Source organism: Pseudonaja textilis, chromosome Z, assembly GCF_049901715.1.
Source record: "Pseudonaja textilis isolate UNSWEBS1 chromosome Z, rPseTex1.2, whole genome shotgun sequence".
Taxonomy (NCBI): domain Eukaryota; kingdom Metazoa; phylum Chordata; class Lepidosauria; order Squamata; family Elapidae; genus Pseudonaja; species Pseudonaja textilis.
The window spans coordinates 35,786,187-35,839,910 of NC_142008.1; the positions used below are offsets into that span (position 1 = coordinate 35,786,187).

At 37.4% G+C, this 53,724-nt stretch overlaps 1 protein-coding gene across 2 annotated transcripts; it reads left to right on the forward strand.

Moving 5' to 3' along the window:
• The first annotated feature begins 5,240 nt into the window (after positions 1-5,240).
• Positions 5,241-46,260, forward strand: ITGB8 (integrin subunit beta 8). Of its 2 annotated transcripts, none has more exons than XM_026706381.2 (14): positions 5,241-6,111; positions 19,160-19,245; positions 20,072-20,243; positions 29,698-29,944; positions 32,989-33,154; positions 33,725-33,883; positions 35,535-35,630; positions 35,713-35,802; positions 37,303-37,437; positions 38,287-38,689; positions 39,531-39,756; positions 42,054-42,151; positions 44,621-44,787; positions 44,869-46,260. In XM_026706381.2, the coding sequence occupies exons 1-14, from the start codon at positions 5,811-5,813 to the stop codon at positions 44,983-44,985; spliced, it is 2,463 nt and encodes an 820-aa protein (XP_026562166.1). In that variant the 5' UTR covers positions 5,241-5,810; the 3' UTR covers positions 44,986-46,260. The 2 variants fall into 2 exon arrangements, with proteins under 2 accessions (XP_026562166.1, XP_026562167.1); XM_026706382.2 differs by having other exon boundaries at positions 5,666-6,111; positions 19,163-19,245.
• Positions 46,261-53,724: the final 7,464 nt, after the last annotated feature.

A 53,724-nucleotide genomic window follows, 5' to 3' on the forward strand; every position in this document is an offset into this window, starting at 1 on the left:
CTGGCCCTGGCCCTTAACCTCCCCTCCCTCACCTGGCCTGAGAAGGTAAGGCATGGCAGGGGATGGAGAGGCAGCCAAGGCTGATTCTCTGGTGCCTCACTCTTGCTGGAGATTCTTTTGGCCCTTGTTGGTGCTGGGTATACCTTGGTCACTTGGGAAGATGTGCAACCTGCTTTCTGCCCGAGACACTGGCTCACCCCAGCCACAATGCCAGCCTCGCTAACATAAGGGCTGACGGGGTGGGAATGGGATCCGGGAGGATGGGACATTGGAAAGGAGGATGGGCCCACAGCACCCAGCCACAGCTTTAAGAAGCTCAGGGCAGCAGGAAAAGGGAGCTGGGGGCCCCTCACACACCCATCCCGGGGGACAGGCTCTGAGAAAGCCAGAGTGCCCTCACCAAATACGCTTGCCCCCTTTCTCTATGTCTCCTGTGTGTGTGTCTGTCTATCTGTCTCTCTTTCTCTCTTGCTTGAGGAGGGTCTTCCTTCACGTGTGCACCCTTCTGCCCTGCCACAACCAGCCAGGTGGTTGCAAGATGAGAAGGAGGGGACAGGAGGATCACCCAAAGTGAAGCCTCCACCATGGCTGGTGCTCGTTCCTCAGCCAGCCTGGATTTCCCAAAAAGAAGGAAATAAATAAATAAAAGGAGGAACAAAGAGCAAAGAATATTCAAGTATATATGATTTAGATCAGGGGTCCCCAACCACCGGGCCGTGGACCGGTACTGGTCCATGGAACATTTCCTACCGGGCCGCTGGTTTGCTGGGCGCTGCCATCTTGTTTGACAAGAAAGTGCTTCCGGGTGAGCTTTTCCAGTTGGAAAGCGGTGTTTGGGTCCTGAAGGAATCCTCGCGCCTTAGTTTCATCAAAGGGGGGGGGCTTCGAACGAAACTAAGGCGCGAGGATTCTTTCAGTACGCAAGGCAAGGCGAGCCGAGCGACTGTCCCTGTAAGCCGTCCCGAAGCCCATCAACAAAGGTACAAAGGAGGAGTTGAAGGTGGCGGGGAGAAGTGGGGGGTGACTGGTTGGCCGGTCGCTCAGCTCACCTTGCCTTGTCATGCATGCTGATGCTGGTACTGGGCCGTGGCACAAAAAAGCTTGGGGGCCACTGATTTAGATACCATGATTGGATACTATGTGTGACTATAGAGAAAATATTCAAAAATGCCAAAAATATCTGTCCTAGACCCAAAATGTGGAATAGTATGTATGTAGATCAGTGGCTAAGTCACAAGCTATAATTGGTTTGTTTTTAGTTTAGCATCATAAGTGAACCAGGCTATTATGACCTATTCAGTAATCCAGTTTTACAAAATCTGCTTTATTGTTACATGTATGCTAATTCAGCCAGCATTTTATTGGAGTAAATACCTGGGGGAAAGGGAGGGAGTTTCCTTGGTTTGAAAGAAGGTACTTTCCATTTATTCATCTATTAAAAGAAACCTTTGTTCATTGCCGTTTGCTCATCAAGCACTGCGAGAATAGTAAATTTGTAATGTGGGAAACCATCCATGTGTTTTTCTTCATTTGTATCCTTAATCCAAAGTAGCCCATTAAGACTTACTGAAATATAATTTAAAATTATTTATAGGAAAAAGCATGATGCTCAACTTCACATAGTTAATAATTGTTAGAAGAATTAGTATGGGAAAAGACAGAAAGAATCCTATTTATTACTTATCCCTAACACTGGGAAGAAAAATACATGGCCCTTTGTTTTCCATTCTCTTTTCTTTCACTTTGGAAGTATCTAGCAATAATGACTATATCTATTCACAAATACTCTGCTAGTATTTGTGTATTTCTCTGAGTGAGTGAGTGAGTGAGTGTGTGTGTGTGTGTGTGTGAGTGAGAGAGAGAGAGAGAGAGAGAGAGGAAGAGAGAGAGAGAGAACTCTTCCAATGTTTATGAAGTCTTTCAGTCCAAGTTAATTATTCTGTGGTGTTAATGTTACAACCAAGAAAACTTTGCAAGAGCTCTCAATTGCAGCCCAATTTGGAACAGAGTTAGTAACGCTTGGAATTATGGGAAGAACCATTATAGCTCAATGCTAAACCCATGTGGATAATCCCAGTTAAGCTGTAGGCATTAATCAGCTAGATATAAGAGGTTGGGGGAAAATAACTGCAATCAAAGTAAACAGTAATAGGCTAGGCAAGCAATATGATCTAGATTATAGTGGCTTCCGGATATAAATCAGGACCTGCTAATTATGGGCCTTAATAAAACTGAATAACAGTACTAATTGTTTTCAATATCCTGTTACATATTAAGCTGTGTGATACATTTAAATGGGATAGAGTCTTGAAAACATTCCACAATTATAAATCTCATTCAAGCGGAGATTTCTCGTGGTCTGGAGAGAATCGGTTAGCTGAAACTTAATTTTGACCTAAACAAGAGGCAATTTTTTGGGGGGTGGCTGAGGATTTGCATTCAAATGCTATTTGCCCCTGCAGGATGAAAGCAAGAGTAAGGGGGCAAACTTTATGTGATGATGCATACAGGTAGTCCTCGACTTACAAAAATTCATTTTAATGACCATTCAGAGTTAAAGCAGCACTGAAAAAAGTGATTTAAGACCATCTTTCACACTTACAACTGTTGTAGCATCCTCATAGTCATGTGATCAAAATTGTTTGGTGACTGACTCATATTTATGACTGTTGCAGAGTCTCGGGGTCATTGATCACCTTTTGTGACCTTCTGACAAGCAAAGTCAATGGGGAAGCCAGATTCATTTAACAAACCATGTTACTAAATTAACAATTGTATTGATTCACTTAACTGTGGCAAGAAAGGTCATAAAATGAGGAAAATTCATTTAACAACTCTTAGCCTCACTTAACAACAGAAATTTTGGGCTTAATTGTGCCGTAAATCGAGGACTGAATGGATGGGATTAAGATTTTTGGATACTTTTCTTCCAAAAAAAAGGGGGGCAGGGAAAGTTTTAGAAGATATTAGCTTTAGAATCCTTATTTTGAGGCTTACTATGTGATTCAAAGAGACTCTGATTGTGGATATATGTACATATTTAGATACCAAAAACATATTCAGAGGCCAGTTTAGTCTAGTGTTAAGGCACCAGGCTAGATAGCCATAGCAATAACACTTAGACTTATATACTGCTTTACAGTGCTTTACAGCCCTCTCTAAGCAGTTTACAGAGTCAGCAATTTGGATCCTCATTTACCCACCTCAGAAGGATGGAAGGCTGAGTCAACCTTGAGCCTGATGGGATTTGAACTGCTAAATTGTAGGCAGCTGGCTGCAGTAGAAGTAGCTTGCAGTACTGCACTGTAGTCTTAGCTCTAGTCTTACCTTGGGCGTGAAAGCCAGCTTAAACGTTACATTCATCACCTTGGGTTATTTATAAAAATAATAAAGGTGAGATATAATTATCTTATCTATCTATCTATCTATCTATCTATCTATCTATCTATCTATCTAAACAAATGTGACACTTGACCTATTCCTGGGGTAGCGTTATTAGGAATGAATCAGCTACTGAGCCAGAGTAAATACTGGGATGTAGATGTTCTGGAAGAGGGCTGTCAAACTCCTGGCCCATGGGCTGGATGCGTCATGTGCTGGCCATGCCCACATCCAGTTTAGTGATGGGGAAATATGTCCTGATAAGTCACGTGACCCAGCCATAACAACATGAGTTTGACACCCCTCTTCTAGAACAACTTAAAAGAAAATATTCTGGCTGCATTCATACATTGCACTAAGATGTAAAATGGCTTGTTTCATTTAACACAGTGTAAACCATGCCACTGTAGTTTGCTAGTCATTATTTATAGTCCAAATATATACCTGAATCAGGTGCTGACTTGAAATCATGGTTAAAAACTGGCTTGTGAAATTGGAACATAGGAATGGGTTGCAGCTACATTTAGTTACACTTTTAAAGCTGGCTAACTTATACAATATAATTAATCCAAAATATACTGACTTAAATCTAGGTTAAGATAGTGGAAGTGAATCCCACTATACTTAGTGGAAATTTTTGCACAGCATTGTTTATAAATGCAGCAAAACCTAATTTCTGACTGATGTAAGAATATGCAGGCCTGGTTTACCCTAAGGCAAATGAAGCAATCACTTCAAATAAATTACTAACAGTGTGCAATTTGCATGCCTCCCACTCATAAAATCATGGGGGAGAATGGTTCTCCTTCCATGTTGGCTTGCCTACCACTAACTGTATTTAATAAACTTTAGCATCAGAGATCAGAACTGACAAGCAGAGGAAACAAACATGGTCCTTCATACTACCTAATTTCAAGCTTTGCAACCTCGGTCAAGATTCTGCTTGAAATTACACAATCAAAAAATAACTATATGCTGTTCAACTATATCTCTGTTATAGAGAAAGCTTTTCATGCTAGGTTAAGCTTGGTTTCTTTTTCCTTGTTGGTTGGAATCCCACTTTCGGTGGCAGAATTGTCTTGGGGAATCCACCAAACAGGGAGGTGTGGTTTCATCAACTGGGCTTTCCACATTTCTGCCTAATGTTGCATTACTATTCAGAATGCGGGAGGGAAGGTTTCACGGTTCAAACACTACAACTTTTCCTTTCATTCTCTTTGTGTGGTGATTCTTCTGGATGAAATCAACATGCTGGACACAGGTGGTCTTAATTTGCCTGGATTAGACTTCTCTGTATGTGTCTGTCATTTGGAGATGGTTGCGTAGTTATTGCGTAGCTATTGCAATTATATGTCTGTGAATTTTAACACTGTTCGGGGATGCTCAAACTGCATAACACAGCAGGAAGTCGGGCGAACCAATCTACATAGGATGCCTACTTCTGCCCAACACAGTTGGGATTTTGAAGGCCTTTGCATCGGCCCACCTGCAGCCATCTGCCAACTACACTTAGCCATCAAGCCCTTCGCAGCAGAGGTACGAAGCGATGTATACATGCAGTTGCATCACATTGCTGCATACCTACACTGCAAAGGAGTTGTCCATTGCAAATGGTTGCAGATGGACAACACAAACACCTCCGCAATTCCAATTGTCCCTTGTACTGAGGTGCACTTCTTGAGTGCTGATTGGTTGATCCAACTTCTGGTCTGTTTGAGCGCCCCCTAGCCGAAACGTTTAACATTTGCAGGCGTAATATACGAAACAGCTATGCAACCAGTCTCGGAACGACAGACGCACACATTCGCTGACGGGCAATGACGGAAAGGTCTAATCTGGGCTTTAGGCGGCTCTCAAAGAGCGGAGCGTGGGTTGATTGTCAAGCGGCAACGGAGAGGAGGGCGGAGAGAGTGGCTCGCGCCTTTGCAGCCCAGAATGGAACAATAGAGGCAGGGGCGAGAGCCTGAGCGCTGCTACGAAACAAAGAGCGGCTGAAGACACTTCCACGCCCCGCTCTCCACCCACTCTCCGTCTTCCCTTTCTCACGTCTCTCCGGTTTTGCTCTAACCTGCTGGAAGGGAAGAGGGCAGCCGGGAGCCCCACCGACATCAAACGAGCCTTTCGATGCCCATCCACCCGCGCCATTCTTCTACAATTTCCCCAACAGACAAGAGAGACCTTGGGAAAGATATGCATTCGTTCTTCCCCTTCCTTTCTTCTTTCTAATTCCTCTGCTGCGAACTTGCTTTTGGTTGCCAGAACAGCGGACTTCGGAGAACGGGCGGACAAAAGGCTTTTGTCAACAGCTGCTTTGCAGGCAGCATCTAAGAAAGTTAAGCAGATGGGGAGTTTCTCTGGAGAAGCAGGGCGCCGCTTCTGCCGCCCCCGTTCTGCGATTTCGGCCGAGGGATGGCCCAGCTCGCCCTAACATGCGGCCGCGCTGCCCTTCCGGCTCCGCTGCTTCCTACCTGCGTCTCGGTGGGGTTGGGGGTACTTCATCCCCCTGCCGCCTCCCCCGTGGTCTCTACAGGGTTAGAGACTCAGCGACGAGCTTCTGCGCCGAGTCTGTGCTCGATCTCCGAGGAAAACAAAACTGCATTATGTGGATCTCACTCCTGGCTTTCCTAACGGTCGGGCTCCTCTCGCTGCAGAAATGCCAGCGGCATCCCGGCCCGGTCCTGGGAATGAGTCGCCTGCTGGCGGTGATTGTACCAGGCTCCGGGCAGCGCTGTAAGTTTCTTTTTCCCATCCCGAATCGCATCATGTTTTCCTTCCCTTTCTCCCGTCTTCTCTGCCACCCCGTCCTCACTTAATCCTTGAGATGCACTTGACTGGCTGCTTGCAGTTGTATCCGCGTCAGCCTAGTTATAGCATACTGGGATTTGTTCCAACCGCATAAGATCGAGCTTTAGTTAAATTGAACCCGAGAATCCCAAATCTAAGTTTTCTTAGAGTGTAGCTGTAATATAAAGTTACAGTTATATGAATTTATACCAGCATTGTCTCTTTTATACACTTCTAAAGGAGTTTAATATAAACAAGGAAGAAGTGCCTGATCTAAAGTAAATCGAATTTGAGACAGGAACTTTATACCCTTCTAATACATTCTTTGGAAAGTAATCCTGAATAATGTTGGGCGTTTTGATTTTGGGGTCCTAGCAGCTGCTTATCCTGACTTTGGAGAGAGACATTGGCAGTGATTTTATTTTTTATTTTTTGCCTGAAGAGTTGAATAGGATCTCCTGCTTGAAGGGGTTGGACTTGAAAACACCAAGGTCCCTTCCAACTTCTGATGTTATTTGTTCTGTGTTCAAGAAACCTTTCAAATGTATATAAATTCTGTTACCAGGATTTAAGACACAACCCTTACACATGGTCAGAAACATTGATTCAGCTGGTTCAGTACTGGATGTTCATGTACTGATAGCAGTTTGGCAGATTTCAGAAGGCCTTTCTCAGTCTTGCTTGTAGATACAACATCTGAAATTTAGACTTTTGGAAAATAAACAACATGATGTATCCCTGAGTTTAACTATTTACTTTTCCACATAGGTTATGAGTTTATGCATGAGTTTTACTATTTACAGTTCAGGTTTCCATATGCATGAATGAAAAACTGTAGGGTGTTATCACTACTTTTTCAAAGTATGTCTGTATTAACTTTGGATAATAACTGTCCTAGATGATTAAATTATTTTTGCGTACTATTGCTGTTCAGTTCCATTGGTTATAATATCTCTTCCCCCTGAATCCATTGAATAAGGGCAATCAAATTGCAGGAGATTATGCTTGACAGGTCTTCCCTGGTCCATGGAGTCCAGGATTTTGGGATAGTTGAATAAAAAATATGGTTTGTTCAACTTCTCTATTTTAAAAACTATGCTAGACTGTGGGATGCTATTGGTTCATGAAGAATATATGGGTAATTGAATGTTGCACTGAGTAAAACTTCAAATGAATTATAAACAGGACAAGAATGTTAGATTTTCTCCATAGATGTATTAATTACCTAAATAAAATCTGACTAATTGTTTCACTCTCCCCAAACTTTCCATGAAATAATAGTAATGAAAGAGTTTCAATAGAAGAATGGGTAGAAATCTTTAGAAACAATTGAAACTTCAAGAAAATAACCTATGTAGAAAAAATATTTCTCCTATTCCTCCTCCTTATAAAATTGTTTCACTAGCCTTCAGTCCTCATGTACCACTAACTACATTATGTGATATATCTCATTTGGTGATCAGCACAAGGACATACATGAACCTTGGTTACTTCGTCAGCACTATTAATTCCAAATTAATTCTACTAATTCTACTAACTACTAATTCCAAATTCTTTTCTGAAATATTCTATGGTATATTTTTAAAGAAACTATTGGACTTGGGGTTTTTTGAAAAAGAGAAACCATATTTAAAATCTTACCCTGTTGGGAACTCCTTAAGATAGTTCTAGTTTGATACCTTTTCTTAATTATAATTTCTATTCTGTGAACTGGCACTACAGTGGAAGTTTAAATCCCACTCTTCAGATAAAAAATAAATATTTGGATTTGGCAGGAAGACACTTACATGGAAGAAACCAAAACATTCCTGCATATTTAGAGTTGTCCAATTAGATCTGTAAGATGTTGGTCTATTTGCTAATTCCCTTACTGTGTAATAAACTTTTTCTAACCTGATGTTGTCCAGAAGTGTTGGATTACCACTCAGAATTTCTAGTCAGAATTGGAATCCTAACACATCTGGAATACTTACATTAAAAAATCATGTTTTCAAATGAGACTGGATATTAGGAATGTATCTTATTTTATTTATCTTATTTGTGTTCTGAGCCATCTAATATAGCACTTAAGTTAAAAATACATAAAATTAAATGTCATTAAAATTGTGCTTTTATTTGCATCAGCTTCCTATTTGATCAAGAAGGACTCAGCGGAAACTGAAATTCAAAGACTAATTACCATTAAGCTTAGTTTGATATTTGAATTCAATGCTATAATATCTATTTCCCTGAAATAAAGACTCAATTTCCTAAATAATTTATCTATGAAATAAAATTTTCTGGGAACATGATGTTTTCTTATCTAAACTTTTTTTAGCGAGAGAGCGGAATTGTTTTAAATGTAGAAGCATCATCCTTTCTGATAAACATCTATATTATTCCATACCTAAATACCATGGAGAGTATGCTTTAACTATGACATACATCATGCTATCTAAAAATGGGATCTGTATACAGATTACACCATTATGACATGTGGATTCCAGATTAATTTATTCATTACATGTGCAAATATTCTTGAAACACCAAATTAATCTAATTTGGAAATTGAAGTTAAAGTTTTTATTATGGATGTAGTAAATATCATGTTCCATTTCTTGATTTAAAACATAACAATATTTGTTGGAGGATATTTCTTTTCATCTAGCTTATACACCAAGTTTCTGCCTGGAGTCAATTAAAATATTCATGCTGGAACAAGTATGTTGTTACATATTTGACAAGTTAATAGCTCATATTGGACATAACAATAAACAAAGGTTTATGGAAGCAGTCTTTGGCTTCTATTCTGTCCCTCCCTTTTCTCCTTCCAGTGTAACTCTGGGAGGGAATTTGGGAATGTTTGCTTCTGATTTCAATTAATCAGAATTACATAGTGTGCCTCAACTGTAAACTGTGATCTACTTTATGGCCTGATCTATCCTCAAAAACTAAAGCCAGCCTCCTTTTGCTAATCCAAATTAAGACAAATTGCAGTTTGACTAGGTTCATTCAGATATAATATTTAATTATGTTTAATCAAATATGGAAGTAACCATTGAACTTGCTTTCCTACTGTTATTCCACAGAAGAGGAATGTGAAAGGCCCAAATTCACTGTTTTTTGAGCTGTTACAAATAGTAACTTTTATTATTAAGAATTAAAGATAATAGATCATTTGCCCAAAATGTAATTCTGTGCCTCTCTGTTTTTATATAATGCCTACTTTTTTAAATTTAAATTCAGTCTGAAGGAAATGTAAAAACAAACTCATTTTAAACCAGATTTAATTATAAAAACTAGATCTGATTTTGGTATCTTTATCTATTCCACTCAAAAGGAATGGAAAACTGTTCTGAATCAGAGGTGGTATTCAACTGGTTCACACAGGTTCGGGAGAACTGGTAGTGGTGATTTGGTGTGGGTCGCCTGTAAGGATGACCCCTGGCTGGCCATGCCCCCCACCCGGTTGCTCACTTTACCCGGTTGCTCTTCTAGCTTTCTCTACCATGTGGTGGTCATGGCGCAACTTGGGCGGATGTCCCAGGGCTGCTGCACATGCGCACTGCCTATGCAACTGCTACACATACAGTGTGCATGTGCAGGAGTCCTAGGACATCCGCCCACCTGCCCACCCTCCCAGAGCACGTTTTCTTCCTTCTCCTGGTGGACACGTCTCCTCCAGTCCAGCCTGACCAGCCCGCAGGTGGCTGAGCGGATATCCCGGTGCATCTTGCCCCCCCTTGTTGCAAGATGCCTGCAACTGCTGTGTGCTTTTTTTGGTGCGGCTGCAGTGCAGCAGCCGCACCGGAAAAAGCACGCCCTGTTCTATGTGCCGGGCCTGGCAAGTCCAAGCAGCCGGCACATAGAACAGGGTGGTGCCAGACCGTTGGAGAAGCGGAGCAGAGCCGGATGTCAGTAGCCACCTCTTTCGCAGCACAAAAAGCCTCCCCGAATCAGACGGCTGATTTCCTCTTTCTCTGCCTATTTGTTCAGTATGGCTGAAGAGGAGGAGACCAGCTGGCCAATTCGGGGACGAATTATGTGCTGAAAGAGGTAGCTAGAGACTGAAAAAGAGTCACCTCCAGTAGTGGTCCCTTTGGCTGGCTGTTCTCCTTCCTGGCCATACAAAACAAGCAGGTGGAGAAAGATGAGACCAGCCATCCGATTCGGGGAGGATGCGTGCGCTGAAAGAGGCAGCTGGAGACCGAAAAAGAGTTGCCTCCAGCAGCGGCTCCTTTGGCTGGCTGGTATTCTCCTTGGCCATACAAAACAAACAAGTGGAAAAAGAGAAGACCAGCTGGTTGATTCGGGGAAGCTTTCTGTGCTGTGAAAGAGGCAGCTACTGATCTCCGGCTCTGCTCTGCTCTGCTTCTCCAACAGTCTGGCGCAGCCCAATTCTGTGTGTGGGTTGCTCAGACTTGCCAGGCCCAGCACATAAAACAGGGTGTGCTTTTTTCAGTGTGGCTGCTGGACTGCAGCCGCATCGAAAAAAGCGTGCAGCAGCTGCAGGCATCTTGCAACAAGGGGGCAAGAAGCCCCAGGACATGTCATCATCTCCTGGCTGGCCAGGCGAAGAGGAAGCAACTGGCAGGAGAAGGAAGAGGTGCAACTGGCAGGAGAAGGAAGAAAGCGTGCTCCTGGAGGGCAGGTGGCGGGCAGGTGGGTGGATGTCCTGGGACCACTTAAAGGTTGACTTTAAGAGCGCCCCCATGGAAGAAATCAAGAACAGAGCAAATGTAGTGGCAGCGGGGGTGATGGGCGTGTGCATCCCTTTACAAGGAATGTGAAGGGAGGCAGACACCCCGCCTGTAAGGAAAAGAGAAGGTGCTGAAGCCCTGGCTATCACCCGGCAGGGGACCTCAGAGGGACCTGTTGCTCCCACTGCTGCTACTTTTGCTCTCGTTCTTGGCTTCTTCCATGGGGGCGCTCTTAAAGTTGATCTTTAAGAGCTGGAAGACATTTTGTTAGATCGCCCCCAACTCATTATTGGGAGAGGTGTAGCCCCTGAATTCACAAGAAGTCTTGGGCAAAGTCTTCTGACTTTTAAAACACATCCACACAATGTCTGCCTCCCTTCACGCTCCTTGTGTATGCCGGGAGCCCCTAACCGTAGCAAGAGAGAGCGAAGTTGACTGCTATGAGACAAGCGCCTTGGCTTCCCCTATTGCTCCTCACAGTTGCCCTGAGCCAGTGCAGTACTTTACTTGGGCAGCCAGATGGCCGCAGCATTGCCCACAGCAGCAACAAGCAGCACCACCACAACGAGATACAAATTTATCTCCGAGGGGCTTCTGGCAAAAAACAAAACAAAATTCAGCAGCATCAGTTATGTGGCTGAGCGGGCGTGGCCAACTCAACGTCACTTGCAGCAAGGTGTCGCACCACCTTACTGAGTTGGCCACACCCACGCAATCACATGACTACCAAGCCACGCCCACCAAACAAGCTACACCCACAGAACTGGTAGTAAAAAATTTTGAATCCCACCACTGTTCTGAATGGCTAATTAATGACATGTAATACCGACTTTCTTGTAAAGGAGGAAGTAAGACAGAGGATACTTGTGATGCTTAAATGCAGCTTTTGTAGTAGATTCTCCATTTCAATGGCATGTCATCCATTTTAAATCAGCTGGAACCATATCTGTATTTTTAAAGCCCAATTTTTTTTAAATTTTGAAATATATTTGTTAATCTTGAAGGCTTTTATTATGGAAACATGTTTATAAAAATAGCTCATTATGTTTCCTCTGTTCAAAATTTAATTTACATAGAATGTAATTAGGGCCTACTGCAAGCAGACAAGAAGCTTTGATCACACTTATCATTCAGTCTTTCTCTATTAAGTCCTTAACTACTAAAGGTATAAAGTTATTGTGCATTACTATTTTTAGCACAGATTGGATTCATGCTATGCAAGTATACTAGCAATACTCTAGTGGAGAGTCCATTTCCATCAAAGTGCTCCTTATGTAAAAGTAAAATATCTAAAAGTAAGTTTTATCATGTTTTAAGTTGGCATCGTGATCTTGCTACATTGCTTCTATATGACAACAAAAACCATTCTTAGACATGAACAAGTATTTGTTAACAATGAAAGTCTTGCCTCTCCTTCTTCAAAGTAGCAGCTTGCTTGGCTTTCTAAATTCACTTATTCATAAGGACTAGTTTTGAAGTGTACCAATGTCAGTGAGAAGTTAGCAAATTTATGGTTATCATTTCAGCCAGTTCTTTTAGTTACTCTTGCTAACATAAACAAAACAGGGTACTTAATTTATGAAAAGAAACACGATGTGAAAGTGGACCTCAAATCTGGCAATTCTTAGGAAAAAGTTTAGAATGTTGATAAGCTACAACAGTTTTATAGCGCAGTGACAAAGAATCTCTTGTTCTGTGACTTTCACCAAATGGTAACTTAGCTCAGCCAAACGAAACAAATATCCAGTATTGGGATGAAAACATAGGTGAATGCCCAAAATCATTTTTCACAGCAACTTGAAGGTTATCAAATGAATATATTTTAAAAGCAAGAACAAAAATAATTGTCTGATGTTAACTACATTAACTTAGAATTTGGGAATGATCTTCTTTGGCAATTGTAATGATTCAAAGCTTACTAGAATCTTTTTAGAAATGTTTAATGTAAGAAAAAATGTGTACAGTAAGCAAAAATATGCCCAGTTATAAGAAAAATAGGAAAATTTAGAAGATTCAAAATCTATGTAGATTACACAGAAGAACTACGAAAAAAAGGAGATAATACGTTAGAAGGGAATGGGCTTACCCTGTCTAGGGAAATATCTTCCAATTAGTCATCCTGCCCTTTTATCTGCTATTATTTCCATTTTCTGATTTAGTTGAATTAGAAGAAGAAAAAATAAATGTTACAATAATGAAAACTTTCACAAGATTACAATAATAAGTGCTGTAAAAGGAAATGTAGAATTTAGGGCAATAGAGGATGCTTGCCTGCAGGAGTGGGATTCAGCCGATGTTACTACCGGTTTAGTAATTACATTTTGCGCATGTGTAATACAACGAAAGCTGTGCCTCCCAGACAGCTGATAAGCGCTGCATGCGGGTGTGCAGCATTTGAAAAAAGCCTTTTTTACTGATTTTTCAGCCTCAGCTGTGCCACACAAAGCAGCTGAGGTTGAAAAAGCAGAAAATAAAGGTTAGGTAAGAGCCTGGGAGGGCGAGTGGGCCAAACAGCAGCAGACACATAACCAATTCTGTGTCTGCTGCTCTTTAGAGCTACTGGTTCTATAGAGCCAGGCAGAACCAGTAGCATCCCACCCCTGCTTGCATGTAAATCTGTTTTCAGGTTTGATCACTGATAATGGGGAGTTTATTGGCATTTCATCCATTCTTGGGAGAAAGACAGAACCTTGTCTGCCGCACAGCCCTTTTCAATGTATCTTTTAAATCTTTCCAAGGTCGGTGGATTATAGCATTTTCATGATCTTTGAAAAGTTTCACCTAGTGATCATTTGAGGTTTTCTGGTTTGTTTGTTTTTTGCATAGAAGAGTCAATGCCAATATATTTTTTAAATCTGGATTATGAATAGCAATAGCACTTAGACTTATATACCTTTTCACAATGCTTTGCAGCTCTCTCTAAGAATTTTACAGAGTCAGCATATTGCCCAACAATTTGGGTCCTCATTTTACTGACCTTGCAAGGATGGAAGGCTGAATCAACCTTGAGCCTGTGAGATTCAAACTGCCACATTGCAGGCAGCTGGCAGAAGTAGCCTACAGTACTACAGTACTGCATTCCGACCACTGTGCCGCTACAGCTCATAAAAATGCATTAGGGTGTTATTCCTGAGAGATAGTCTAGACAAGAAACACAATGAGGAGTACTACTTTATCATTGTCGTAAGGTTAAATTAACAGAATCTTGCAAAACTGAAAATATTTCTCTTCTGCTTCCCTTTTACTCTCTGGAAAATGAAGGAAGTCCCTTCTAAAACATTTCCTATGCCATTCCTACTTTTGTGGGCTGAGATAGCTTTTACAAGCTGGTTATTTCATCTGTGACTTTTTCTTTTGTCTGCCAAGGTCATCCCCACATGCTGTGACATAGAAGAGCATGACAAATAATGAACTGTTTGTCTTTATTAATAGTTCAATTATTTGAATACACACCTTTTGGTTATGCTTGGATATAATTTGAGGCACAGTTTGGTGGTTAGAGAGTTAGCTATCTAATCACCATTTTTTCCCAGGATTTGTCCAAAAGAGAAATAAGAGTCATTTGTCTATTATTTTCAGGTAAATGTAGTTGTCAAAATTTGAACATGACGGTACAGTTTTGACAATGATTTAAGCCAATGACCCAGGACCATGAACCACATTTTTTAAGCTGGTTTATTCAGACATAAGATGCAAGTACTTTCAGTTCTGAAATGAAGAATTCATTTACTCAAGTTAATTTAATTTAATTAATTAATTTTCACCACCTTATTTTCACCTCCCACACCTTCCTCCTCTTATTTTCACCAGCACAATCATCCTGGGGGGGTTGAATTGGCATGAGAAAGTTTGATTGGCTAAGGCAGGACTTGAACTCAAGTTCCCACTTTCTAATCTGGTGCCTTTAACCGTTAGACCAAACTGGAACTCTTTTTATATCAAGCATTTTTACCTCAAATACTTTTTATCTTTAAAATAAATAGATCATATGTGCATTGCAGTCAAGTTATTACAGATAAATATGAAAATGGGCTAGTTTGGGCACAGTCAGCAGACCTTTTCAATAAAACAAATTGCAGAGAGTTTAAGAAAGTTTCTGGAAGTAATAGGATAGGTAGGGGTTTGGAGGTCATTACACGTGTTTACCATAGTGTAAAAGAGCACCAACAGTTAAGTGGAATGCGGTTTCTCCCTAGTTCTCAGCAGCACTTACAGAAAACTTTGCCAATGATTCCCTCAAAGGTTTCTCAACGGGCATAGTCAAGAAGGAAATCATTGTGATAGTCCTGTTGATTCTTTAAAGGGTATAATACCGCCTACAATAGTGTTAGATTTATGTAAATGAGGATATCATGTGACATGGAAGTCAACAATTGATGAATTCAAGTGCATATTAGCTCAGAGTCTAATATGAATAAGCAGGACTGGTTTTTTGGGAAGGTTTTTTTTTTTTTTTGCTACACTCAGAAGGCAGAACATATTCTAGACCTGCTAGGAAACTCAAACTTCAAATTCATTGCTACTTTCGAACTCATTGTTGCCATTCAAGCAAGACAGAAAAAAAATAATGTTCAAGAATTGTATAGGTGAATGAAGTGTTACATGAATGATTTCAGTTTATAATTTCTTAAACTTAAAATTTCAAGAGAAAGATTCAGGTACATGACAAAAGCTTATAATAATCCTGAAGGAAAACAAAATGGATTAAACATTTCAAGAATGTTTTAAAGATGAATAATAATTAAATTTTCAAGTTTGAAAAATATATATATCAGATTCACTTTAATACTAGGACTTTGCTGAAAGATGAATCTTGAATGGCAACATTCATTTTATCAGGAGGAAACATGAGATGTGCATTTGGGTGAAAATAGTATCTTTTGAATTATGTTTGTTGGTGAAGCATAGTTTTTAATGAGACACTAATTCCACATGTATACAGATGATTGAAAAGAATCAGGAATCAGGAAATTTTTCAGAAGTAAAATTAATGTGAATGAATCTCTCCATCGTATTTGATCAAAATAAACTAAGCACACATTAGCACAAATGAAAACATTTAAATATAATGCAAATTACACGAGACTCAAACAAAAAGCATTTTAAGTTTGTTTAAAAATAAATGGAAAGCATTTTTTGCAGGGTATTTCTTAGTGTGGCTTGATAGACAAAACTGCTATTCATTTTTATGCATAATTCTAATTTTGCTGAGAAATTATACTCATTGTCATACTTAATACATTTGATATGAGTTGCAGATTGTCCAGTACAGTTGTTTTAGTATCTTTAAGGCTTCCTGGGATAAGAGTAATCTGTAAGATATTGAGGTAGGCAAACATTTAATTCCAGAACTGTCTGCTTTTTAGACAGCTCTACCTCCTTGTTTCTTCACCACTGCTCCTTATATAGGATTTGATTTTGATCAAATGCCTTACTGCTGATTGAATAACCATGCCCTGGTCTTAGATAACGGACTGATTTTAAGAGATCTAATTATAATGTCAGAGTGTCTGTAATTAATTTTCAGAATAAAGAATTTGATTTGAATATTCTGCGGCTTGCACAGTATATATGTCATAATCTAAAGCAGGTCTACATTGAATTTTATCTTGGCCAAGTAATACATTCCCTATCCTTATCCCCTACAGTATTCATTCTTGCAGTGCCTAGCCTATTAAGTCTTATTTAGGGGAATGAAATGTAAGTCTCCTAGAATGCATAAGATGATATACAGTTTGACATTGCACAACTAGCTATGCCTGAGGGTTAAATACATACTGTACATATGACTGTTTAATGTATGGGAGCCAAAATGTGGCTTCTCTTGCTTTAAAAGACCTATTGATACATATTCATAATTAAACTAGAGCCAGTAGAAGCTTGCCCCTTGATTTATTTTTTTTATATAACATAGATATTCAATTCTTCCAGTGTTGCTTGGTAGATTTTATTATGTTAATAAAATAGTAAAAAAAATCAATACTGAACATTTCCAGCTTTATTATGAGGTTTAGAAAAAAAAGAAAGAATTCTAATTCTTTAGAAGCAGACTGGCAGAAATATATTTTCTGAATGAATATATCTACAAATAATATTTCTATAAGAAATTATTGGAACATATTGTTAGACAAACAGATTTTAATGGTATTTTTTAAAATTATGTAACCCTAATTCATATTTGTCTCCTTGCAACACTTATTTATGATCTTAAAACAAATATGGTTCATGAAGGCCACCTGTCTTCTGTAGGTATGCAGTAGTTGACTTGTTATTAGACTCTGAGATATTAATAACAAAATTTAGTTGGACAAAAGCTTTATTAGTAATTTTTTTCTACTATTAAAACTTGCACAGTTTCAGAAGGCCAAAAAATTCAGCAGAGGGCAATAACAAAACCATATGCCATTGTCACCTGTATGAAGCATATAAAAAAAAAACAATATCAAAGTAAGACTATAGCTACAGTATACTTTAATGATATAGACTGTAATAATAGAATCTTGAAAATCTTCTTATGTTTTATCTTCCATTCCCTTATATACCTATGGAGTCAGAGAGCAGGAAACCTGAGTCTAAAATATAATCTACAATTCTTAAATAGGGCTGGGATAAACTCCTTTTGGGGATTTTGGACAGTGAATGCCCTTTACTGGGAAGATCTGCCTTCCCAACTGTGGGCTTGGTGGAAAAAAACATTAGAAAGTATTGGCCAACGTTTTGGGAGGGCAACAATATGGGGAACATGAATAGCAATCATACTAAGTTAAATGGACTAATTGTTTGAGAATGATTTATGTTACTGATATACTTTGCCCTATAATATGTCTCCAGATACATTTAATTAATAATGATCTAATTTTTGGTGAACTGCATAAAGTTGGTGACAGATAATGCTAAGTGACTTTTTTAAAGTTTTTAATTGTATGCTAGAAACAATGCAGCATGTAAACTGAAGTAAAAAGTAAACATTATGTAACATGATTATCTTTCAAATATGAATTTGAATAAACAGACTGAAATGAAGATTTAGAAACATTTAAACCATCAGATTCTTCAGTTCTTGTAATCGAGTTATCAGCATATGGCTTAAGGCCAGCTCTTTGCCATGTGGTTTTAAGTAGGTATAACCAAAATAAATTTTGGAAGGGTGTCCTGGCTCTGTTTTGGCCTGCCCTAATTTCAAAATTGTTTTTAATACTGACATTCATTTTTTAATGAAAAGAGCCATTGAAATTTTGGTTTATTCCTTTCATTTACTGTTTGGTCACGTTGCTGAAAAAGAGACTATCATTTATAACAAAATGTTACAATTTCTGTTGTAAAAGTTGAAATAAATGCCTTTTAATTTTAATTTTCTATGGATGTATGCTCGCTATATTGAAACTCTGCAAAGTGACTGAACACAAAACAGATTATATTTCAATGGCTGTCTTCCAGTATCCTCTGACAAAGGGATGAAAATAGTTGATGGCATGCTGTCCTTTAGTAGAGTACAAACCTCTAACAACATATCAAATATACAAGGGATATGGTTTGGAAATAAGCGGTAGTAGTCACAGTTATGTGGCCAAATTAGAGCAGCTTTTTAATCTGAAACATAAATGCTTCATTTATAGCAAATGATAGTTAAGATTTAATGTAAGAAAAGTTGACAGGTAATAGATGTGATAGTAATGTTAGATAGTGGTTGATTTTTTATGAAATATGTATCCCATGCCTTCTTCAGCTTGTCAGTTTGACAAGTATATTGAAAAAGGTATAATTGTAGCAGAATTGCCATAAATGAGGGAACCAAACTGCACGTAGCTACTGGATGAATCAGAATAAGTGACATATGGCATTCTAGCTGTTGATCAAAAATGCTCATCATCCTTAGGAAGCCTGAATGCTGGAGATTTTAATTTAATAGCTTTTCTAGTGCTAAACATTGCTTATCCCTGGCGTGAGGATAAAGAAGAAAGTCCAATCTCCAAAAAAAATCACAAAGATATTACTACCCAGTCACCAAAATTGTTCTGATGTCTTTACTTGCTTGGTTTCTTTTCAAAAAGAGTGAAAACTTTACTTCAAATTTAAAATTTCTAAGACTTTCTACTAACAACTCATCATGAATGTCCTTCATTGTTTATTATGATTGCATCACTTTCTATTTTAGTTAAGACCAGAATGCTGATAATATTGTCTTCATGCTTTCCAGAAGAGCTGCCTATTTCTAAAATAAAAGACATCATAAGTACAAGGATTAACGTTTTATAAATTATGCCTTGGTCTTCCAAAGGTTTGCGATTAGTTTAATAGTTTATTTCTTTTTGTAGCAGACAGCAGATGTGTCATATCAAATGCAGCAACATGTACTGCCTGTCTTGCAGTGGGTCCTGAATGTGGTTGGTGTGTTGAAGAGGTAAACAGTTTCTTTTTATTAGTCAACTGTTACTTATTTATTTACCTTTCCTTTTCTACCTATGCAGAAGTAGGATTTTGCAACACTTCAATTTTGACAGAACAGTACTTGGGAAATTCCTGGGATTTCTCACACTTAGCAAATTCCAGTTACCGGGAGTCAACACTGACTTGAAGGCATACACACATACACAAAAATACATAAAACTGACTCATGGAGTCAGCAAGATAATTTAATGTGAGATGGACAGCAAGATAATTTAAAAAGTGAAATAAATAAAAATATCTTCTCTGCTGCTTCATCTAATAAAGCTCTTCATTAAAGTAAGGAGCTATCTTGAGTCAATGGACAGATAGCGGCCAGTAGGTTTTAGTTGCCTCTATATTCCTACAAGTACCTAAACCTTTGGCAGAGCAACATGTAGGAATAAGCTTCCTTGTATCTCTTAATTAAAAAAATAGTTTGAAATAATAATGTTTAGTGCTTTCCCCAACAGATAAGAGGGAAATAATTTTTATCTCTTTAATGAGATACTTGTACTTGGTATTGTTATGTATTTTACCGTTACTACTGATGCTGATTTCTTATAAAATAACCTGAATACTGTATGTGCTTTATTCTCACCTGCATCCAGTTTGATTGCAATATGCAGCACTATTTCACCTGTCTTCAAAAACAGTGTATTATAAATGGTTTAATTATGTTGGCGTTATTGTTAGTTTGGGATAATAACTTTTTGTTTATATGATATTATATTTTCTGGAAATGGAAGTTCTCCCCTTCTTATACTTTTATTATGTATTTTGCTTTCCCTTCATTCAAACAGGATTTTATGGCCGGAACAAAGTTGAAACAAAGATGTGACATAGTTTTACATTTAATCCAAAGAGGCTGCAAGCCAGATTTCATAGAAAGTCCTAAAGTTGATGTAATAGTGCCCAACAATGAGGCTAATATTCAAGTTATACCAGGAGAAGCTTCAGTGCACCTGCGTCCAGGTTTGTATATAAGAAATATTTTTTTAATATTAAAAACTACATTTTGCCTTTGGCACAATCTAGGAGACTGAAGATAAAGGAACTTGGATAAAGATTCTAACATGGTTTTCTATAATCAACAATAGGTTCTGAAGATTCACTTAGTTTTGAGAAAACACATGAAAAGATTCTAACTTATTCAAAAGCTACAACTGCATAATCTTTTGGATACACTAATTCAGTTAGTTGTGGGACATGGTTTAAAATTACTTACAACAATTGGTTCCAATAATTTTTAATGTCCTTGCCATCTTCTTAAATATCTTATGAGCCTGGCTGCCGCAATTATCCACTGTCTTAATTTCTACTAACTGTTCATCAAAATTGGATAATTAAAGTGAATCACTCTATATTTAGTTACTCCTCTCTACATCCAAATTCTGTAAATGACACTTTATTTACATTTCCTATATTTCTTAGGTAGATTTTGTTTTCTTAAATTGAAGATAGGAATATTCTTCCAGGTGTGAAACCTGACTCTGACTCTAGTATGCATCTTCCCTTCTCATGCATGAATGCCTGTGCATGAATGCATGTATGTACACACACACACACACACACACACACACAATACGTACAAAGTGGACATCAACCAGTAAACATTATACTTCACTTCTACTGCACAATGCCTGTCATTCATTCAGTGCTGGCTGAAAACTAGCCTTGATGTATTGCCAGGAGCAAAATATTCCAGCTGCTCTGCAAACTTGGAAACTACCCTGCCCCCCTGGTCTTTCATCCCCCCTCATTGGTTGGAACCTGCATTTCTCCTATGCCTTGCTTTTTTCCTGGGATCACTGACAAGCTTACTCTGCTCCCCATTTCCAATTTTGTTTCACACTCACTTGATAGCAAACTCTTAAAAAAGGATCTGCATTCTGCAGGTGATGGGGACAAATTGAAAGCAAAATAGGCTAAATTTACAATGCATTGGGAACAGCTCGCAAATTCAATATGGCATAGCAAAGTTTCCTGTTATACATACATACATATTTAGATATGATTTAAGTGTTTTAATAGATTCTTCTTTTCTCTTAAGCATCTAGGTCCGTGATGGCAAACCTATGGCACGCGTGCCGGAAGTGGCACGCAGGGCCATTTCTGCCGGTACATGAGAGGTCGCCTGGAAGAGTCCTACTGCGCATGCGCGCGCGCCCCCCACCAGCCAGCTGATTGTCGGGTATCTGCTGCGCATGCATGGGGGGAGATGCATGTGTGGGAGACGCGCATGCATGCGCAGGAAGCAGAGCATGCAGGGAGGTCGTGTGCGCATGTGCAGAGGCACATGGCGGGGGGTCACAAGTGCACGCGCAGGGGCAGAGGGAGCGCGTGCATTTCATCATGGGTGCAGGCACGCAAGCGCGTGCACGCAAGCGCACACACTTTCGGCACGTGACGTGGAAAAGGTTAGCCATCACTGATCTAGGTCAATGGTCCCCAACCTTTGCAGCTTGGCAGCCTGGTTGGGAGGGGAACCACGCCGCTTAAGTGGCGGGCCTGTGCATGCATGTGCACAACTTGATGTGTATAAATGCACATGTAGCTCAACTTGCATACATTGAACTGTTCAAGCATGTGCATACATGTCGGCCTGCTGCTTACACAAGTCAAGCTGCACACTTGACTGCCGGCTTGCCACTTACATGGTTCCAGATAGGCCTTGGCCTGGGAGTTGGGGACCCTTTAAGTAGGATTAGATGATTTATTTATGCCTTCTGAACAATCACTTGATGGGATGTTCATTAATATGAGACTGAGTAATATCTGCACTGTATTTGAACTAGGAAGGATAGTCAGAAAAAGCAATCAATGATCAATCACTTGGATGAGGCAGTGGGCAGAAGAAATTTGAATGAGCATCCCAGTAAGGTTACATGTTGTAATGCATTTTGTAACTATAGGATGCATATGAGAATATTTGAAGCACATTGGAGGCAATATATTTTCAGAATTGAATACAGATTTGTTTGTTGCAATAACTTACTCTTGTTCACGTTAAGTGTAAGTAGATATAAGCTTGTTTTAATGCAAAATGGGTGCTAAGGTATGTTAATACAGACAAGAATAGAAATCATAGTTTGTTTGAAATGCTCTTAGTTTGGAAATTTAGACATTTGATTTGATGATTTAAAATTAAGGAAAACAAAAGCTCCATTCTAACAAGCTAATTCAGTTTGTGGGTATTATCTAGAAGTTTGAGAGCTAGTGAACTTTGTTTGTAAAAAAATATAAAGTTAACATGAACATTAACATATTGAATTCTGGTTTGTTCAGAAATCTAGCTCTAAAAATCTAGATGTATGAACCATATAAAGAATTTGCTTTGTGCTATTTTGTAACTAGCAGAATTAACTTGCCAAACTTATACCTCGTCCCTAATCCTTCATAAGTGAAGGGGAATTTCAGACTGTTATTCATCTGCCTAAAGTTTCTCTACCCAAATATTATTGTTTTCAACATCAACACAATTCATCATTCACCTAATGCATTGTACCAAAACTCCTCATTCTTCTTGGTAAATTAACTTGCTTACAATAATGTTTTTAAAGTTGATGATTCCAGCTGCACTGAAAGGCTAAGTTTTAGTTTTACCTATGATCAATGAAAGTATAATATAATACATTTATATTTACAAGCCTAACTTGAAAAACTTTGTGTTTCATAACTATAGTATTTCAGTGGGTACCACCTTGCAAGATTAGTATTGACTCATATGGAATTGACTACAGTATAAATCTAATAAATACATAAAATGGCATTGTGCGTTGCATTGGATGTATGCTGAGCCCCTTTTCCATATCTGACACTTATTATCGGTACCTCTATTAATGGTCCATTCTTTTAGAATCCTTTACTTCAGGGGTCTCCAACCCTGGTCCGTGGACCGGCACTAATCCATGGCATGCGAGAAACTGGGCCTCACAAACAAGTGAAGCCTTATCCACAGGATGTAGGCAGCATACAAAATCATAGCTCCTCTCTCTACAGAACTGGTACCTGGTGCCCAAAAGGTTGGGGGGCCACTGGGCAGACAACCAATTGGCTGTGAATATTGCCCATGGCATGGAAATTTTAAAATGTATCAGGGTGCTCAGTTAGCATTGTGAAATTTCCACCAACTTAATACGTCTACAGTACTGTCAGCAAAGGAGAATTACGTAATTGTTCCTTATTAAGAAAAGATTATAGGTACTTGTCACAAACATTCATTTAATAACCGTTCAAAGTTACAACAGCATTGAAAAAAGTGTCTTATGACCTGGTTTCCCACTTGTAACTGTTACATAGTCACATGATCAAAATTCAGTCACTTGGCAACTGACACATATTTATGACAGTTGTACTGTCCTGTGGTCATGTGATCACCATTTGTAATCTTCATAGCTGGCTTCCAACAAGCAAAGTCAATGGGGAAGCCAGATTTGCTTAACAACTGCATGGTGCACTTAACAACTGCAGTAATTCGCTTATCAACTGTCATAATGTCATAAAATGAGGCACAACTCACATAACAACTGCCTTGCTTAGCAGCATAAATTTTGAGCCCAGTTGTGGTCATAAGTTGAGGACTATTCACGTTTCTGGTATAAAAAGGATGTTAAATAAAAGCCTAGGTAACTATAGTGCTGTTAAAGAGCTTTGCTAGTGGCCCCATCCGTAGCATCATTGTTTTATTTCTACCTTGGGGAACAATAAATACATATGGAACATGAAAGGAGAACCTAATCTGAATTAACTGTGATGGGATAAACTCAGTTGTACCAGATTTCGGTACATACACATAGGCCTCGATGCACCTAAGCTTCTTTATGGTAGAAATGCACATAGTGGTATGAAAATGGTCTGTTGTTGACTATGGCAAAGCTCTAAAAACTGTTGTTGACTATGTTATAGCTCTAAAATCTACCTGTAGAAGACTTATAAAGAGGTTTAAGTTGATTTCAGCCAATAAGAATGATCTTATAAATTTAGATTATTTTTCAGGGCAACTTGGTCAATCTTTTTCATTATCCTATTCTGTTCTATCCCCTTATAATAAATGACTCTGTGCCTGAAAATAAAAGAATGTGGTATTCTGAGCCAGTTGACATTTCAGGGGGAAAATCTCTAGCCGGTTGAAAATCAGCTTTTTAAAGTTCTAACATATTTCACATTTTATCCTCTTTCAAGAAAATTGGCATAAAATAGATGAATTTATCCCAATTTCCCTGGCCCTGTAGCAACCCTGTTAGAAATTGTAGGAGTTGCCTAAAGCTACATAGTTTGCCTGTTTATAAAAAACCAACATAATTTTCTTATTATCATTAGCAAAACACAGGAACTTACAGTTATGGCAGAAATAATATTTCATTGAAGTAGAGTTATGAAGTAGAATATTACTAATTCTACTACAAGAAATGAGTTTGCATAAATTCAGAGGGTAAATGTTAAGGAGAAAAAGATCATTTTGAAATTTCATATGCTTTCTATTACTTTCTATCAAAGGAGCAGGAACAGTAATAAGTGAGGATATATATGTCTTAAAGCCTTTTAATTATTGTAGAAGTACAGTGTTGTACTTTCCCCCCCAAGTATGAAAAATAATGCCAACCCTGATGTAAAATTGATTTATCTTAATGATATCTTTAGAATACAAAACATCAATTTTTAAAATATATATAATGAGAAGAGCAAATGGGCATATACTACATTTCATTGAGAATCATCCTTATTAATGCTAGATTATAGTTTAGTGACTTTTCTCCCCTATGTGGGAAATTATGTAAGAGGCGTCCTTGGTGCTCTCTGAGCTTGCTTGATTTCTTACAGATATTTCATTACCCAAACTAGGTAACATCATCAGTGCTGGTGTAAGAGACAGGAATTAGTTTATTTATTATTTATTTATACTCTGTCATCTCTCTGTCGAGTGACTCTTGAAAACAACAGTTCCCCTATCTGTTATGGACTATCCAAGTGGCAACTGCCATTGAAATAATAGTTTTTATTCCAACCATAAGAATGTAACATGCAGGTAAGGTCAGGCAATTAAAAAAATAAGAGTGAATCTAAATAGACATAAAGCCAGCAGAAAAAGGGAAACAAGTGATTCACAGTAACAGAATCATCATTACAGTTTTGTGATACAAAGTCCAACCCTTTTCTAAGTCCACGGAGATGTTACATGCATGCCTGAATGGGGCAGAGCTAGCAACATGTTGCTGCTTTTGTTTAGTGTACACCACTTGTATACACCAACTTCCTGATCAGCGCTAAAAGAAACAAGCAGATTCATTCACAATTCCCAACTGTTAACTGCAATTTATATGCAGATCTTTCACAATTTGAGACATAAATATTTCACATAATGCTAGAGTAATTTATATATTTTAAACCTGCATAGATTTTAACATAACATTTGTTTCATCCAGTAAATCTTGTTTATTTTTTAAATAATCAAGCTGAAACCTATCATAAAATATTTTCTTTCTTAGTATAACCTTGTGATCCAAATTTGCTTCATTTTGTACTTTGATTTCCTCAGGAATGTTCTATGTGTTTATGTATTTGTAGAGCTTGCTCACTAGTATTGGCCAAGTTATTTCTTCTGACTATTTCCTGCTTTATTTCTAGAAGAAAGATATGCAAACATTTTCATTTCGACCATGGTCCTAATGAAACCCCAAGTTTTGTCTTTCTAAATACAGTTTAACGTATATCAATTTAATCACTTTCATTGGGAAAAGAACTGCCTTTAAAGTAATTTTTTGGGGGTGTGGGAAGACATTTCTTTTAGCATTTTAGAAGAATGATATCACTAGATGATATTCCATTAGCAAATAATTGAACAAAGGAAATAGGATTTGAGACATTTTCTCCTTTTGGAACTTCAGTGAAATGCTCTTTTTAAAAGAGTAATAGCTAGAGGACAGTTATTTCAGCTACATTGTGCTATTTTCACCTGCACACACAGTTTGCTTTCATTACCAGAAGGAGGAGCACTTGATTCCAGTTTATAAAAGAAAAAAAACTGACGCTATGGAAGGGATCACTTTGTCATTGGTAGCTGCTTTGCTTAGAACATCAAGTTTTTGCATATGAGAATTTTGAGTCTGTAGAGTTGAACCATGGGATGATGCCATCATAGGAGGAACTACTGAGATTAGTTATCCTGCTGCCCAGACAAGAGGAAACTGCAGGATGTTGTTTCCCAATAGAAAGTGTAAAACTTCTAGGTCTGTATTAACATGTGGTTTATATTTGTATAAGAAAATTTTTACTCTGATTTTGTGTCTCGTTATTGCTTACTTTGCTTATTTCTTTTCTTATTTATGGTCCAAAACCAAGTTACAACATTTAAAATACAGCATACCATTAATATATACATATGTAATAATATATATGAGGGACAGTGCAATGGCTCAGTGGTTAAGATGATAGGCTTGTCAGATGAAAGCCAGCAACCTGGTTTGAGACCTGAGAGCCACATGATAGGGTGAGCTCCCATCCTCACCCCTGCTCCTTCCAAGCTAGCTATTTGAAAGCATGCAATGCAAGTAGATAAATAAGTACCACTTTGGTGCGAAGATAACAGCGCTCTATGATGTCATGCTCGCCACATGACTATGAAAATGTCTTCAGACAGCACTAGCTCAATGACCTTGAAATAGAGAGGAGCATCTGTAGTGAGCAATGGAATAAAATCTATATAGTGAGCAATGGAATAAAATCCACAGGTACTCCATACCTTTTTATAAGATAAAGAAATCTTATAAACAAATTATTTTTTCCTGTTTTATTTATTTTATTTATGCAACATGTAAAAAAAACAATTTCAGTCAAACAGTGTTGTCCGGGTACAATTATTTTTAAGAAATAATAATCAAATGTTTACAATGATATTCATCATAATAATACTATAATAACAATAATGTTTAACTTATCTACTTTAACAAGTCTCCTTTATAACATTTGTCCTGCATTTATATCCCCATATTTCTAACTTCTGTTTTTATTATCTAACCATTGGTAAAATGTCCCATTTCTGCACATTCTAATATTTTTTTTTATTATACTCTCATCTGTCAGGATCCCATTGCTTTTCCATTGTGCAAATAAAATTCTAGCTGCAGTTAATACATGTAGGATGCCCAATAAGAATATTTCTGGTTTCAAATCTATATGCTGCTTTATCATTTTTTCCAAACAAGTATGTATTTTTGTCCAATATTTTTTAGCTTTGGGGCATGTATACCACATATGGTAATGCAAACCAGGTATCTGATTACACTTCCAACATTTAGTGGACCTAACACTAAACATTTTTGCCAATCTTGTTGGTGAAAAGTGCCATATGTAAAACATTTTATACAAATTTTCTTTATGTGCAGTTGACATAGTTAATTTATTAGAAATCAACAATTTATTGAAGGCACTAACAGATTTCTATAAGCTGAGGTTATAATAAAATAAACACAAAGAAATTGATACTGCCTTCAAAACATCTGAGTATAGTCAATAGTTTAGTAGAGTCTTTCAGACTTAAGACCTGGTTTTTGGTTCTAATCACCAATCAGAGTGCAGTAGGCACATTAGGAGGATATTTGAAATAGACTCAACCTCTATATTTGAGCAAATGCATTCTCAATCTCCATATAGAAGTTTGGCATATCAGCCATCTGTCACTCTAGTAGAGAAAGTATCTATACAGGCTAGGGAGAAGTCCTTTTGTGCAGGACTTAGAGAATCTTGTAGAAGTAATTGAGTATCCAAGGGAAGAGACAATTCACCTATAAGAGAAATGGGGAAAGTTTTGTTCTCTCTATCTGAATGTCTAAATCTCATTCTCTCTGCTAAAAATTCTGCCAAGGTTTTTTCCACGCCTAAAACAAATAGGACTGGTACTGATATAGGCACTGCATTCACTCAGGATTGAAAAGTTTTTGTAAATATAGGCAGGAGTGGGATTCTACTGGTTCGGGCCGATTCAGATGAACCGGATGTTAATTTTACATCCAGTTCAGCAAACTTGTAGTTCTGAAGAACAGCTGGTCCTGCCCTGCCCACCCTGCCCTGCCCCTCGCAGGAGTCCCCTTGAGGCCCATCTTGCTCCCAGGTAAGTGTAGCGTAGCCTCCTGGGAGCAAAAATGGGGCATGGGGGGGTTCCAATGCCACCCCCACCCCGTTTTGGCTCCCAAGAGGCTCCAGGGAGGCTTTTTAGGCCAAAAATAAGGTGCAGGGAAGCAGATGGAGTGAGGGAGAGAAAAAGGAAAGGAGGGAAGGACCACAAACCCTAGCACTAGACGCAGCTTGAGAAGATGCTTTGAAACAGCATAGCAATCCAGAGCTGGAAGGGACCTCAGAGGTCATTTAGCCCAACCCCTTGCTCCAAGAACATTGTTAAAGTGAGTTTCTATCTTTTGACCCACCTAGTCACAGCCATGCCCACCCAGTCACGTGACCACCTAGCCACGCCCACAGAACCGGTGGTTAAAAAATTTGAATCCCATTCCTGAATACAGTTAATCCCTGATTTATGGCCACAGCTGAGCCCAAATTTTCAGTTTCAAGTGAGAGATTCATTGAGTGAAATTTGCCCCATTTTACAACATTTGGTTAAGTGAATCCCTGCAATTGTTAAGTTAGTGACACTGTTAAGTGAATCTGGCTTCCCCATTGACTTTATTTATTTTATTTTATTTATATTGCAGCCTATTCGGCCATGGCGACTCGAAGCGGCTTACACAATGTAAAACCATATTTAAAACAAAAAATAAAAATAAGAAACAATAAAAACTAACAAAAAGAATCAAATAAGTTAATAAAGTACAATAGAAGAAAATATGGGGGGGAACCACCCCCCCCAACTCCCACCTCCCACCCTGATGACAGCAGATCACACTAGCCATTTGATGGGCTCCATCCTGCTCTGGGTTCTCCAGGCCCTCTGGCAAAACCAGGTCTTAAGTGCCTTTCGAAAGAATGCCATTCTAATCTCTTGGCTTGTCAGAAGGTCACAAAAGATGATCACAAGACCCCGGGATGCTGCAATGGTCATAAGTGTGAAAAATGCTCATAAATCACTTTTTTCAGTGGCCTTGTAACTTTGAACAAACTCTGAATGAACTGTTGTCACTCAAGGATTACCTGTACATATCTGAGATCCAAAGTATTGCTATACTTAGTAATACATACTTTGTAATTATATAATTTTTCAACCAAACTGTCCCTTTGATAATAAGATGAGAAAAGCATGGAAAATGGAATGGCTTGAAAAGGTTTTGTGTGTGTGTGTGTGTAAGATACTTAATGCTTACGGCTTTAAAAACTAAATTAAACTAGTAAAACTGGAAAAATATTCTGTATAGGATTTGATTTTAAAATAATGTGAATGTTCTGAAGTATTTATTGTAGTTCTGCTTTTTTGCATTATTAGGCTCTGAAGCAAGTTTTATGCTGAAAGTCCGCCCACTGGAAAAATATCCTGTTGATCTTTATTATTTGGTTGATGTATCTGCTTCTATGCACAGACATATAGAACGATTAAACTCTGTTGGATTTGAATTATCTCAGAAGATGGAAAATATCTCCATTGATTTGCAACTTGGATTTGGATCCTATGTAGATAAAACAGTGTCACCCTATATTAGTATTCATCCAAAAAGAATCCATAATCAGTGCAGGTTAGTATTGTTAAAAATAGATATACATAATTCATGGATACATATTTATACATTCATTGTCTAATTCTCTTTTGGAAAAGTAGAGGAACAAATGAGTGCATTTGCATTCGCTTTATCTACTACAAGGTTTAGGTAAATATGTATTGTCATACTATAAAATGAAGCTTCAGATAGCTGATACGACTGGTAACATATTTTGTTTGATCCCAAAATTATAAGTTTCAGCTTTCCAGTACTATCTGTAGGTAGTCAAGAGAGCAATTGCAATGATGCAAACAATGCTTGTTTTTTATGTATATATGCTTTAAAAAAAATGACGCACCCTGGTCAGTGGCATCATTAGTTGCATTATCAACTAATTTTACTGTTCTCTTTGGATGCACCCATTTCATATTATTAATAAATAATATTAGTTGATAAAAATCATTAACTGTAATACTAATTTTGGAAACAAACTTAATTTGCACTTTAATTTTAAAAGTATTTTAGATTTCATTTGCTGATATATGTTTGGTAGTAGGTTATTGGCAAGAGAATGGAAATGATGTTTGTTTTTACTTAAGCTAAGAAGGGTAGTTGCACTTAAAATATTAATCATTGTTTTAAAGAAAAAATAAATATTTGTATTATTTTTTTCTTTACAAGTAGCATATTTCTAGTTTATATAATTCACTTCTGAGGCTGAAAATTAGAGGTGGATTTGTGAGGCCAGCTTACTTTCTCATAAAAGCCACAATTTTATATGGCTATACCGGGTGTCGGTAACCAGCGGCTCCAAAGCCACATGTGACCTTTTGAGCTCTCTGTTGTGACTCCCTGTCCCATCACTGGCTGGCCTCGCTTCTTGCCTTCCCCTCCCTCTCCTGGCCTGAGAAGGTAAAGGCAGTAGCGGGGGATGGCAAGATGACCGGGACCGATTCTCTGGCGCCTCACTCTTGCTGGAGCTTCTTCCAGTCCTTATTGGTGCTGGGCATGCCTTAGTTGCTTGGGGAGATGCAAAACCTGCTCTCCGCCCTGAGACACTGGCCTGACTTGGCTGCGACTGACACCAGCCTTACTAACATGAGTGCTGGCAGGGAGAGAATGGAATGTGGGAGGACGGGATGACAAAAAGGAGGATGGGCCCACAGTGCCTAGCCATGGCTTTAAGAAGCTCAAGGAAGTGGAAAAAGGGGGCCGGCCCTGCTGAACCTCACATGCCCACCAATGACGTCAGGCTCTCTCCTCCCCTCCCTCCCCCTCTCTCTCCTTGGAGCTCTTCTGTATTCCTTTTCTTTTTTTCTATTTTGCAATCTGGGCTGGCTGAGAAATTAGTGGAGGCTTCCCTCTTCCTCCTCCCCCTCCTTCTGTGGCAGGGCCAGGAGGGTGCACACAAGTGGTGAGACCTCAAGCGAGTGCCCCCCCTGCGAGCGCCTTTGCTGCGCTTTGGCCAAGCCCAGCCACTCTCTTGAGGAGTGTCTCCCTGCTCGTACACACCCTCCCGGACCTGCCACACCAGGGGGTCATGAGAGGAGAAGGAGGAGATGGAGGAGAAGAGTCACCCAAAGAAGAGGTGGTACTCAGCAGGTTCTGACCAGTTCTGAAGAACCAGTAGCGGGAATTTTGAGTAGTTCGGAGAACCAGCAAATACCACCTCTGACTTGAGATTTTACAGTATCCTTCCCCTGCCATGCCCACCAAGCCACTTCCACAGAACTGGTAGTAAAAAAAATTGAATCCCACCACTGGCCCAAAGGGAAGCCTGCGCTGCAGCTCATACTCGTTCCTTAGCCAGCCCTGATTTCCAAAAAGTTGCCAAGAAGAAAGAAAAGAAATTGCGAAGAGCCCCACAGACAGCTCGCTTGGCCCAGCCTCTCTTTCCAAGAGAGAGGGAAGAGATGCAGAGACAGCAAAAGTACAAAAGAGAGAGATACAGAGAGAATGGGAGAGAGAGGAAAGTGGGAGAGAGAGACCGATAAAGACAAAGAGAGGGGGAGAGAGATACAGAGAGGGTGCGAGAAGGAGACGGGGAGATATAGAAACAGAGAGAAGCAGAGGTGGGATTCAAATTTTTTTACTACTGGTTCGGTGGGCGTGGCTTGGTGGGCATGGCAGGGGAAGGATACTGTCAAATCTCCATTCCCTCCCCACTCCTGGGGGAAGGTTATTGCAAAATCCCATTCCTACCCCACCCCACTAACCTGCTTTCTTTCCATTCTGCTGTGCAGGGCAACCAAAGAAGACCCAGCCGATCAGCTGGGACTTGGGAGGCAGAGAATAGATGGGGGCAGGGGCAGTCAGAGGTGGTATTTGCCAGTTCTCCAAACTACTCAAAATTTCTGCTATCAGTTCTCTAAATCTGGTTAGAACCTGCTGAACACCACCTCTGGAGAGAAGGGGGGAGATAGGGAGAGGAGAGAGAGGGGGGGGGAGATAAAGAGGGAGAGGGAGAGAGAGAGAAGGGTTTTGTGGTTTTTTAACAACCGGTTCTCTACCCTAATGACCGGCTGGGTAGGCGTGGCTAGGAGGGGTCATGTGACTGGGTGGGAGTGAGTGACATCCAGTTGGCCATGACCACTCAGGTTTGTGGCTCCCAGTGGTTTTTTTTTTCTGTGGGAAACAGATCCAAATGGTTTTTTTGAATGTTTAAGGTTGCAGACCCCTGGGCTATATTGTACACATTCAGAGAGATATTTTTAAAATTGGCTACTTCTTTTATCTTTGTAGAGACTTTGCTACCAAGTTAAAATAATTGACATTTACTCTCATACATATCCTTAGGATATGCACATCCCCAAAAATAAATAAAATAAAAATGTTTTCCCCTCTGAACTATGCTGATATAACCAAGTCATAGGGAGAAAGTTGAATTAATGGAAGACTTCTTAAATAAAAGAATTAATAATAATCTTGCCAGTGAAGAGCAAAGATAATTCCTATCTCTGTTTATGAGCCTAGAAGTTATGAGTATAATGTTATAAATCTCTGTTTGCTGTGCTACTACATACAACTATTTAAAATTTCTCTGTTGGCATTACAAGTTACTATTCTTTGATTCCAAATAGTGATTATGAACTTGATTGTATGCCACCGCATGGTTTTATTCATGTTTTATCGCTGACTGACAAAATATCAGAATTCAGAAGTGTAATTAATAAGCAGAAAATCTCTGGAAATATTGATACACCTGAAGGAGGCTTTGATGCTGTGCTTCAGGCAGTGGTTTGTCAGGTAAGTAATAACAGACAATTCGATGTTTTGTTTTACTCTTTGGGGGATGATTTAATCTTGCAATGTTGAAATGTTATATGTGATTATAATTATTTATGCAATTATGCTCCTTTCTACTGCAGTTTACATGCTTTAATGTATTTATAACCCCCTTTTTGCCTTCTATAACCATCAAAATGTTTTTGAGGATATATTTACATTGAAGCTTTGGATTCAAAGAAATTGTCCTTCAAATGAAGGATTTGATACAACCAGCAGTGTTTCAGATTCTTCATTTAAACACTTTTCAGTTAAATTGGATCACCATAGTGGAGTTTCTGGTCTACCATGTGACCTTTTCCCTTGGTACCTGATGTGGGTAGTATAGTATTTTTGTTTAATTAGGGGCCATTTCATTTTCTCAGTCATTTTTGTGAATTGGACATATTAATTCCCCAAGGCCATAGTGTCCTCAGAATTCCAGATGTGCCTTTGATAATGGGATATATGAATGATTTTTACAAGCAGTACAATATTTCCTAATAATTGTATTTTTCCTTACATAGCTTAACATTTGTTTATTTATTGCAGAGCCATATTGGTTGGCGTAAAGAAGCAAAGCGTCTACTTCTCATGATGACTGATCAGACATCTCATTTGGCTCTTGACAGTAAATTAGCAGGGATAGTAATTCCAAATGATGGAAAATGCCATTTGAAAGAGAATATGTATATCAAAGCAAACAGTATGGTAAGGTATATGTCATATAATGCAGTGTTATTTTTGGACTAATTCCTAAAGCATTAGAAATATCTTTGTGGGAATCATGTTCTGAGAGATAGGAACTTCTGCTCAAACTATCTCATTCAAATTATTTCCTGGTTTTGATTGATCAGAGAGAATACCTAATACATTTGTTTTTTGTCAGAGTTGCAAGAAAAATATAGAGCAAAGTCTTTCTCTTAGATCCTAGGGCAGGTGTGGGATTCAACCAGTGTTACTACTGGTTCGGTGATTTATGTTTGGTGTTCATTCAGAAAAACACTGTTCAGAATTTTTAATTACTATAGCATCGTATTTCTTTAATATAAAAGTATTTCATTGCTTGCTTCTAAGAGTTTCAAAACTTAAATATGCTAAAAAATGGAAATTGAAAATCTAGTGAAAAGGCCTATTTATTGAACAAATAGCATAAATTGTAGTTTGTAGCTACATTGTGTGTTCATTTTCTCCATTCTGTATGAAGTTTGAAAACAAAGCTGGTAGATGGCCTTTTAAATCCCCAGATTTAAATATTATTTAAAATTTGTAGAAAGATATGAAACATGCACAGTCTGAAAGGAGAGCTAAAATATTTCTGAGATAGAAGAATTCTACAAATAATTGTAGTTAAAAAATACTCCAGAGTCTAGACAAACCCTTTGCTGGTTTCAGCGAACATTTAGAATCTGTAATTAGTCCAGATAACTCACTGAAAGGATGTTCAAAATTTTGTACTTGCATTGAATGTTTTCTTATCTGTAAAAAAAGTGCCAACTTTATGCTGTTTAAAAATGTACCAGCATTTATTCAAGTAAGAATTCATTAAAACGTTGACCAGGGCTACCTTTTCTTTTAATGCAACTATATGTTCAGCAACTTTTCAATCATAAAAAGCTTGGTGACCAGCTCCGTGTTTTGATTTGGCATTAAATCTTGCCTGTCCATATACTTTACCTCCTGCTAAGAATTTGGCATACACAATAGAAGACTTACACAAGATTCAGCTAAATTAGGCTCTTTATTGCAAAAAAGAACAAAGCCATGTATGCACAGCTGAATCACTGCAGTGCAAAAAAGTCAAACTTTTTATGTAGTCTGTCTCCCAGAGCTTAAGCCATTTTCTTCTGTCTTTTCAAGTAAATGGCTGCTTAGCCGGACTCTTGACAGTCATAAGAAGCAGCTGGTAAATGTTTACCTAACAGTTCTCTGGTTTCTGCCTTGCCAGCTTTGGCCCTTATACTTGGGATGATAAATAATACTTTTATAACTCAACTATGCTACTAAGCAAGTTAAAAAAATACTATCTTGTTAAAGATTAGATTGTGGGCTATTATATGAAATGGATGATTTATACAAAATTATCTCACTAGGAAATTTTGTAGCCTCTCCATTACTGGGCAATGGTTGTGGCGATGGTTGAATTTTATTACGTGTTCATAGATGGTTAGTAAATGGTATGGAGGGCCCTGGTCATAAATTAAATGTGTGTATATAGTTTGTTATTTTTTAAAAAGAATAGGAATTATTAAAAAATTGTTTACATTCATGTATATATGAACATACATTAGTTTATTTAAGTAAAATGTTAGAATTGGTAATTACAATAATCCACATTATGAATCTACTTTCTGATTTATAGGAGTACCCATCACTTGGCCAACTTTCTGAAAAGCTCGTAGACAACAATATTAACGTAATATTTGCAGTCCAAGGAAGCCAATATCACTGGTATAAGGTATATTTAAAAATAAAACAATTATGTTAGTCGGGGACAAGATATACACTGGCATTATAAACATAAACTAATATTTTCACAGGATCTTTTGCCTCTGCTACCAGGAACTGTTGCAAAACAGATAGAATCAGAGACAGCAAATCTTGGGGATTTGGTAGTAGAAGCTTACAAGGTATGTTCCAGTGACAGTAATATATCATTATAATATAGTGTTTATATATTGTTTATTTTTCAGAATGTTTATTGAAGTTAATATTCTGTAGATTCTACATGTACGATACAGGAAGATGTTCAATAGGTACATGTATCTCTGTAAAATATAAAATACAATTCCCTTTATAAATTAATGTCGTTGCAGTTTTTGCTTTAAGCAATTGCTTTTTGCGATAACAATTAGAACTGATACATGTACAATAAACTGAATAAATATTATTAAAGGTTCTACAACTTTCATTATCAGTGAGGATCTTTTTAACATTGTGAAAGAGCCATTGGACTGTTTTCAGAATTAAACTAAAAATCCTGCAGATGTTTTGGAATTCAACTCAACTTCCTTTAACCTCAGATAGCTTGGTTTATGGCAGGATTTGGGAAGGTATGTTCCAAAAAATCTGGAAGGCAGACTGCCTACCTCAGTACTGTTAAAGAAAAATCTTAGTATTTCCTAGTATTCCTTTTTACACATTTATTTTTCTGTTTCCTCATGCCAATTTTCAGTTAGGTTGTGCTATTCGTATTGCTAGTAGTATTTTATTATGCATGTATATAACATTTTTATCATAGACAATTCTTACCATATCTATGATTTTTCTGTGATTCATATAATTTAGCATTTTGTTCTTCAGCATTAATATGTGCATTTGACCATGATATTTTTGTTATTATATAATACACAAACACATTTTGCTTAATAAATTTGTGTTGTTATATTTATATTATGAAAATTCCAGCAATGTTTTTATTTCTTCTTCTCCAAAGGGGAAAAATACCTACTTAAAGCCACTGAATATGCAGCACATATATGATATATGCAATTATTGTATGGCATTGTATGCAAATTGAAAAATATGTCATTAGGTTAGTAACTGTTTTAGAAAAACTTACAAATGCACTTCATGCTTTATGATTCAATCCAGCATGTTTAAAAGAGTAATTTGTAACAATCTATATGTTTAAAACTGTATATTTTATTTAATGGAAGTTGATCAGTGAGGAAGACTACCATATGATCCATCCCCCATCCCCTTTTTACATTCTTGCTTTTTGAATGACACACACACTTCTGCAGCTGTTCTCGTTTCTATGTGCTTTAGGTGGTATTGGTGGAAAGGGTTGGACATCAGTCAGGTGACAAACTCTCATAATCTTGAACTAATAGCAGACAAGTCAGATAAGTTGCTCTTTAATACGTAAGTACTTATTTACACGTAATGTCCAGTTAAGAAGGTAATATGAGAAATTGCCCTGTGGCATCAGTATGTAAAGGAAGGTCATGCTAAGTATTGAATCGCACAACTGTGAAAACAAAAATCTGTGCAGAAAACAATTGTCTCCTTTATTCCTAGTCTGATGGATTATTTCATTCTGATTCAATTGAGTAGAGCTTTCTAATAGGTAGTATATGTTGCTGCTGTAGTATCATTATTTGTATTTTGCTCTTATTTTATTTCAGAAGCTGCTTTCTGAAGTGAAAATTCAGGTTGATAACACCCTCAAAGATATACACGTCAAAGTTACTGCAATCTGTCCCGATGGAAGTAGAAAAATGGGTTCAGAGGGATGCAAGAATGTGAAATCCTCAACTGAAGTATGAACATTTCTTTTTTTTAACAAGGGAGATGAAATATTTTGTTATTGTGGACATTTTTCAATAGAAGAAGGCTTTCTGCGGATTTAAAACTGCATTTCAGAGGATTAAAGTTCTTATGTTCCCCATGTATGTGCCATGGATTAATTTTTTTGGAGCTTTATTTTAAAAATCTTAAATCAAAAGGTTTATTCTTAGACTTTCCAATAAGCTCAAATCAAGTTAATGTTTATTTTCTAGAATTCCTCTATGTTCTTCTCAAATCGTCGTAAATACTCATACATGTTACCAAAAGTCTTACTAACTTGAAGTCATTTATTTATAAGTGGGAATGGCAAATGGGTTAAGCTAGCATTTCTCTTACAGAACAGTGAAATTTAGGAATCAATCAGAACAGAATCAAAACCAAGAGTCCCTCAGTAAAAAAATAGAAGTACAATATCATTTATCCAAAATGCTGGTTTCCCATCTCCGCAATAGTTCAGTTATGAAGTATGAAACACAACATGCTGGTTGACATTGCCTTTTGTGTTATTATAATTATAATGAGTAATATTATTAGACATAAAGCCAGTGGTAGAGTGTGTAAAAGACATGGGAACTGAGACATGTTAGAATTTAGAAACAAATCTGTAGGTGTAGTTTTGGATTACAGTAAGATACCCAATATAGTCCATCATAACTGCTAACTTAATAAACTTATTTAACCTTGGGGGGTGGGAGGAGTTCAATTGTCAGGGCAGAAATCCATAGTTGGTTTCAAATCAGTACAAAAGCCTCACATGCATTTCCCCATAATCTCTATTAAGACATTTTATATGATGTAGTAATTTATATTTTTAATCATAGGTATTCTTTAATATTTCTATTGCCATGAAAGAATGTGGTACAATTGGCAGAAGAAACCACATGATGATAAAACCCCTTGGTTTCAATGAATCCTCTAGAATTAACATCCACAAAAGATGTGCGTGTCAATGTGAGGACAGTGCAAAACACAAAAAAATCTGCATCAATGAAACCCCTCATGAGGATGAAGTATCTCCCTGCAAAGATGGAATCTGTGGTTCTAGTGAAAAATTATCTTCGGAGCAATGTAAGAAGCAACAGGATCATCATCTTTGCAGTGGACAAGGAGAATGTGTACACGGGAAATGCGTTTGCTATAAAAACAAATACGGTACAATATATGGTAAATACTGTGAAAAAGATGATTTTTCCTGCCCATATTACCTTGGAAACCTATGTGCTGGTAAGGTTGGAATTTTTTAATGCTTTATTCATATTTTAGTCTTTGTCATATGATTTATAATCTTTCTTAATACTAAGTCCCAGGCTAAGAAGTATATTCTCTCTCTCCCTCACATCCACACACCCACAGTTACTTTCTTGTAAAGCGCTATTGAAATACAGAATTGTATAAGCAAAAATAGATGTGGTAACAATGTTCTAGATCCCCCCCCCAAAAAAAACATTCTAATCTAGACATTGCAGAATTGATTTGCCGTTTTTTGAAAGTAATTCCCCCAGTTCTGGAAGTGGGTCTTGACCATGTCTAAAAAGATTGGCAATGTTTATATGCAAGAAGAGAAAGAATTTGCAATTATTTTAAAGAATGTACACTGCAGCAAAGAAAAAACAGGATCATTTAAAAGAGATGTTTAACTGGCAAACCTTAATTAAGTTGAACAAGATTTGGAGTAATAGTATATACGAACAATAAGGCCTGAGGTGACAGTACATTTTTAAAGATAATAGCTATTTTGTTGTGCTGGATAAAGCAATTGAAAGTCAGTGAATGAATCTAAGAACTTTGATGCTTTGATGTTAAAATGCTACTTACAATTTACATCAAGTGTATTGTGCAGCTACAAAGTCTCAGCTGAATCAAAGACATTTGTCATATTTTAAGTATTTTCATCATGAAAATACTCTTTATAATGAATTTGAATGACATTTGTTCTAAATAGTCTACCTAAAAATATATGGAAGAACCAAATGAGACTTCTAGCAAATAATGTAATCAGGTCTTCCTTCCTTCCTTCCTTCCTTCCTTCCTTCCTTCCTTCCTTCCTTCCTTCCTTCCTTCGTAGGCAATGGAGAATGTGAAGCTGGCAAATGCAAGTGTTTTAGGGGCTGGGAAGGTGACCGTTGTCAGTGCGCCTTATCTTTGCAGAAACACTGCATGAACCCAAATGGCCAAATCTGCAGCAAAAGAGGAACTTGTGTGTGTGGGAAGTGCAAGTGTGCTGATCCGAACAGCTTAGGTCGTTTGTGTGAATTTTGTCCTTCTTGTAGAAAAGTTTGCAGTGACATGCGGTAAGTCTGTCGTTTTGGAAATATTTATCTTTTTTATTTTTTAAGTGTTCTAAATTCAAATATATTAAATACTCCATGAACTTTTTGTTCACAAAGTAGTTTAATTCTATTTTTAATCTTTCTGGGTGTTTCAGGGAGAGAAAACATACCAATTGTCTGTGACATAGTTTGTGGGCTTTTGACTTTCAGGAGAGTAGATTAATTGCAATGAGGAGGATGAAAAAGAAAGGAAGGAGGAGGCATCTTAAAATGAAATGCCAAGAGAAAAATAGCATTGTCTGGAGTTGCCATTCTCATTCATTATTTACTTGAAAACTTTTAACAGTTGCTTATCTCATAAAGTGATTCTAGGTGGCTCAAAAGAATCAATAAAAACAAGAATAAAAGTAGAAGAATAAAAATGCTAATCCTTCCCACAAGACAGACCAGCCAAACTATTGACCTCCTCACTAAATTCCCATCCTAGCTCAATGTTTGGGTGAAGAGCTTGGTCTCCAAGACCTTCCAGAAAGCTAAGAGTGAGGGTCCCTCAAATCAGGTGGAAGGCTAGGATGGTTACAGAGAATTGTATGCCTCCAAAGTCCCACCAGATGACAACCTTTGGGGAAGAGATTTGGAGTGTTTTAAAGAATAAATATTTTGTTTTGTAATCAGAACACCTTAAAAAGATCGGTCAGATCAACTTTCTCCAAACTTGTTTTCAAAGAGCTGAATGTTCAAAGCTCTATGTCCTTGCCATGATAGAACTGGGAAGATGTATAAATATATAAATACTACTGATAACCTGGCGTTGCCCGGGTATTTATCCCAATTCTGTATTAAACAGGAAAAGGAATGACTTGTATCTCCCGGAACAAGAATAAATAAATTTATTTATCCCTCTTTCTCTCTATGTCTCTGGGCTTACCAGGTGCCACAGTCCACCACGCAGGCTGAGAAGGGCACACCTGTGGTGTGCTGGGGGGCAGCAGCAGTGGAGGTGGGGTGCTGGGCAAACTGCTTGAGGAACTCATGCAGGCAGACATAGAACATGCCCAGGCAGCAGACGTGAGCAAGGCTCAGGTGCTGGAATGGCAGCATCTCTGGGGATACCTGCAGGGGAAGAGGAGGAGGAGGAAGCCCATGGAGGGAGAGAGGGCCACCCCCTCACCCTGCCACTGTGCCCACCTGCAGGCCTCCATCCAAGAGGCCACTCAGTGCCAGTAGCAGCTTGTGGATCATAGTGCTGCATAGGGACACGGTCTGATCCCTCTTTGCAGGAGCCCCAATGATGCCCCCAGCTTCCTTAGGCCAGATCCAGCTCTGGGCACTAGACCGGGCCCTCTGGGAACCCCATTGTGTGCTGAGGAGTCCAGGTGAAGTCTCACTTGCTGCTGCTGAGGTGCCTGGACTCCCAGTGACAGGACTCTCTGTTTAGTCCTTCAGGCACTTAGCTTGGCAGCCTGTTTAATAGCTTCAGATCCTCCCTCCGAGTGCCTTGTCAGAGCTGCTTTGGGTTTTACATGCACAAATGTCAGTTGCTTGGAGGGGGGGTTGGCAGCTGGGCAGAGGAGCGCTGAAATGCCAAAATGGCCTCAGGAGAGGCTGGGCAATGTGAAGTGGTGGGGAGGGGAGGGGCGAGCTGCGAGGCGGGGCCAGCGGGGTGATTTAGCCGGTTTGCCAAACTGCACACAGACACACATACAAACCCCGTTAGGGGTGTCCACAGTATTTGTTTCCAGAGAGTAAGTCATCTGTGAACCAAGTTTGGTTCAAATTGTCGAGGCATTCCAGAGTTATGCTGAAACACACACACACACACACACACACACATTTATATATATAATATAGATAATAATATAATGCTTGTGTTGTCTGTTTCAAGCTCAACATACTTGATCTATCTCATCAGAGTCCATTTAAATGAGGTGGTATTGAGAAAGTCTGATGTGAAATGATGATTGTTGCATAAAGTGAACTTTGAAACACAGTGTTGCAACATAGATTCCACCTTCCCATCCGAGGATCATTGCCAAGCAGTGAGCTGTGGCATAATGAGCATGGCTTCCAAGAATGACAGGATAAATTATAATATTTCTTGTGAAGCCTCTTCTATTTATAGCTAGCTGAAATCCTGACGATGACATATTTGATTTCAAACAATTTCCTTGATTAAGTAGGAAATAATAATTCTTATTCTAACTGGTATTGATAGCATGAATCAGTGCACAGATTTACTCCATAATATTTTTTATTGCTATGAAGTCCAGAGAAAAAAATAAAATTAAAGGCTTGGTCTGCTTAATTTTGTCTTACAGCAATTGTGAATCCTGCCGACACTTCAACTCTTCACATAACACACTTGGCCAATGCAAAACCACTTGCAATTATAGAATGCATTATCTTGAAATATCAGGTAGGCATAAAAATACCAACTTAATTATTTATATATCAACTTTCTTCAACCTAATTATTAAAATAAATTATTAGACTTTTCATAGCTTTTACTTGGTATAAGTTTTAAGAAAGAGTTTGTTTATGAAATATTTCTTCATCCTCAGATATGAATTTGCCTGATGTGCAATTTCTTTTAATAGAACTCATAGTTAAAAATAGATACTGTCTATAAATTAATGGCTGTAGATTAATTTCCAACTGTAATCAAATTATATATTTTAGTGCAGCTTTTTCTTGTTCTGCTCTTTCTTTCACCAGCATGTTGCTTAGATTTTTTTCTCCTCACATATGAATCACATTCAGTTTTGAGTTTGATTAAGAAAACTCAGAGGAATGTTTATAAATATATATATATTAATGCTTTAAATGTTCTAAGACGAGTATCTTTTTCCCATGGAAAGCAATACCTAATAACTGTAATAGGTACAAGGTACTCTATTTTTCAGAGTATAAGACACACTTTTTCCACCCCTAAAAGTGGGTGGAAATGTCTGTGCGTCTTATACAGCAAATGTTGCTGAAACCCTGTCCACCCTTTGGCCTCTGCTTCCCAACAATTTGCCTCCTTGCAGCAAACAGCCACGTTCAGCTTCAGCACAGCCTGATTAGTTGATTGTCACTTGGATTGGCCTCCTGAGGATCAGCTGTTTCAGCTGTGCAGGGATTACCGTTGCCTCCGTGAACCCCATTTTTGGCTTCCACATTCCATTTTTGGCCTCTGCGCACCTCATTTTCTGCCCATTCTGATCCCCGCTGCCCGGAATAGGCTGAAAATAGGGCGCCTGGAGGCCAAAAATGGGGCGCGCAGAGGCCACAGTAGGCTGTGGCAATCCTTGCAGCCTGATCATCGGGAGGCTGTGCTGAAACTAAAACAGACTGTTTGCTGCAAGGAGGCAAATTGCTTAGGAGGCAGAGGCAGATTTTTTTTCTTGTTTTCCTCCCCAAAAGCTAAGTGCATTTTATACTTCAGAGTGTCTTATAGCCTGAAAAATATGGTAAATATAATATTTTAAAAATGTTGATTATTAAACAGTCTGAGACCTTTGAGAATTAATTTTATTACTGGCAAAACTGGCCAGAATAATTCAAGAAGAAATAGATTTCTCAGATCATCATTATATATTGTCATTTCTGCATGTAAGGCTGTCCTTATTGCACATCACCTATTGAAAGAAAATGTGCAGCTATTTTTTAACTTTACGAAAAACTAATCTTGTTCTTTCTAAGAATTTTTTCAATGTACAAGTGCCACTTGTAGAAGCTTATACTTCCTTAGGCAAAATATCATATTGATGATCATTCCAGTTCTATTAGTGTCTATATGTGGTAGGATCCACTTGGGACTCCTAGGCCTTTTTAGAATAATAATTAAGGTGTTCACTACATTTAGATCTAGTTTAATGTTGTTGTCTTTTATGTTATCTAGGACTAAAAAAGAGTAACTGGCCCAAAGTCACCAAGTATGACACCATACTTTGGGCCAGTTACTCGTTTTGATCCTAGGAAGAAAGCAATAGCAAACTACTCCTAAAAGTCTTGCCAATAAACCTGTGAGTTCTAATCCAAGAAATTAATCACCAGCAGTCACCATTGATTTGAAAGCACAAGTATAATTGTCCAGATAATTGGTGTACTCAGCTGACTTTAGTTAATCACAGAATGTTAAATTAAACCCTATAGTACGTATGTAGATGGGGGATTTTGAAGAAACACACTGAAAGGCCTATTGTCATTTTCTTACTATTTCCCAGAAATTTCATTGATACCATCAAATTGACCATGTCTGTCAAGTTGACTTGAATAAAATTTTATTTTACGTATCAAAAACAACTTAGTTACTTAGTTACTAGAGTAATAGTAGACATGGGTTTTAAAGGAGATTCTAAAAAACTCTTAGAAAATAATTGGCAGAAAAAAAGGCTCATGTAGAATGGAATGCAGTCCTCCAATTAAAGGCAGTTGACTAATTGGCTTATGAAATATTTCTTTATTTTAAGATCTACAGGAGCACTCTTTTAACTATATTTCAAGATTTAGAGGCAATCTTTTATGTGTGTCCTTCTGCAAAGATTTCAAGCTATATGTATGTGCTCCTTAAGATGGGCATTAACAACACTCATTCTTACAAAATAGTAAAAAAAAAAACCCTCTTTGACTAAATCAATAATTTTGTTGTTTCTCATTTTGTATAATTTTTGTGTGACCTTAAGAAGTAACTATATTTCAGCAGAAAGACTGGATGTACTTCAAACAATAAATAGTTCGTTATTGGTTTATTCAAATTTATTTTTAAAGGGTTGCTCTTAACATGAAAAAACTTTGTCAATATAAATTGGTTAGTTAACTAGTTGACTTAGTAAGATTCTGCAGTCTAAATATGAATGTGATGGTCAGTTTTTATTTTTGTTGTTATTTTGTTTCATTGCAGAATGCCTTTCTGATGATCCAAGTTATTTCAGAATATTTTTCATTATATTTATAATAACATTTTTGATTGGTTTGCTTAAAGTGTGCATAATCCGTCAGATAATTGTATATTGTGACCATAGTAGAATCAAGTCTTCAGCAGGTTACAGAGTGCCTGCAGCCAAAAAGGTAACTGATGATCATTTTCTTGAATATAATTATAATGCTATTTGTGCCAGCCTTCTAACCAGCTATATTTTCTCCTTCAAGGATAAGACCTTTTTGCCTACTGTTTGTGCAAAAACAGTAACTTACCGGCGTGACAAGCCTGAAGAAATAAACATTGACAGGAGACAAGTAAACGAAGCATTCAAATGTAGCTCTTGAAGACAAGAACCTATTTCTTGAGGACTTTTGTTTTCTTAAATGTTTTTTAAAAATATATTGTTTAATGCTGTGGAGTTTTACAATTTTGAACACTGTAATTTAAAAAAAACTAACTTGGAGTTCTAGTTGCACACTGCCGGGGTTTCAGAAAGAGCTGCTTGTTCAAAACAAAAACAAATGTGCATTAACTACTGTTTAATGTAATTAAAATACTGGTTGCAACTAAGATGCATTTGGATTAGCAGCCAGTTGAATCCCATTTGATAGTGTTAGAATAACATTGGCTTAATGGAAATGTTCTGGAACTTGGATTTTATATCGATTTCCAAGGCCATTCGGTATTGTAGCACTTTAACATAATATAACTTATTTAGTTGTGTTATAGAATATTAATTAAAACATTTGTGGTAAAAATGCACTGTTCTCACTTTAGAAATAGCTAACATGGATGAGGATTAGAATCACAAATTCCCAAATCTCATTCTAGAAAACTGTAACTGACAGAAATCAATAAATCAGCTACCTATGGGTCTTCCTATTCTGAACATTCAGGACAAAGTGGAAGCAGGAAGAAAACAAATGAATTTTAAAAATTGTTAGAAGGTACAGTTACTCTTTATTCTTCCAACCTCGACGGGTAGCAAGCCCAGGATTTTCTAATTGCACTAGTTTCAAAGAAAGTGAAAAAGTATGCTTTTTCGCTCAAAATATATGAAAGTAATTGTCCCAAACATATTTTATATGGCAGTAATTGTCATGGAACATATTTCCATGGCAATATTGCTTGCCAATGTTCAGAAATGGTTAGAGGAGTCTATTCTTCGTGACAGCTGAGTGTATCTTAGAACAGGGGTCTCCAACCTTGGCAACTTTAAGGCTTGTGGACTTCAACCCCCAGAATTTCTCCGGAATTGTAGTCCACAAGTCTTAAAGTTGCCAAGGTTGGAGACCTCTGTCTTAGAAGGCATCACTTGTCTGGGGAATATGATTTTAAAAAAGTAAGATGGTGGCCTTGACGATAAAAAGAAGGTTTTTGTCTGCATCAAGCACCAGTGTGGTCATCATCTTTATGGTTTTGATTTTTTTACTATAGTCTGCAAACACCCTGTTTCCAAACGAAGCACAAATCTTATGAGTCAGGAAATTGATCACTATATAATGTGTATTTACTTTCTTATTTGTATTTAGTTTGCTTCAAATTGGGATAGATATTTTTTCCTGTAAAAGATAGGATTAAATGTAATGAATTTTTAAAATTAAAATGTTATAGTCAAATACAGCGAATTCTTCATTTGTTATGCAAAAAAATATGGTAAAGTGTGTTCAGTTGGAGTAATTTTTTATTGCTTTTGTTCAGAAAAAGGAGAGGGGACAAATTTGCCAGATCAGAATAAATCTAGATCATGACTCTGATGGTATGATCCAAATTAAAGCTACTCAACTAAAATGAAAATTAATATATTTAAGCCCCAAATTTTACCTGGAAGAAGTCCAACTGAATTTATTAGACAAGCTTAATTTTTGGCTAAGCATAGAGTATATAAAGTAATATTTAAGACTTAATCATACATGAACTTCCCATCCTAATACAATGTTGATGGCATTTCTGTTGGTATCTTATACTGATAGCGATTTCCAGGCCAATTTGAATATCTGAAAATGTGCACATACCCCATGGATTATTTTTATTTTTTAATTTTAACATAACTAGGAAATTGGGCATATGCTCTATTAATGCTTAAACTGCACAACTGCAGAACAAATTCTATTACTGGAAAAATGTATGTGTGGTTTTAGTTGGATTGTCCTCAAGTCCCTATTTTGCACGCTAATGAAAAGGTACTAAGTGTTAAAATATTTTGTCTAGTACAATATCTAGAATTTCTGATCAGGCTTTTCTACAGTTTCCTATATAGATACAACTAAAATAAACCTAACTGAAAATGTATATTTTATAGTGTTTCCTGATGCTTTTGTATACTGTATATTGTTCTGTTTCCTTTGGGACTGTTTCCAAAAAGGTGAATCAGTCATGTTTTTGTGGATTTAGATTTTACTATGTAGATTCTTTCTAGGAAAGAAGTATGCAGAGGACAATATCTTATCAAATTAATAATTTTAAAAAGTTGAATTCCTATTCTGTTTTACTAAATACTTTGTAGTGTCTGTGACTAATTCTTGTTTCCATTTATTTATTGATTTGTCACTTTAGTATATTGTGAGAAAGTCTATTTTTCTATGAGAGGTATAATAGTTTGACATTAAATTAATACTAGATTATGCAGTCTCAATTATTGTCTCTAATCAGTGTTTGAAGTTTGTTATTTTTCTGTAACAATAAAATTTTAATTAAATAAAATATCAGCATCAAGTTTGCAATCCTACATGTCCTAATATCAACCATAGTTTGACAGAAATAAAATCAATAACATTTTGATTTTATGGACAAAAATCCAGAAGTATCACCAAAAATGGGCAACTTTTGAATCACCTCTCCCAACAATGTCTCCTGAAGTATCCATCAGCATTTTTATTCAGGGCTTTTTCCATTCTCCATGCCATTTCTGCCCTAAATATCTGAATTTTGGTCCATTATCAGAACAGAACCTCTTTTTGTTCTCCATATGGTCCAAAATGTGACTACCCCAATCCACCTGCTGAATATATGGAAGTTTTGCAAGATACATTAAACATTTTGCAAGATGTGGGTATGCTTTTTAAGAGAACCATTGATCAAAGAATTACACAATCTCGTGCCTACCCATTCTCCCATTAACTATAACAAAGAATAATGACATGATAGTTTGTTGACATACATTTAACTGTATATAGACTATGCATTGGTGATTAAGTCTCATTGTAGAAACCTTCTTTTCTCATCTTTTTTAACTAGTCATTTCTTCATTGAAAAGTTGTTTATTCTTCTCTTGAAAATCTGAGTCATGAATGCAAGGCTTGTCATGCACAAAAGATCAAGAGTAAACATGAAGTCCCAATTGAAATGACTTATTGCTCATGGCGATGCACAGGAATCTACTCAACTAACAGCACTATTTTGGTGCGAAATAAGGGTTGATGGAATTCCAGGGGGGTTGGATTTAACCCATTTGTGGTTGCATAGAGATTCTAGGCTGATTCCTCTTTCAACTCTATTCCCCAGATTCTGTTACTCCTTCCCTTACTGTCTCAAATTGTCCATTGTCTTAAACATCTGGCAAGTCATGCTTTTGACTATTAAGCCTATTTCCCATCTTTGCTAATATATCAAGTTAAAGCAGCATATACTAATCCTTTGATCATTTTCATTTTTTTAACTTCACAACTTTGTGAAGTAGATGGTGCTGATTGATAGCAATTCATAGCGGTATCCACAGAGCATGATCAAAACAGTTAAGATGGCAGCCATGATAATGTGATACCTAATTGTTTTCTGCATCACACCTTTGCTGGTGAATTGCCATAGTTAAGAGTATATTTGATGCCTTTACCACAACACCATATTGTTTGGAATATGATGTTTGCAATTTATCAGGATGTTAGTGACCTGGAAATGAGAAAGTTTTTAATATTATCTATCATTTCTAAATGTAATAATATGTCTACATGAAAATGCTTAGATCACCATGTAGTTTATAGGAGCCAGTAAACTAAATAGGCATGTCAGGCAGTCAGAGATATTGATTTTCTACTAATTTTAGTAAAAGTTATTTCTATAGGATTCATCAATCGTGTATTATTTTCTTTTTAATTCTATTTACTTACAGCTAAACCTTGAATCTAATGGTGAAGCTTAATTTCTTTCATGTTCAGTCACAGCATATATGCATAATTTTATTCTGAGGGTTAAATTTTAAAGAGAAAACTGAATGAAATCTGAATTCATTATTATCCCTGGGTTTTGCAACGTATTTTTTTTTTTTGCCAAGTATTTTTGCGGTTAGTAAAACTACATGGAATTACTCTCTTTCCACAGACTTATTACAGCAACACTCATCTAATATCGTTTAGTTTTCCTTTTTTACGTTTATGTACATCCAATGGTTTTGATGTTCATAAAAGGGAAACAATACAATAAGCTTAAAATACCATTACTCCTTTTTGAAAACCTTTGAACAGGGATGTCAAACTCATATTGTCACAGTGGCATCATGTGACATATCAGGACTTTCCCCACTTTGCTAAACTGGGTGTGGGCGTGCCCAGCATACGACGTATCTGACCGGTGGGCCAGGAGTTTGACAGCCCTGGTTTAGAAAATAGGCTCCCTTTGGATGGTTTTGTGGACCATAGTACCAAATGGGAACTTTTTAACTTGCTCCTAAGACTTCATATTATAAATAATTTCATGAAATCTACTTTTGTCCCCCATTTTTGGCTCAGTGAAAAGGAAGTCTCTAAATCTGATGCAATCTGTAGGAAGGGGGTTCGTTTTTTTCCTTTCTTTTTATATTAGTCCTTTCTCCTTTCTATATTCCCTGTCTTTCTTCCCCTCTTTCCCCTCTTTCTATTGGAAACTTACTTACCTAATTCATGGGCTTCTTTTGGTTCATTCTGTCCCAGACCTAGTTAATGTTGATATGAACATTAACTGTGTTTCTGGTCAGTTTATTTACATTGTGAATAGAAACAAGGAAAATATCCCATAACATCCATATCGAGTATGTTCTATAGAGATCGTTGGAAGAAGTTCTGCATTACAATATTGTCCTCTTACCCACAGATGTTCTACATGTGGCGTGACTTGATTGCTTGATGCCTAGATCTCACCCAACCGCCAGAATAACACTGAAACTGGTTACTATGTTTCTGCCTGAACATCTCCCATGTCTGGATAGCATCATTTCAGATGACACAAAAAAATCCTCCAGTATGACATGTATTCCTCTGGCCAGCCTTAGATATTGTCCCTATTATCCTTGTTAACAAGGTTCTGTTGAAATTCATAAACATTTCAGAGACTGGTCACAATCTGCTCATGTATTAGAAGAGACCTCTTTTGGGATCAGCTACCTATTCATTAATTTATCTTATTACAGTGTGTTTACTTGTAAAGTAAGGACAAATAGCGCTAATGCATAATACCTTAAGGCCAAATATGATTTTTTATCCAAGAAACAAACTTTATAGGAATTATTCCTTTTCCCCAAAACACAGGAAATCCTTATTCCTAAAGGTGAGAGAATTCACAAAACAGGCTTGTAACCAGAGCTGGGTTTTTACTTCTTTAAGAGGCTCACAATAATGTGCCTAGTAACAATCTTATTTTGGGGAACAAATATTCTAAAGTCCCTTTTTTCTTAGAATTTTCAAAGTTATTCTGACTTTCAGTGCATACAGTTCAGCTGGATTTGGGAGCTTCAGCAAAAAAAAATTATGGATAATTGAATATTATTTGAATGCTATTCTCAATACAATGTATTCAATAACTCAAATTAGCTAACAACTTAAACTGGTGTAGAAGAATTAAGCAAAACTCCTGCAAATACAAAAAAAGAATCATTACCATGCTATACCATGATACCACACCAACCATAATGTTGATTTTCTTAGATTGTCAGACTAACTATAGAACATAATATTGAAGAATCAAATATGCATGCAGAAAATAATGAGATCCACATGGCCGATGGAATTCTTCTGAAGGCTGATGCAGTTATAAAATGAAAGCCCATAAATTTGCATACATCTCCAGAAATCTGAACCAATTTATATTGTTTTTCTATCTTTAACATTAGCTATGAAGCATCTGAAATAGAAGTTCAAATGTGACTCTAAGAAATGTGGTTCAAATGATTATTTAATTTGTGTTAAATTATCTATGCTACATTATCTATGCTAATCTAAGCTTCTAAACTCCTTGGAACAGGAAGATAATAAAATGTGTATCTAACAATTTTCCCTAATTAGATTACTCATATTTCTGCTTATTCCATTAAAAACTATGATTATCCCTGGACAGTTTGTGATGGAGATGAGAAGCCCAAGAAAGGGGTAAGGGTATTGTAACTTGGAATCACAATCTATGTCATCCTTTGGCTGTGTCTTATTGACTCCTGAAATGGATGTAATTGTTGAACAAACTACAATACAGACCAAGGCTGACCTGTTCAGTTATAAATACATACAGGATCTCATATCTGTTTAAATTATGAATGCCATGGGGATGTCATATTTGAAAAATTAAGAGATATTAGAAGTCTTGTTTTCATTCATTTTCAAAGTAGCAAACTAACCTCGAGCTAGTTTAAAGAGCAACAGTGCCATCTAGTGGTGATAGAAATTGCTGCCTATAAATTCAGTGCAGTGGGTATTATATGCTGTTTGTGCTCATAACAGCCCACAGGGATCATTTGGGATGAATATTATTGCATGGAATGTTTTGAGAAGAATTTGCTTTCATGTTGCATATGTGTTGTCAGATAAGTAGACAAAGGAAAATAAACTTATATGTGACCAAAGACTTCTAAGTATCTAGAATAACCTTGCCCAACTCAGTGCCCTCAGGGTGTGTTTGACCAAACATTCAACCTATAGAATTTCTAATCAGCTGGCTAGGAATTAGGTTGCAATGAAAGACATTGGTAGGGCACGCTGTTAGGAAAGACTTATTTGGAAATAGTGTGCTGTTTTAGGTATGCCTTATGTTCTGTCCTTTAGAGAAGATTTGATTTAGTTCAGCCATATGTATTTAAATGTAGAGCCACAGCAATACCATTTACCAATACTATTTCACAGCTGTTCCTGCCTTAGATCCAAGACTACTATATATGCACCTTAACACTTTCTTACTACCACACTAGCTCTTATTCTTCTGGAAAAGTGCAATTCTGACTTAGTAGTTAGGAACCGAACAGTTTATGACATTGTTTCTCAGTTTTGGCAATTTTAAGATGAATGAACCAACTACTGAGTAACAGAGGAACAAGAATGAGGCAGTGACTTGGTTAGAGGGCTAATTATGCCCTGGATGTTTCATGGATTACTATAGTGGTAGGGGCCATCTTGCTAAATCCATGCTATAGTGGAACTCAGTGAAACTGGAGTATGCGCCATTTGTTTCATCTATTTAAGACAGTATAATTTGCTATCTTGTTACTCCAAATAATTGGATATAGTTATATTTAGGACTTGTTATCTGCAATGAACACAGAATATGTTCTGATTTTAACTGGGATATAAATATATCTTCTAATCCCCAGCTATACTAATAGCCCACAAACCCACAGCCACACTCCACCAGGAATTATCCAGAACCAAAGACGAAATGCAGAAGGATGAAAGAAACAATCTACAGTGGAACCTCAGATCACGAACTCTCTGTTCACAACCAAATCTGGTGACAACCAAAAATTGGGGGAAATTGTTGCTTCTGGTCACAAACAGATCCTCGGGTGCGAATCAAATACAGCCACAGCAATTTCCCCTTCGGCACATGTGCAGATTTGTAGGCATATGCGCAGTCAGTCTCGCTTCTGTTCATGACCAAATTGGGCTGCAACCAAAGTCCTGGAATGGATTACAGTTGTGACCCAAGGTTCCACTGTAATTTACAAAATAAACTGTAACCATTGCAACAATTCTATATGGGACAAACATCACATCAATTAAAAACAAGGATCCATGAACACCAACTGGCAGTCAAACATCACAATCCCAAATCCTTAATCTCTACTCACACTGACACCAAACAGCACCAGTTCGATTGAAGCAACACAAAAATCATTGGCCATACTACCTTCCACTACATTTGTAAGTTCATTGAAGCCTGGCACTCCACAACACTTCCATCAACAGACGTATTGACCTACAACCAGCCTATGAACCCTTCAGAATCCAAATCAATTGCACAGCCAACCAGAGGCACCACTGACCATTATACTTGTGTTTCAATGTCTAACAAGTTGCCACAAAGAAGAGCGGTCGATCTATTCTCCAAAGCACCCAAAGGCAGGACAAGAGGCCATGGATGGAAACTAACCTAAGAGAGAACCATGTTAGAACCAAGGAGAAATTTCCTGATAGTTAAAACAATATCAGAGAACAATTTGCCTCCAGAAGTTGTGGTTCAGAAGAGAAGGGATTTTAAGAAAAGAATAGATTAACCATTTGTTGAAATAATATAAGGTCTCCTGCTTGAGCTCAGAATTGGATTAGAAGACTTCCAAGGTCTCTTCCAACTCTGTTATTCTTTTATTCTTATCTGATGATTGTCTAGTCCTTTCCTCTTTCCCAGGGTTATTCATACATAACATTATAACCCCCATTTGGTATTTATGCTTGGTATCCAGCAAGGGATAGGAGGATGGGAATCAGAAAGTTCTCTAAGGTAACGGTAACATCCTCTGAAAGAAGCAAGGAAAGCAAGCAATTATAGAGTAGAACTTTAATATGGAAGCACCACGGGTGGAAATGGGTTTCAATTAACAACAAAAAAGGATAAAATACTTTAAAGTAATTAAATAGACATGAAGATGTTATTTGTGGCATTGTGAATACTTTCATGGATATAGAAATATGATACAGATGAGGGAATTATTGGCTGATCATAAATATTCTACTAAGAATGTATATTTTTTCTTTAAATGCAATGTAAAATATACAACATAAATAGAAATTATCTTAAAGTTGTAATGTCTACCAGATATGTTGTATGTCAACTTGCACAATCCCTAGACATATTTGGAATTATAAGTTCGTATTGTCTGTCAGGTTCCACATTGGGCAAGGCTGGTTATGGCG

What these genes read in the sequence shown, in the direction of transcription:
- ITGB8 (XM_026706381.2), top strand. Translation starts at nt 5,811, where the DNA reads ATGCGGCCGCGCTGCCCTTCCGGCTCCGCTGCTTCCTACCTGCGTCTC. An exon ending in ACCAGGCTCCGGGCAGCGCT is followed by an intron (nt 6,112 to 19,159) that starts GTAAGTTTCTTT and finishes TTCTTTTTGTAG; the next exon opens with CAGACAGCAGATGTGTCATA. An exon ending in TTCAGTGCACCTGCGTCCAG is followed by an intron (nt 20,244 to 29,697) that starts GTTTGTATATAA and finishes TTGCATTATTAG; the next exon opens with GCTCTGAAGCAAGTTTTATG.